The following is a 72,089-nucleotide window of genomic DNA, read 5'->3' as shown; positions in this document are numbered from 1 at the left end:
GTCAAATGTCAAGGAATGTCTTCATTTGTGTTTGTTGCGATAGGCAGATAAAGCGGGCATCGACGCCATTAGAAACATTATGAAAGCCAATACAAAGTAGTGTCTTAAATTATCTTTAATTGAAGTCACCAAACAACACGTATTACTTCGATACCATATATGAAATAATGATTTGTTTTACTCTTTTAACTATTTTTTTGCAAATACCTACCTACGCGAATGAGTGAGTATGGCTTTACGCCGCTTTAGCAATATCACGGCACTAGAAATGGGCTTCACACGTTGTTAACCTGTGGGGAATCGAACCCAGATCTTCGGCGGGATGAGAGAATGCTTTGTCCACAAAGCTACCCTACCGCCTCTACTCTTTGCGTAAAATGCAATGAGTGCCCATTCTAGACCTTAAAGACTGAAATGACGCTTTGAAATCTTTCTTCAACTATACAGCAGTCATGTGTGGGATTTCAACCATTTTGGTTGTTCTATTCCTGTTTGTAAAGTCGACATAAACATGAAACAAATAAAAATCTGAAAAAAAATCCAGAAAAATTGTTTGCATGTTAATTGCATGAAAAAAATCCAGAAAAATTGTTTGCATGTTAATTGAATTCCAACGTTGGACGTTATGACACTAGAGTGTCGCTGCATGTTGTTCCTTGATTCGCCAAAATATATGACTAGCACTCTTGTAGTTTTGACCGTTCGCTCTTAATGAGATGCAGGTATAATTCCCGTAGTGATTAAATCTGTGAACAATATTTCTGGAACACGCCACAGAGGGGGGCAATAATGCGGTCGCACGCACGCACGCACGCACTGATCCAGGGTGTTCACAGGTCAACAAAGAGCCTTAAACATTGTCTGTTTATAAGCCTTCGGATTAACATCTCTCAAATCACGTGTTTTATGAGCTTGACATTTAGAGCAAACGGTCTGTGATCATTAAACCAGTTCATCACAATGCCGATCATTTTAAAAAGACATTAACTAGTTTTATCGTAATGAGCGTTTTTAATAATGAAAAGGTCATTGTGTCACAAGTGCATTGAGTTTAACACTGCCTTGAACAGTAATTCAGTTATGTGAGACAACTAAAAATTTAGAGTGAAAAGTAAGAGTGAGTGAGTGAGTTTGATTCTGTACCGTTTCGATAATCGCAGTAACAACACATTATGGCAGGTTGATGAGGGAGCAAATCCCGAAGTGATGGTAAACAAAAATAACAGTGAGAGCGTGAGTATACTTTTACACCGCTTTTAATAATTTTGCAATATAGCAGCAATATCATGAGACGCCAGAAATGGGCTTCACACACTGTACTAATTTGGGGAATCGAACCCGGGTCTTTGGCGTGAAGACGAACCACTGTTACCACAGGGCCCCCACCGCCCCAACACCAATGTTATAGTTTTACAGATTCTTACTTGGCAGGTCGGTGGTATGGGATATTTCTGAAAGTGATCGCTCACCATACCAAATGGCTGGGTTCGAATCATCTGATGGTTACAATGTGTGAGCTCATACCTTGTATCCTCCTCCTGTCGTTTTAACAATACGTCAATAACATCGCATCGAGGGACACCATACATGGGTTTCACATATGGTGAGTCGAACCCTGATTCTTGGTGTGACGAGAGAACGCTTTAACCACTTGTTTACACCATTTAGGGCGTTCGCGTAGCAGAGAGGCCTGAGCGGAAGGGACAATAGAGTGGCTCATGGAATCATTTCAGGTGTCCTCCTCCGTGACAATGCTGGAATATTGCTAAAAGCGCCGTAAAACTAAACTCACTACTTACTCACTCCCCATATTCCAACCATAAGCCGGACTCGAAACGTCGAATCTGGACTAGACAATACAGTGACTGACATCGTATATGTGACACTGGCAACTGGGATATGTTGACTTGGGCAGCTAGCCCAAGTGCGTAAAACGTTTGCTCGCCACACCGAAGACACGGGTTTGATTCCCCACTTGTACATAATGTGTGAAGCCCATGTCTGGTGTCACTCGCCTTGATATTACTGGAATATTGCAAAAGCGGCGTAAAATTAAAGTCAGTCAATCATGCGACAACGTGTGTTTTGGGTGCAACATAAAACATACTGGGATATATAAACAATTTGAACAGCTCAGACATCCGGCATCCGATTTATTCTCTGGTAAATCCTCAATCCCGCTTATGTTTTGCATTATTTTATGAACAATTTTTTATCATGAACACTGGTAATTTAATACAGGCGGCTGGATGGGGCTTGTGGGGAAGGTCTCAGGACTAAAGATTAGTTCGCATTTATAACTTATCCCCACCCGTTATCCAAACAAATCAGAATAGTGTTGATAAAATAAACTCCTCCACTTGCTTACCCTTAATGTCTCTGTCAACAAGGGAATTGAGAAGATATGGCTACAAGAGTTGTGTCCCTTACTAACTGGACAACGATGGAGTAGCTTTTACAGGCGCTTCTAAGGATTTAACAAACGCTCACAGTTCATGTCCGTTAACTGTGCAGTACTCCTCAAGTTCGTCATGTTTGTTTCCAACTGTCACGATGCCCTGCACGAAATTTACTTCATCAGTAAACTACTGTATGGAACAAGATTTACCCGATTAGTAAATTAGTATGTATATTTAGAACGTGAAGACTGAGCCATGATGTGTTGAACAAACTTCTCCCATCTTCTCGCTCCCTCGTCCACACTTGAACACTCCCACATACTTCCTGTCTCGCACTCACACACAAACGTATATAGACCCATTGTACAATAGTAACAGTGTTGGTGTTTGTATTACGCTGTCCCCAAGTCATGCAGGTATGGTCAAAGCGCATCACCACATAATTATCCCGGACGACTATGACTATCCCACCGGGTACCCATTTTCTGCAGCATAAACAGAGGCAGTTTTGAATAAACTCACATGTCTAATTCGAGACCACATGTACCACATGTGTTTCGTTGGGGGGAAAGACTTGAGTCCTAGAACTTCAACTGATTTGTGCACATTATCCACTGGGAAGTGTTCTCAATGTACAACGTAAATTCAACCACCCAATGATTAACATACATGGAGTTTCGAGTTGACAAGCAAGTTGACCTTCTTCTTGTTCACATGCTAAGTAACACCGTCAAAACTAGCTTCGGAAATTTGGGAATATATTAGAACTATTAGAACTTAGAACTATTGAACTGTTCCCTCACAAATGTTATTCTCGATTCTCCAAGTAAACAATCTGTTTATTAAGTCTTTGAAGGGCATTTAGGAGTGAAATACATAAGAATGAAGATTTTTTTATATGTGTTCTCATATAAAGAAGTTCATATAAAGAAGTTGATATCCATAAAAATCTTCATTCTAATCTGTTTATTCATAAAAACATATGAAGGGCGGTGAGGTAGCCTAGTAGTTAAAGCGTTTGTTCGTCACTCCGATGGCCTGGGTTCTATTCCCCACATGGATAAAATGTGTGAAGTATTTCTAGTATTCCCCGCCGTCATATTGCTGGAACATTGCGAGAAGTGACGTAAAACCATATTCACTCACGTCGATCAAACATCTGTGCGGTCAGTTCAGGCTGGTATGATTCTACGTGGCACGGGCTAACAGTTAATTCTTTACACGCAACACACCGTAGCTTCAAAGCTCCCTCTACTCACTGTTTTTTGTAAACTCCATCGGTGACGTACATCTCGTTCTTCTCCAAAGATAACTGAGGTAAATATGTTTCAAGACACCTATCACACACTGACCTTATGTTTAACCTATTCGCAGCTTCAACCTGCTCGCTGAGCAAACGCTCTGTGACTTAGGTGAAGTAAATTTTTCTTTTTTGCGATTTATGTTGATGGTTACACTGACATGACTTTAGGTTCTTGTGTCTTTTCAAATGGGTTAATTTTCACTTTTCTGAATAGTTGAAACGAATCATATGCTAATCACTTCACGGGGTTTGTGCCCATGATGTGTCTCTACTATTTGCCTTTTTCCTGAATTAACTCAATAATCTTAAGTTTTCTCCTCTTTGTTCTTTTTGGTTCATGGACGTTACTTGCTTCGTAACACTGTCAAAACTAGCTTCGGAAATTTTTGGGAATATATGTTTCGCTTGGAACTACTGAACTGTCCCACAAATGTTATTCTCGATTCTCCAAGTAAACATTCTACTTTCTACATTCTAATCACTTTACGGGTTTTGTGTCCATGATGTGTCTACACTTTTTGCTTTTTTCCTAAATTAATTCAATGACGTTTTGTTAAAAAACAAAACAAAACAAAACAAAACAAACAAACAAACAACCTCCCCCCCAATTAACAATAATACAAATATAAAAAATTAAAAAACAACAACAAACAAAACAAATAAATATAAAACAAAAACAGAAGAATACACAGTGCCATTTAAGGATCTCGTCAATTATCACCCATGCTAAACTTGTGTGCTAACACGTCCTCAGTAGGGTACAGATTATATACTCAGTGCCCAAGAGTACCATATTGGATCGGTATATTCAATTCAACCCAGAAGTGGTGTCAATGTCCTTCTAATACATGGATAACTTTCTTGAGAGGCATTCAGAATCATCATCATCATCATCATCATCATCATCATCATCATCCTGGACAACAGTGCTGCTCTTTACAGAATCCCTATACATAAACCCCAAGCACACCTGTGTCCAGTACTTTATGGTCAGTCATTAATCCTTACCTTGTATGTTTCTGAATATTACTATGGCCAGTACTTTACGGTCAGTCTTGTATGTTTCTGAATATTACTATGGCCAGTACTTTATGGTCAGTCATTAATCCCTACCTTGTATGTTTCTGAATATTACTATATCCAGTCCTTTATGGTCAGTCATTAATCCTTACCTTGTATGTTTCTGAATATTACTATGGCTAGTCCTTTATGGTCAGTCATTAATCCTTACCTTGTATGTTTCTGAATATTACTATGGCCAGTGCTTTATGGTCAGTCATTAATCCTTACCTTGTATGTTTCTGAATATTACTATGGTCAGTGCTTTATGGCCAGTCATTAATCCTTACCTTGTATGTGTTTCTGAATATTACTATATCCAGTACTTTATGGTCAGTCATTAATCTTTACCTTGTATGTTTCCGAATATTACTATTCCTGCGCACATTGGCCAAACATTGGCCCTGGCACACAGCCTTTTATTTGCTTGTTATAATCAGGTAATCATTTGCTGCATCAGTTTTAGTTATGGAAGAGCTTAGAAGTGTCTTCCACACAAAAGGACAGGTAATCCTGTCATTGGTTAAATATAAATTCAACAGTTTGGCGCACATGACTAACCCTCCTTCTGAGGTACATGGTACGGACGTATCATAGCAGAGTTCTGGCATAACGCCCAAGACGGAGAAGACTGACCCGCCGGAAATCTCAGATTGAGAGTCGAAGGAGGAGGAAGTACATCTGCCCAAGCAGAATGGATATCACCCCGTTGGGCCTCAGACTTCAAAAAAACTCTTTTGGGCCTGGAGAGATTTATCCGGAATATGGGACAGAATATGATTTGTCAAAATAAAGAGAAATACCCTAGGGCATATCATGGAGATGCCTTTGGCCATTCCTATGGCACCCATCAATGTTCACGTTCTCATAGGTCTCAGATGTATGAACACGATCCTGGATTGACTGTACACACTCTGTTGCACGCATTGCAACCTGTTGTAAGGAATTCCTGCTATAACAGGATGATTCTGGATATCTTAAAGATGATACAAACTTGACCCCAGAAATAGGCAAACCCCTACGATGTGTAAACCTCCACGTAAAGAAGGGATAGAAAGGATTCAGAAAGCTTCTCATCGTCATTTATCTGACTTGGTTGCCAGGCACTGAACAAAGCTGCAGAATCTATGGAATGTTTGTCAAGAGTGATGTTCGGACCCTGCACACCATAGCACCCCTGGGAAGACTCAAACTCCTCTCAGGTGTCTCAGATAGGAAGAAACTTGTACTTGCTCGACAAGCACTTTTTATCGCCTTGTCACTCAATCTGAGCATGGTTATGATATTCAAGAACCACCTCTCAAGGGTTGCAGCGCTGACAGAGGGAATTCCATCTTGTGAATCCACCATCGACTGTTTCAGGTAACCTACATAAAAGAAAAAAACCCCAAAACACCCCTACCCTACTGCGAGCTAGGTACCTGGGCTGTAGAACACAAGACTTTTAGCAATGTGTCTGTCAGGCCCGTGTATGCACATAACTTGGGTAACATTGAATAATGACCATAAAATAGGACGTTAATTAGTAAACAAGTGTTGATGAAACTCTTTTGAGACAGGTATTCACATAACATGGGGCATACATAAAATTTCAGCTAAAAGTTCTAATTCATGTTTATTATATAAGAGCGGAAACAGGCACAAGGGCCTCTCTTGCCTCGGGATACAATCTGAAGAAAGTTTGAAGTTTAAGATTGCAACCAAAAAGAAAAAGGTGAAGGTGATTACAGAAGGCCATTTAAGGAACAAGTCAAATGTGACCAGTGCATCGTGACATGAAGTTCTACTGCTCTCAACCAGAACAGTAAATGTGTTCCCGTGCTGTTGCAGTTATTTGGTCAAACCATGTTTTCCACCACGACAATGCTGGTATCCACTCACAGAGCATGAACCATACAAGATCAAGCAAGGGATTCTACCTGATTCAACTCACCGAGGAGGCCAAGAGGATCCACGTCACCGTTGCTCGATCCGGTACAATGTGATGCTTTCTGGTCTGAAGACGTCCCTGCTACATTCCGGCGACTGATTCCAGCTTACTGACGTCTCCAGATTCAACGTCTACCTCGACATCGTCGTCATCTTCTCCAGCAGATGGGAGGAGCACCTGACAACCATCAGACAAGTACCGAGCCGTTTCCAGATGGCTAAGCTCACAGTCAACCTGGGTAAGTGCGAGTGGACTATCTGTAAGTCATTCTGTGGGAGAAGGGATTTGCTGTGCCCAATCAAACCAAGGTCCACGCCATTTTGGATTTTCCACAACCCACTTCGAAGAAGGAGATCCTCGAGGTGTCAGGATACTACACGGGACTGAACCCCAACTTCACCACTACAGCAGCTCGACTCACAGCACTGTTACAAAGGAGGCCAGATTCACTTGGACAGAGAAGTGCAGCAGAACAGTCGACATCCTGAAGACCATGCTCCAAACCTGTCCTGTCACGACCAAGGTTCGACGAACCCTTCAGGCTCGACTTGGATAACCCTCCAAACTCGACTTGGATGCAAATGCAACAAGATGCGGTTCGGTTCTGTTCAAGGATGATGAGGTCTCCACCACCTGGAAGCAACTTCTCCCACAAGTTCAACAACCGTCTCCAGTTCAATTACTCTACCACCGAGAAGGAGGGTCTACAGCTGATCCCAGCACCTGGACCTAGACTTTCGAAGCTCTCTTAGTGCTAAGATAGACGTACGTTAATGTTAACTTATAGCACTTTAGTCTTTGTTCTAAACATCGAGAATGATTCTCTCCAAAATAGATTTTTAGGACCTAGAACACTCTAGTTTACGGGGGACGATTTTCTAGCTTTGTTCGTGGTCATGTTAACTGCCCATCGGTAGTCGTATAATGAAGTTCTAAATTATTCTCTAAGTGCTTTGCATTATACATACAGGGATGAGAATCGTTCAGTGCACGTAGTTTTAAAGGGAAGCAACAGCAGAGTAAGGTTATGAAAATAACTTTAAACTATCCATAATAAATGAGACAGCAGAGAGACATACTGTCTTTGAATTTGAGGCAACGAAACAATAAATCACAAGTGAAGAAAACTCGTCTTACTCGCCAATTTGTTAAAGGATTTCCAGCCGTCAACGTGAGATCTCGAGGTTAAAAATGGAAATGTGAGAACATATAATCTGACGCTAAACAATGTAGGTGAAGTGCCTATCCATATTGTAGGGTGGAATAAAATCTCTCCATGCACCTTTAATTAAACTATACGAAATAGCCTGTGCATTTTTCATACGAAATGAAGTAAGACTATTCAATTTATTTGTCCGTTTTTGCGAATGTTATCAAGCACTTTATCAAGTTATAACTTTGGAATTTTAAAAGCGTCTATTCCACTAGAGGTTGTAAAAGTTTCAAAATGTTTTAATAAGGACGAATTGAAATGTTAAGGTAGAAATAAAAGATAAGGCGGATATAATTTAGAATTTGTTTACTATGAATTTGAATATTTAATCTGAAGTTAATATCACACAACTATGTAATTACCTGCGTTTTTTGAGTAAACAAAGCATGTGTACACGTGCGCGATGTTTTAAGTTTGGTCTATGACATATTGAACATTCTTAATAGTGTTAGTCTTTGACAACAAACCGTCGCAAAGAATTCACGACAGATTGCAAATCACTTAAGTAATCAAAGGACTTATATGAGATTTGGTTTTACATTCTATCACACAATGGCTTTTAAGTGGACACGTTCTTAATGTCCTGACCTTTATGCTGTGTGCCTGCATGCACTATCCCCTCTGGCTGCACAACATGCATGGAAATGTCAAACAGGCATTCAGCATGTTTGGCCGTTGAGTAAACTGGCTTTAGTCATGTTTACGTCATGGCGTCTCTGGTAACATAGGTAGTTTACGTGCTTGACGTTTGTATTTATCAACGCTAAATAGTCTGATATTTCTTGCGAACTAACAAAGCAAAAACATATATAGCACCAAGACTGAACTTACAAAAGTAGGTTCCTACTAACATGTTTACTTGATTTACTGAACACTGATAACCTTTGCTCATTATCTTAAGCCTGATATAGGCGATAGTTTCACCCCCCAACCACCCCCCACCCCCCCACCCCTACCCCCACCCCCATCAGTTTATGTTTTACTTTACTTTTTTACTTTTTACTGCACATTACCTGTCAGCCTTAGACAGATTGGGTTTGTTGTTACTGTGTTTCAGCCATACCATCCCCATATCATACGTTACCATGTGTTCGAGGGTTTATAGCGCGATAACGCGGGAAAATCCACGAGAAGCAACCTGCATGTCAACAACACGATGACCGCTATTGGCAGGACATCAATATATTATGAATCAAAGTTTCATGCGTCAACAACAGTTGAAAATCAACGAAAGATTAATTTTTCATTTTTAAGTTTTCAGTAATAGAATATCTACCTTATAATCAACTGCATAAAAATCGTAAAGCTATACGCCAAAGATGTCATTAATGTTTGGCGTGCGTAGTTTTCATACTACCTTACAAGATCAAGTTATTAGTCATGCGACCACGCGGATAGATGTATTTTTGGCACTCCAAAATCGCAATATTGATTACGTAAAATCAGCAATGAATTGCAAATTCAATTCCAAACAGACGCTAGTGCCGTTTAAATTATATTGTCTACAGAAGCTATTAACGCAAAAAGGCCAGTTACCGACAGTGTAATTATGAGGCTCTAGATAATGAGGGTAAGACTGTAGTTGGACTAGGCTTTGACTGTTGCTTGGACCCCTCATCTCATATGGTACACACCATGATAAATGACATGGGAAATCTACTTCTTCAGGTGTTTTGGTCTCAGCATCAGCTAAACCTGTTTTAGAGCAAATTCGAAAGGGGAACTCTTTATTATCTCTGCAATTTAAAATGTCTGACTGCATAATGCGAGTTTTTGATACAATGGGCATGCCGTACTATCACAATATTGCTAAAAATATTCAGCAAACCGAAAGGATCGAAAATGTATGATGTCACGTCCCGCGAAACTTTGAGATTGCTTCGGAGGCAGTAGCGGATTAGCGATGGAAAATGCGTGTTATGCATGGGAATATAACAGTTTATGAAATAAACTTCATCTTGTCTGAAGGCAGGCTGTGTTTATTTTTCGTTCACGAAATGGTTCATCGTTATCCGACCGAAAACCCATTACGCCAGGACTAGGGATACTTTTGTCAATATTTCTCTTTCACAAAAACACAGCATTTAACAAAAAATATTTTCAAAAAGTGATAACTCATTGTAGTCAGTGGAGTGACATTGGCTAAATCGGAATGTAATTTTATGTTTAGAATTTTTTTTCAGACATATTCAATTCCTTTTTCGATGGCCACTCCCAAAACAAAAATCCTGATCCAGTCTTACATTTGGGATGTAAAGAAAGGTTAGGGTTCATTTAGTTTAAGGTAATGTACAATGCATTCCTACTGGTCATGAATATGTATAATGTTTGTGACAATTATGGTAGTAACTTTATGAATCAAAGCGTTGCTGTCTTCATTGTTGTAAATACGGTTGTAAAGCCTGTTTTACTTTAACTTTCCTCTTTCCACGTGACACAAGGAAGGTAGGTCATTTTCCGACACCCTCTCTCTGATGTCTCTCGGACCCCGATGAGCAATCGACTGACTGAGGAGTGCCATGCTGAAGCTGACCTGACAGATCAAACTGTAGCTCAAGCTGAAGAGGGGGCAAAGGAGAATGGTGACTCAGATTAGCTGATTATTACTTTTGTCAACAAAACTCTTGTTTTTGTCTTCGCGGGCCTACGAAAAAAGTTTCAAACAGAGCAGTAGGAGTACAGGCTGATTTTAATTATCATCAGATCACCATAAGTTTCAATTTTCTTTCAATGTCCATGTTCACTGAAGGTCACTGAAGGTTACTGAAGGTCACTGAAGGTCACTGAAGGTTACTGAAGGTTACTGACCTACAGCACAGATTAAAGTCACTATACTGCAAAAGTCCTCTTGCAATTGCTCCTAATGGGTTTATTATGTGTGTTTCAGGATGATATATGGTTGTGTATATCACCAAGAACTCACGTTTCTTTAACTCTTTGTTACCTGGCGGTGAGGTAATGGGAGATAGAGGGTTTACAATAAGCAATGGACTTTATGCTCAAAGAGTGAAACTGACGATTCCTGCTTTCATGAAGTGCCCTAAACAGCGCTAGCTGAGTGCTAGAGTGTGTATAGAAACCCGAAGAACTGGATCTGGACTGAAGAACGGTTCATGGAATGCGTATTCGGACATATTTAGTTCATGGATGTTTTCTTCTTGGACAGTGAGTTGTACTCGCAAACGCACTACGCTTCGCGGAAAGGACGTCTGCACGAGATTTCCATGCATGTGTCTTATATAAGAACAGTTCGTGATTCTGCAAAAAAGTAGTAGCAGTATCAGGGTTAGGTTACGAGTGTTATGACACTGATTATATGACGTCTGTGTGTTAGATGTTGAACAGTTCACATGTTAGAAATTAGTTGGTTATAATCGGACCTCAGTGGGATATTGCCAGTGTGCGGTGTCTTACACTCGTTAGTTTATTGTAGACAGACAATTGTGGGGAAATAAAATTTGGGGTTGTATAAATGGAATTTTGTTTTGTTTTGTAAATTCCACAGCAAAACAAAATGGTAGCAGAGCGTGGTTGTTTTAGATTAGTTGCGGGTGGTTAGGTTAGATGCAGGTAAGGTTAGTTGCTGGTTAGTTCTGTCAAAGGTTTGGTTAGGTTGATTTTACATCATGTCGGAGAAAGCAATGAAGCAGAAAGCTTCAGTGGATAAGGCCAAGGTTGCAAAAATAGAAGTTGGTGACAAAATCATCAAATTAAAGAAACAAAAAGCAGCAGCTAAAACTGCTTTTACAAAATGCAAAAACAAGCTGTATAATTTGATAGAACAGGCTGATGTTCCTTCCCGTCGGGAGGTAAGAGATGTAACTGACAAGGTAAGTTCACTTCATCTTAAGACAGTGAATGTCATGGTTGACTTGATTCAGGCATATTCAGATATTGGGGACGCTGAAAACAAAACGCAGGTCTACAAAGAACTTGCGTCAATAGAAGGGATAAATGAAGATGCTGTTAAAATCAAGTCGAACAAACAGCACAATCTGATCAAAATGCAAACTTCAAACAGAACATTGACAATGGACAAGGCATAAATAAGAATGTCGTCACAGAGAAAAAAAGAGGAGAAAGTCGAATGTTTGGATCCCAAGTTAAATGTGGTTGAAACCTCTGGAGCACATTGTGATGTTCTCAGAACAGATCCTATTACAACTAGACATGAGCTTGGAAGGGATATGTGGAAGCAACTCAAAAGAGTCTCCATACCCACATTTAATGGTGACATTAAAATGTTTGAGAATTGGAAAGCGGCATTTGTAGCTTGTGTGGACATGGCACCAGCCACCCCCGAATACAAACTGTTACAGTTAAGACAATGTCTTACCGGAGAAGCATTGAAAGTAATAGCTAGTTTAGGTCATAGTGCGGCTGCATATGACATCGCATTAGAACGTCTTGAACGTAAGTATGGTGGCAAAAGACGTAACATCGCTTTGAAGTTAGAAGAAATAACAAAGTTCAGACCAATTAGGTCAGGTAATGCCAGGGACTTGGAGAAGTTTGCTGACTTGCTTGATATTTTGGTGGCAAACCTTAGAGAATCAGATAAGTTAGAAGAGTTGGGTAATGGAACCTTATACTCACAATTGCTACAGAAATTAACAGAGGCCATGGTAATACAATATCAGAGGTGGATATTTGAGACACATTCCTTAGGGAATGGATTCTGCAAGAATCGGAGTTTCAGGTCATTGCAAGTGAAGTGATAAATGTGGTTGCTGAAAGGCAGAAATCACATGGACGTAAAACATCAGGTAAAAATGGGACGTTCTTTGGCAATAAAGCAAACACAACGGGTCAATGTCAAATGTGCTCAGGTGCAAATCATGAGATGTGGAAGTGCACCAAGTTCAAAGACTTGAGCGTTAGTAAGAGGTGGGAGGTTGCAAAGAGGTTGAATCTTTGCTTCCGTTGTTTAGGTCCCAACCACTGTGGTAGGAGTTGCACTAGGTTTAGTGAATGTAGAATAGGTGGTTGTTTAGCTAACCACAATCGCTTACTTCACACTGATAGGAAAGTAAGGACTTGGACAGATGGGGCAAAGGTAAGTTACCCCTTAAATCCTGTGAATGAAACGCAACCAACCACAATGTCTACCTCTCAATGTGACATATCATACACAGCACTGAGAACTGTTCCAGTAGTTCTCAAAAATGGACATCGCAGGATTACAGTGAATGCTCTCTTAGATGATGCAAGCACGCAGACATACATAAATGAAGATATAGCTGCAGAACTTGGGTTACAAGGACATTATCAAAAGGTGTCAGTGAATGTTCTAAATGGCCGAAAGGAGAGTTTTGAATCAATGACTGTTAACTTTGGGTTAGAAAGCATTGATGGTTCAGTTGATGTATCAATGTCAGCTCTCACAACTACAAATGTTACAGGCAAAATGCAAGTAGTAGATTGGGAGAAACATGGACAAAAATGGAAACATTTGGATCACATTAAATTTCCAAAAATTATTTCTCGTACTGTGGTTGATGTCCTCATAGGCATTGACTACATCGACCTTCTTCGTTCATATAAAGAGGTAAGTGGTGGTCCAGGAGAACCGGTTGCAAGACTTACACCTCTTGGGTGGACATGCATAGGACGTGTTCATTGTGAGAACCAAACACATTTTGCAAGTACTTTTCTCGTTGACAACAATAGAACTGAACTGCAAAATCTCGATGTTTTAGTGCACAAGTTCTGGGAGTTAGAGAACATTTCGTGTAGCTCAATGAATGACTACACTGATGATGAAATGGTTGCAGTTGAAAACGTTAAACAGACACTTCAGTACAACAATGGCCATTACCAAGCAGGTATACCTTGGAAAAATGACACACATTACCAGACAATTACAACATGGCTTTCAGTCGTCTTCTTAGCACTGAGAAGAAACTGTCGAAGAACAAAGAGATTGCTGAAGCATATTGCTCAGTTCGTGATCAGTATGTGCAAAAAGGATACATTTGTAAGGTACAGTCTGAGGGAAGTGAGATTCAATGGTTACTACCTCATTTTCCTGTAGTTCGTTCAGACAGGACTACAACCAAAGTACGCATTGTATTCGATGCTTCTGCAAAGTGTCAGGGAGTTTCACTCAATGACACAATACATCCAGGACCGAAACTGCAAAATGACCTTTTTGAAATCTTGCTCCGTTTTAGGAAGCAACCCATAGCACTTGTTTGTGACATCTCAGAGATGTACCTACAAATTGAGGTGAAACCTGAAGATCGTAAATACCTCAGGTTTCTATGGCGATCCATGAATTCAAATGAAGAACCAAAAGTGTATGAGTTTAAACGAGTGTTGTTCGGCTTGAATTGTTCACCATTCATAGCACAATACATTTCTCAAGAACATGCCAAAGCACATCAGACTGAATTTCCACTAGCTGCAGACACTGTAGTAAACTTCACATACATGGACGATAGTATGGATTCAGTTGAAGATGAGATGACTGGGACAGAGTTGTACAATCAGTTGAGCGAGCTATGGCGCACAGCAGGTATGAACGCTAGAAAATGGCTTTCAAATTCTTTAGATGTTCTCGATGGAATTCCGTTAGAATCTAGGGCACAGAAGGTAAACATCAACAAAATTGAATTACCGTCAGTGAAAACACTAGGTCTTATGTGGATTGCAAATGATGATGAGTTCAGTTTCTGTATGAATGTTCCTGAAGACAATTTGAAGACGATAAAATCGCAAGGATCTTTGATCCACTTGGACTCTTGACACCTTTCACCATTGTGGGTAAAATGATGGTTCAAGAGATGTGGATAGCAGGTTTCGGATGGGATGAACAGCTTGATCCGGATCTGAATCTTAGAACTTTGAAATGAGTGAATGAGCTGAAAGAGTTATGCCATATCAGAGTACCACGGTGCTTGAGAACCAAATCTGAAATAGAAAGCAAAACATTTCCTGTATTTACAGATGCATCCCAAGATGCATATGGAGCAGCAATATATGCAGTTTATACTTACCAGAGTGGGGAAGTGGTGAGTCGTTTAGTTACCTCCAAAAGCAGGGTTGCTCCTCTTCACTCTGTAAGCATTCCAAGAATGGAGCTGATGGCGGCAGTCCTTGGAGTAAAATTGTTTGTTGCTTCAGCAAAGGTGTTAGAACTGTCCAGTGTCAACACACATTTTTGGTGTGACAGTAGCAATGTGTTATGTTGGATAAAAGGCCAGAGTAGACAATACAAGTCGTTTGTGGCAAATCGCATTGGTTACATCCAGGAACATACCAGTCCATATCAGTGGAAATATGTTCCATCTCAGTTAAATCCTGCAGACATACTTATCAGGGGTACATCAGTAAAGAATCTAGCCAGTAGCACATGGCTGACAGGACCAGCATTTCTGACTTTCACAGAAAGTGAATGGCCAGATCAAACCGATAGATTTCATAGTGAAAGTACTTCAGAAATGAAGAAAGCATCTAGAAAAAGGGAACTTGTTACTCTACTGACTGAAGGTGAGGGGAAAACATGGCGTCTTCATCCATCCAGATACTGACTGGAAGAGGTTGACTAGAATATGTGCATGGGTATGCAGATTTATTACCAATGCACGTATTTCACCAAAATTGAGACACATGGGCAATTTGGGGGTAGAGGAAATCCAAGATGCTGAGATGAGAATCATTAGTCAGATGCAACAACAGGAATTTGCAAAAGAGTTTCATGCATTACAGCATGGAAAACAGCTTCCAAAAGACAGCAAACTCAATGGACTTCAGCCAATAATCGATGAAGAGGGGCTCATTAGATGCAGTGGCAGGCTGAAATATGCTGATTGCTTGTCTTGGGAAGCACGAGTCCCAATAATCTTGCCTCGAGAAAACTGGGTGACAAGACTTATCGTAAAACATTACCACGAAGCAGGTAAACATGCAGTAGGTACAAATCAAACTTTGGCTGCTCTCTCCTCAAGATACTGGGTCATAGCTGCTCGGGAAGAGATTCGAGCCTGGGAGACAGAATGCGCCTTTTGTCGAAGACAAAAGGTTCAGCCGAGACCTCAGATTATGGCTCCACTTCCAAAGCAGAGAGTTAGCTATTCACTGAGAGCATTTACTCAAGTTGGAGTGGACTATGCAGGGCCTTTTCTGACTATCCAAGGAAGATCAAAGAAAAGACAAAAACGATATTTATGTCTCTTTACTTGCTTGTCCACAAGGGCTGTACATCTGGAAATGTCATATGGTCTTGACAGTGACTCATTTTTGAATGCCTTCTTTCGTATGACAAATAGGAGAGGGATTCCTAAAGAGGTAGTATCCGATAATGGAACTAACTTTATAGGTGCTGTGAAGGAATTGCGGGATTTGGTTAAACAACTTGATGTGACTGCTCGATCATCCTTGGCTAACAAGGGAGTCATCTGGAGATTCAACCCTCCTCATGCACCACATTTTGGTGGTGTCTTTGAATGTATGATTAAATCGGCGAAAAAAGCTATCTTTGCCATTTTGGGTAAAGGGGACGTCACAGATGAAGAACTAACAGCATTTACTGCAGCCGAAGCACTCATCAATTCTCGTCCACTCACTTATCAAAGTGCTAACTGCCAAGATGATGTACCTTTAACCCCAAATCATCTTATGCATGGACAAGTTGGTGGGACATTTGCGCCAGATAGTGTTGATACAACACCATACAACCCCAGAAAAAGATGGAGACGAGTACAAGAACTTGTGCGGCACTTATGGAGGAGGTGGTTGAGAGAACTACTACCAACTCTTCAAGTCCGAAAGAAGTGGAGAGTGACTAATCGCAATCTGAAGGTAAATGATGTCGTCATCTTAGTATCACCAGATTCTCCACGTGGAAGTTGGCCTTTGGGGAGAATCGTCAACACATATCCAGGCAAGGATGGACATGTTCGGGTCGTGCAAGTGAAGATGGGGAAGACTACGCTGATGCGACCGGTGACAAAGGTATGTCCACTGGAATGGAGCTCAGAGGAGGACTTCAAGGAAGATTAAGCAGATCAGGGATGCAGAGGAATCGAGACGATGGAACGTAGCCTGGAGAAGGGATTAATCGTCGTTGTCTGGAGGTATCAACAGGATGGATCTTCGCCTGGAGGATAAATTGTCATCGTCGGGAGAAATCTCAAGAGGATGGGCACATTGAAGACAAGGATGGAGCATGGATGATGGATCAAGTTCGTGTGGATAACTAAATTCGATGGACTTCTGTATGGAGCATTGACTTTTCAAGATTCAAATAAGGATACAAAAGGACTATTTCCGAGGATTTGTGTATGTGAAATGTACATTTTCATTTTGTGTGATTCATGATTCTTTGATATCTACGTAACCTCTGATAGACAGGAGTGGGGAATGGACTGAAGAACGGTTCATGGAATGCGTATTCGGACATATTTAGTTCATGGATGTTTTGTTCTTAGACAGTGAGTTGTACTCGCAAACGCACTATGCTTCGCGGAAAGGACGTCTGCACGAGATTTCCATGCATGTGTCTTATATAAGAACAGTTCGTGATTCTGCAAAAAAGTAGTAGCAGTATCAGGGTTAGGTTACGAGTGTTATGACACTGATTATGTGACGTCTGTGTGTTAGATGTTGAACAGTTCACATGTTAGAAATTAGTTGGTCATAATCGGACCTCAGTGGGATATTGCCAGTGTGCGGTGTCTTACACTCGTTAGTTTATTGTAGACAGACAATTGTGGGGAAATAAAATTTGGGGTTGTATAAATGGAATTTTGTTTTGTTTTGTAAATTCCACTGCAAAACAGGATCTGTAAGAATACATATAGAAAGCGCAATTGCCAGACTGAAGTCTTACAGAATACTGAATCAGATTCTAACTCTTAATTATATCGAAGAGTTGGATAAGATAGTTAAAATGTGTAACTGAAAACCAGGTTCCCGTTCCACTAACCGATCTTAGCCCTACGCCAATTGTAAATTTAACCCCTAAAATCCCAATCTTAGCGTGACGTTACGATCGGCATACCGTTCCACTAACCAATCTTACCGAAGCAATCGCCAAGTTAAGATCCAAAGTCTAAGTTGCTCATGACCAACTTAGCCTCGCTAAAATCCATCGTAGAGAAACAAAAATGGCGACTTTCTTTATTCGATGTGAAGAAGAACAGCGAGCATTAAACCATGAACGTATTTGTCGAGACCGATCACAGATTCCAGACACGATGTTAGATGATGTGCTTGTGGCGAGGTACAGGTTGCCTCGTCATGCCTTTTCATGCTGATCAAAGGGCTTCAGCCACATGTTATGCCAGATACCCAGCGCTCACATGCACTTTCCCCTGAAACCAAGGTGCTGACTACCCTACGATTTTTAGGGAAGGCTGGACATTTTCGCTGAACTTGGAGATCTTAATGGGATACCCAAGTCAAGCCTATCTAGACTGCTTCATCCAACCATTCAGGCCGTTTGTGATGCGTTGGAAAACATTTCCTTCTATCTGATACGGGGAAGTATCATGAAAACGAAGAGCGATTTTTTTCAAAGTCGCAGGATTTCCTAAGGTGATTGGTGCCATTGATGGGACTTTGATCCCGATTGCGAAGCCCCCTGCTGACGAAAATGTGTTTTTGTGTGCAGAAAATGCTTCCATGCCATTAATGACATATGCGATGCATCCATCAGGTAAGATGGTTGATGCTTTTGTTGTTGAGTAATAAGTAGAATTCAAAAGTTTCGGTATACCGATTCGAGCGAAACACTCCTGTTTACATTAGAAACGATCTTGACCAATGAGTGTTAGTTTCCTGTTACTAACAAATGGGTTCCTTTAAGGGTTATACTGCTTGTTACCAACTCGCCTTATTTAATTCTACTTGTCATTTGTAGACCTAAAGTGACCTTTAGTGAACTGGAAATACACGTATATTTCTATGATTTGAACTATCTGTTGATATCACGCTAGGATTTATATGAAAAAAGTCAGGGTGATGTCAAAGAAGTCATGTTTGTTTGAGAGGGCCAATCAACATATTTGTCATGTAAAAAAACATGTATTAAAACATTTCAGTTTTCAAGCTGAACAATGTTTAACGTTGAAATTAGTATTTCTAATGCCACACGTTCTTGAAAATTTAGTTTGCAGGTATGGGACCAGTGTATTGTTATTACTGCAGGCCCAAGATTCTTGTAACCACAAGAATCATCACATATCGCTTGCTGTGTTTTTACGAGCCACCTTTCCTTTCCGCTCCAAGCAGGAGTACCTAATCACTCGCATGCGCTATGGGCGCCATATGGAAAGGTATCAGAATCTGCATATTTGTGTTTTGTGACCTGTGCCTGTGACCTTTAAGCTTATGAGATGTAATGATTCTGCAATATGATATTTCACCAACGAGAATGGTAAATTATAAATAGATATTCTCATATTGACATTGAATTGATGTTTATATCATTAAACTGAATGTTCACCTCACCTTGACCTCACCTTGACCTTTGTTTCATTGTTATGTGTTTAAAGATCAACCTATAGATATTCAATAAAATTTAATGCAAATCACACTTTACCCTAACCCTTAGACTGCCATATGTACAAGACCGTATACAGTGATATACAGTTATAGAAACTACCAGTGGCAAATGGCCAACACTTTTGTCTTTGGGACATTGATACTTTGGAAATCAACATAACAACATGTATATGAATAAATAATAAATATTGACGATGGTTCTTGAAACTTAAAATCAAAATAGAAAAAGACAAGAGTAGGGGAATATGTTTGAAAATATTTAAATGTTCACGGAAGATTTGAAAATACACGCAATTTCAAGCTCAGTACACAGGCCTTATAAGATACGTGCAGACAAACAGTTTCACAAGTACAAGAAGGCCTTCGGTTTTCGTGCAGAATTACACTCGCCGACTTACAACAAAGTGCATATGATATAGACATTACCTGGTCATTTCTTTAACCTTTAGTACCTTCAATATTTATTTTTATATGCAATGTTTGTTTTACACATGATATCAGAATTTTGTTAAAACGAGATCTTTACCGCCGTGTAAGCGTTGACTGGGCTCTGTCTAGACGTCTTTGCAAGGTCATACTCGCTTGCGCGGCGTTACAATAACACAGACAGCTTAAATACAGCTTACTGTCGACCACAAAATGCCTGCGCTCATGAAGTAAGCCGTGGAAAGGTCTATAGGGACGCGAGTGGTCCAGTTTAACATAGAAAAGTATGCCTACGACCAATGGGAAGCCGACAGTGCTGTTTAAGTCGTGATAATGTCTGACTTCCGATCTTGGTACGACCTCAGGTACACATTAGATGGTAAAAACATCGAATGTACATCAACTCATGTTCCTCCCTTGAGCAGCGAACAACGTATTTATCTTCCCGAACACCTCAGTTTTAATTTTGAATTGTTTGAAGCACGAGTACAAATCTTTTTGTTGTCATCGCTATCGCAGACAAGGAAAACAGATTTAGTTATATCTTCGTTTCATCGTTTTTCGAGATAAAGAAATACCAGCACGAAGTAGCAGATGACGGCATTACCCAGCGGGGTACATAGAAATGTTACTCGCTTGTAAGCGTGGTACATTGAAAATAACAAAGGCCAGTCAGAAAACGACATTTGTGCGTGAGGTCAGATAATTCTATATGTTCCCTAGGTATTAGGCCGCCATTGTAGTCTCGCGCCAAAACCCTTGGATCACGGTTCCACCACATTCGTCTGCCTTCGATCCGTTGTCCAATGCATATAAAGACGGACCTGAGGTGTGATCCTCGAAGATCTTTAAACATGCTACGTTCTATTAACCCTGCCTTTGGTCTAAAACAAGAACTGAATAAGTCCAGTGAGCAATGTGTCATGTTAAACTGAAGCATGGCGGCTTTGCTGCATAGGACTATTACTTCAGACTTCTACAACCAGACGTACGTCATAAGACTGGTCTTTATTTTCAGAAAAAAAATGAATGGGGCACTTTTAGGGTATGAGATTTAGTCCCTGGGGATCACTATACATGCATCACTATGGGCTTTTTACAGTTATATGCACATATGGATTGTGATGGTGAGACTCGCTGACTTGGTTTCCACATGTCATCGTTTCCAAGTCGCTCAGATCGATGCTCATGCAGTTGATCACTGGATTGTCTAGTCCAGGCTCGATTATTCACAGACTACCGCCATGTTGCTGGGTGCAGCGTAAAACTATGCTCACTCACTCACTCATGGCCACGACAGAGGGAACACATGAAAAGTGTTCTTTTATTCTTATTCAGGTTGTGGGCAGTGGGGTAGCCTAGTGGTTAAAACGTTCTCTCGTCACGCCGAAGACACGGGTTCGATTCCCCACATGGGTACAGTGTGTGAAACCCATTTCTGGTGCCCCTCGCCGTGATATCGCTGGAATATTGCTGGAATATTGCTAAAAGTGGCCTAAAACCATGCTCACTCCCTCACTCAATCACTCTTATCCAGGTTTCTTCACAGGGTATGTACATGTATTGCACTGTGGGTGAAATTTGGGGGGGAAAAGAAAGGAACACTTGTACTTTGAGTAGATACAGCTTATCGAGAGGGAAAATATAGTGGTTAAAAGGGACAGTGAGACATAACTACTTGCATCTATCTTAGCCCCATAATAAGGAACACGATGATTTTTCAAAACGTCATTTCGTCTCTGATGGCCATCCAAACTGAGTCTTTAAGGCATATACACATAAACGCTCTTAAAAAGTAGGCTTGAGAGTTTCTTAAATATTCATTTAATACAGAATATTTATCAACACTGAATATATAATATTCAGTTAAACATCATAGAACATTTCACACAGACAGAGTCGTGCGGATTATGAAATTATTAATGCCCATGTGTAAATAAAAAATATGTATCAATGTATAAATAAATATGTCACTTTCACAGAGCTCAGACTGTCATTCCAGCGAATTTGATATCACTTATTTTTAAAGAAAGAGTGAGATTTTTCAAATCAAGAACTGTCTTCACTGGTTTATAACCAAGAAGAATATAGACTTTTCCACATTTGGCATCTATAGTCTGTGCAGCCCGAAATCCTATACTTGTCCTCCATTTATTAGCCGCGACGGACGCATTTGACTTGATCAAACAAGTCACACAATTTGTGTCTTTCTTGCCGGACAGTGTCCGGTCATAGACATATTTATGCACTTCCTTTGTGATTTTTGCATCCACAAACTGATACAGCTGGTCAGTTATTTCCAACGGATGTTCCGCCATAGTTTCGTATCGCACTAGCTTTATCCGTCCTGGGTATTGCCTAGCTATCTTGGCTGTGGATTGTAAATCCTCATGGACTCTCGCACAGAATGTTTCTGTATATTTTTGTAACTGGTTCCATGGGAAATATTTCAACTTAACATATTGTGATATAATGGATGCTCTTGGATCACGGACAAGGTGTATTATTTTCAAATCCGGGTATTTCTTCATTAGTGGAGTCAAGAGTCTCAAAGGCAAACGGACTACTTTCTGTGAATTAATACGCTTCGATTGACATAGTTCTTTGAGATGAGGTAAACAGGACACGATACCGTTCACACCAGGGTTGGTATTCAAGCACTTATGATATTGCTTTGTTGTATCGCTTTCCTGCATGTGGAATTGCGTTAGGGTGTCGAGATCTACATTTTCAAAGGAACAGTTCCATATTCCCTCTAAAGTGTTAATGGCCATCTTTTCATAATTTATGTTGGACTTGAAGGATCTGAAACGAGAAGCGTGGTCCAATGAAAACTGGTCTTTAAAGTGTCCTATAGAAAAGAAAGGAGAACACATGCAGGTTAATTGGCGAATTGGTCAATAGATGGGAAGATGAGAATATCAATTGGTAGAATGGGAGAGCGGTCATTAGATGGTGGGTGAGAATATCAATGGGTAGAATGGTGGAAAGGTCATTAGATGTGAGATGAGAATTATCAACTGGTAGAATGGGAGAGCGGTTACTAGATGAGTCGATGAGAATATCAACTGGTAGAATGGGAGAGCGGTCATTAGATGGGGGGATGAGAATATCAACTGGTAGAATAGTGGAAAGGTCAGTAGATGGGACGATGAAAATATCAGCTGGTAGAATGGGTGAGCGGTCATTAGATGGAAAGATGAGAATATCAACCGGAAGAATGGGAGAGCGGTCATTAGTTTGGAAGATGGGAATATAAAGTGTGTGGCAGATATTTTGATAGGAAAATAGGAATTGCTAGTGCGATTCTAGTGCGTGACAGATATATTGACATGTAAGAGGACAGATGTGCTGACGGTTTGTGAGGGTTATGTTGATAGGAAAACGGGGAGACGTATTGATATAGCGTGATTAGTGTGTCAACTGAAACGTTGGGAGTTGTATTGCTTGTATTGCTTGCATTGACAGTGTGTGAAAGATGTGTAGTGTTCCAGGCACATGGTCATGAAGGGACCACACTGAAACGGTGTGTTTGAACGTATAGAAACATTATCCATATTAATCCTCACTCATACTGGCACTAGTACTACCAATTATTTTCACTAGTGTGATTATTAGGGAATAAACATATTTGTTAGAAAATCAGAGGCATATGACGAAAATATAATAGCTCCAAATTGTTGATTTAAAACTTCGCTCTGTGAGTTCGTTTTTTAATGAAATTGAGACCTTGTATAATTTCGTTATATACCGCTGGTGTTCAAACGCAATACGTTTATCTCCTTTCTACGATAACCGGCCTATGAGGATTTAGAAAGAATGCATACTGTGTTGGAAAACCTGAGTATATAACGAAATAACAAAAGCTCTCTGTTTGATTAAAAACTGCATGAGGTTTTAAACAATTTTTTGAGCTGGTGTAATTTCGTTACATACCGCTGATTTCCAGCACAGCGAGATTTATACCTCTAAACGACTTTAATTAACCAATCACAATCCAGTATTTACTTAAGTCGTGGTAGAATGAGAAATGAGAACGTATCAGTCAAAGACTCTTACTCTGACTTCCGATTAAAGAATCTCAGCGGGAGTTTGGAGTGTCGCCATCTTTCATAGATCATAAATAAAGGCTCAAACACATAGAAGACGTCGTCACTAGACTCTATAATTGCCCCTGTCAACGTAGAACCGCTGCGTAGATACGTAGATATGAGAAGTCGGGTGCGGTTCGGGTAGATCCGTGAGGGGGCGATGTAGAAGATCTTACCTGAATAAATGAAATGGTTACAGGGTTACGATATAATTTTCACTATGCGTAGTTGTCTCCCTTACTGAGTCAGAATCGGCGAATTTCGGATTATTACTTTTAGTACTTTTTCTCAACAACATTCTCAGATAATGAGATCCTCCAAAGAGGGACATTTAACGTCCGAGACTTGTGCTCTTCATTTACCACTAAGCTGGCATATATTGCCATCACTTAAATATGGTCTTAAGACCCAAAAAGACAATAACTTCTAGTGTATTTAGTAGCCAGTGTATCGTATTCCTGGAGTGATATATTTGGAATATTGATAAAAGCGCGTAATAAAACACTAACGTTGATTGACACAAAATATTACCACCAGTAGCCGATAGCATCCTGGTCCGGTTAGAAGTAATCTTCAGTAAACCACGCATGTCGTAAGAGACGACTAACGGGATCGGGTGGTAAGGCTCGCTGACTTGGTTGACACATGTCATCGTATCTCAATAACGTATATCGATGCTCATGCTGTTGATCCCTAGACTGCCTGGTCTAGACTCGATTACTCACTGACCACCGACATATAGCTGTAATACTGGTGAGTGCGGTGTAAAACTAAACTCAGTCAGTCAGTCGATATCATTCATTCGGCGTGTACTCACTGGTAGGGGTAACATGTTGAAGATGGATGACAGTTATACCCAATGTCGTAAGACCCAGTGCACTCAACAACCAGAACCATCTTGAAGTGCCGACCATCGTCATTCCCTGAAAAAACAACATGCACTAAGTGACGTACATCAATTGAATTACAAACTAACATTAAACTAGGTATATAACGAACTTAAAGGCACCATCCAGGCACTCTATTTCGTTATAACAGTATCTCGTTGTATGAATTTCGACTAGACTTTTTAGCAAGTGACCGGGACCCATAAGTCCCTCAATTCGTTATAAGCATAATTTATTGTACAGAAAATAACGTTAATGTCGAACTTCGAGTTTGGGACTACTCAATTTAGTTCTTAATGCGCATTTCAACTTAAATGTTCAGTCCAGACCACACCACAAAATCATCGTTGTATACGTAAGTTTGTCATAAAGGTTGTTTATTGTCTATTATTTTGTTTAAAACATTTCATCTGACTTAAATTCAAACCACTGACTTAATGAAACCTTCACCCAGTGACCTACATCCATCGAGAGAAGTTCATACATCACTTTGACAAATATGTGTGGAGCAAAACTTACTTGTCAGACTAGATATTAAAAGAAGTTTACTCAGCTGGATTTAAAACGTACTCTGAAAATATATCATGGATCACGTGATGTGTATCGTGGATTAGGAGTCATCGGAATACCAATTATACAACAAACTTCGGTTATATCGAACTCTAAGGCACCGCTGATCATAATTCGTTATAACCGTAGTTTGTGGATCGGGTGATGTGTATCCTGGATTAGGAGTCATCGGAATACCAATTATACAACAAACTACGGTTATATCGAACTCTAAGGCACCGCTGATCATAATTCGTTAAAACCGTAGTTTGTGGATCGGGTGATGTGTATCTTGTCTTGGGAGTCAGCCTAGTTACAAACAGAACAAACTACTAGCATCGACTTTCGAGTCTCTTATCTGATAGCGCCACTTTATAAATTTAAATAGAACTATTTCCTATCTTCAAAATTATTTATAGACTACGCATTCGTTTAATGATTTCACCCAAAACGTACATGGTCACAAAGTACAATTTAACAAGAGTGTAGCACGTTGACAAAACTATGAAGGTTTTCAGTCATGTCTTTAATTACTATGGTATTGTTCTCCTGCTGACAATGACCACAAAGAGGGCGTGGCCTTGACTGTGAGAGAGTCAAGGGATGTCTTCCAGGCGTTGGCCCGATAAATCTAGAGGTTTTATTCAGACTTCTCTCTTGGGCTGTTCTGCCGGTGTTCTGACCTTGTACCGGTGACTGGTCATATCAGAAGCGTGTTCAGAATCGCGAGCGCCCGCGAACGCCCGCGAGCGCTCGATCCTGAACGCCTGTGCCCGGACGAGCGCCCGCGAACTATCCTCACAGCTGACTCGCGATGCAAACAAAGATGGCGACCATGTTTAATAGAAAAAAATTCATTCAAATCATTGTCATTTGTTAGCATCCACCTGACGAATGGGCACGGAGTAGCCAAGAAACGTTGTGTAAAGCATAAAGAAGTTGACATCCAGAACATTACATGTTTACTATCATTTGACTCGTGTTATTCCGGGAAAGGGCGAATAGCTTTTCGTCTTCTTGTTGGAGGCAGGGATACTCTACAACAAACTTTATATAGGCTCCCTGTTGGAGGTTACGGAAAGGGGCGAGTGGTGACGAATGACATTTGTGAGAAATGGTTTCATGTAAGCAAGCGCTCGCATCCGTTCAGGACCCATGAGAGCGCTCGCGGGAGGCAATCGCGCGGGCTCTCGCGGTTCTGAACACACCCCAGGTTTACACCGGCTGTGCGACCGATCTACCACCGAAAACTAGCCCTCGACCGCATTCCCTCGCACTGAATACTAGTTCTTGCTATATGGAATATATCAGATGGCATATTCACTTACTGAGTTCTACAGTATTGAATACATCATATGACATAGCAAGGCACTCGGTGTATTTTCTCACAGTACAGAATGCATCCCACTGTATAGCAATGTGCTCAGTTCTTAGAGTATAGAATACTTCGCGTGAGATAACAACGTACACAATTCTTACAGTGTGGAATACATCGTAAGACGTAGGAATTACACCGTTCGGCAGTATGGAATACATCATATAGCACAGCAATGAAGACAATTCTTATATCAGCCTATTACTGGACATTTTTGTGCCGTCTAATACTGCAGTCATATCACCTGAGATTCAAAACTGAAGCATTCACCATTAGCATTAAATGTAGAATTACCTGTCAAAAGTTGCGAAGAGAGTATGGAGAGATGACAAATATCTACAAAAAGGCTGAAAATTGGCATTTTGAGAAGTCAAGACACTTTGCCATATCGTAATAATTTACAATTTCTCTTTGTGCACGCTGAAAATTTGGTTTTGATTTTTTTTCCTGCCACTTCTATAAATTGATTGTTTTACAATCAAAGATATTGCATTTAAGGGATTGATATTCCCCCCCCCCCCCCTAAATTCAAAGATCATATTTTCATTTGAAAAAGACATTGTACCTTAAAAAATTGCCTTGGGCCTGTCAGTCTTTTTCCCATATTTCTTTGACATGTTCACAGCCATAGAGTAAGTGAATACTTGTTTCAGGTACCTTAGCAAAAAGTACACAATGAAGAATCTATGAATTTTATCTGAAAAAAATATTTATTTGTAGCAAAACTAAATATTTTGAATTGAAACCATTGTAAATTAACATTTTCTGTACAACGATAAGACATAGTAAATACACAATGGAGAATCTATGAATTTTATCTGAAAGATATTTATTTGTTGCTAACATATGGTTTCATATTTTGATTTGAAACCATTGTAAATTAACACTTTTTGTACATCTATAAGACATCGTAAAATGTACACAATGGAGAATCCGTGAATTTTATCTGAAAGAGATATTTATGTGTAGCCAAAATACTGTTTAATATTTGAACTGAAACCACTGTAAATTAATACTTTTTGTACATCTATGAGACGTAATTAATCAGGTGTCCACGGTAAACGCAGTGACACGCTATATGACATCTTGTATCTTGATACTGTTCTAAACTCCATGGACTCTACTTGTCCTGTAGTAAACAAACATTTTAAATTCGTCGGCGTTGTGGCAGAGATGAAGTTGTTTTAAGTCGCCTCAGGCTAAGACATTGTGGATGAAAGGCATTAAAAAGCATTTTAGATAAGGACCTATCTCCTCTGAGTGAAAGCTGTAACTTACACTGCCCAGAAAAAGTTCAGCACTACCTCACTGTCCAACTCATGATGAAAACCAACGTAAGACATTGTGCTTATGACAACCAAAAATACTTTTGCCCTGAACTTGTCTATAATTTAATGTATGGTTGTACACAATCTGCTGTATTAGACTTCCCAGTTAAAACGGACAAGAACGACGAAATTTAACTGAACAAAAATATAACAGTTTGTTAAGCGCATATAGGTCTTTTTAGGTCCAAGGTCGCCCTACCTACCTACCTACCTACCTACCTACCTCCCTACCTACCTACCCAGGTTACACTTGGTAAATTAAAAGCACATAATAAATCTTCAAGTTGTTTTTTTCACTTTTGCCATTTCCTAAAAGTAAATGCGTTGTTTGAACGCGACATGCCTGAATGTGTGGCCTGTTGCAGATATACTGTAGACTGCATTCTACCGTTTAAAGTAAACATTAATAGGCTCTGTGTCTGGCTACTAATGTCCTGTTTATTAACTCAGACTTTGTGTTGCTGTGTGGTTTGGGAAGGTGCGTATCTCTGTTTAGCAAGCTGATCCCCCAATATCTTTTTATGGACATATTCAAATTAACTTCTAAGGTTTGTATGAACAGAACCCCACGGTACGGTTTCACACAGTCGCCACTAATGTAAATACAAAAGGGAGTTTGTGTCTATGGAAGGTTACAAGAATGCCTACCCATTAGCAAACGCTGAGGAATGGCAATGCCAAAACAGCGTTACCTGTTCAGTGAGTGAGTTGAGTTTTACGCCGCTTTCAGCATGTCATATCAGACTCGAGATGTTACTAGTATTTTGAGGAGTGAGTGAGTGAGTATGTCTATGTTTTACGCCGCACTCAGCAACATTCCAACTATAAGGCGGCGGTCTGTAAATAATCGAGTCTGGGTCAGACAATCCAGTGATCAACAACATGGGCATCGATCTGCGCAATTGGGAACCGATGACATGTTGTCAGCCAAGTCAGCGAGCCTGACCACCCGATCCCGTTAGCCGCCCCTTACGACAAGCATAGTCGCTCTTTATGGTAAGCATGGGTTGCTGAAGGCCTATTCTACCCGTCGGGAAGCGGCACGAGGACGGGAGGGTGGTTGGGTGAATGCGTAAGTCGATGAGTGATAGATCGAGTGAGCCACTTTTGGAAAGATTCAATGAGTGAGTGAGTATGTATGTTTGAGTGAGTGAGTGAGTAAGTGAGTCGCTTCTGCTTAAACAATATCACTGAGAAGGAAACCTAAACAGGACCTCCCACATACTTCCACTTCGGGGAATCAAACACGACCTATCGCTTTAATGAATAAGCGTGTTAACCTAAGAAGCATTTGAAGTTCAAAACATTTGTGAATAGATATTTCACAATCCTCATCCTAATGCATGCCCTTATAATTGCTGATTATAAGGCGGTTATAGTGACTTAATGATTCGGAATATATATTTAAGGTGACATACACTGTTCTTAAAGGAGTGAAGGAAGGAGGAATTGAGTGAATGAGTGAGTGAAGGAGTGGTGAAGGAGTGAAGGGAGGAGGAATTGAGTGAAGGTGTCAGTGAGTGAGTTTAGTTTTACGCCACACTCAGCAATATTCCAGCTATATGGCGGCGGTCTGTAAATAATCGAGTCTGGATCAGACAATCCAGTGATCAACAACATGAGCATCGATCTGCGCAATCGGGACCCGATGACATGTGTCAACCAAGTCAGCGAGCCTGAGCACCCAATCCCGTTAGTCGCCTCTTACGACAAGCATAGTCACCTTTCGTGGTAAGCATGGGTTGCTGAAGGTCTATACTACCCCGAACCTTCACGGGTGTACGTGTTTAGTATGTCTCTGCATAGATGATCAGTTTGTCATCATATATTTTGTTTTTCAAAGCGCGTTTTAGCAGCAATACTGGCACATTTGTACCATTGCTTTTGGTAGAGATTTCTCAGGAATACGGGAATAGTTTTGTTGCTTCTGTGTACGACTTTCGCATAAAGTTTGATTAATTATTTCTTGGAATGTCGTAACGGTTCTGTTGGTAGACACCAGGCACTAAATGGTAGCAGTTCGACTTGTTCTGTCTGTTATAGTCACCAGGGGCGGCGAAACACTGTGAAAGAGTGATGACACCCATTGTTGGCAAAAGGTGCCCCTCCTACAGGACTAATCACAAAAATTTAAATGTAAGCTAATTGCTTACCTGAAAAAAAAACAACAACATAACTACAACAGTGAGTGAGTATGGTTAGATGCTGCTTTTAGCAATATTCCAGCAATATTGCTGAGGAGAAAGCAGAAATGGGCTTCACTGAATGTACCAGTGTATGGAATCGAACTCGGGTGTTCATCGTGACGGGCGGACGCTTTAGACACTTGCCTACCCGACCACCCCTTCACTACAAAGAAGCGAAAGGCACAGAACAACGGCGCATGCTCTTCCTGCCAGACGTAACTGTAATCGAAGTGATTGTCTCGTGCGACACGGGTGATATGCATACCAGTGAGGACATGTGCTTGAAATGAACATATCAACGTGTAGTGGTAGTATGACAATGAGTGTGACTGAATCTACAACTCATTAACACGTGCTAAACTTCCAATGTTGTATTTCTGAGAGAAAAAGAAAATTAATGAAAATGCGTCACTATTTTTCTATAAAAGATTTTACAGAAGTCATACTGCCCTCGTCACTTCTGGAAAAAATGTGCCCAGAAACATTAAATTTTGTTACGTAGTGTTACTAATGCAGACAAGCAGGAACATTAATGGAGTGTATTGTGGTGCGGCATAAAAATACCTTTTTCTGCAAATTGTGTGAGTTGCGGGCCCCTAGGCTTACAACTAGTCTCTGAAATGAACATATTTTAAAGAATAAACATTCATAGTTAAAATAATATAATGAAAATGAGCCCTGAGATTTTCTTCATTTGCAGAAGCTGTGGAAATCTAGACTTGACACAAATTTCTGTACTTGCATGGACTCGCCTGGACATATATGTATTTGCTTCAAGGTCTGTATATCTATCCATCTATCTGTCTATAACATACACTCTCAATATTAACACATGGTTTCACACACATATCCGCGTACAACACAAACATAACCTCCACTCGCAAACGCACACTCGCCAATACAAACCTACACTATCACACGAAAAACAATAAGGGACTACAGGAGCTCCGACAAAGCTTCCTCTGTTGCCTAGCGCCTTTCGGCGTTCCATTTTATACAGTTCCATACACTTGCCTGGAATCTGTTTCGGATAACCGGGCGTTGTTTTTTTGTGTGGCGTTGGTGTTTGATATTTGTTGGATCTAGGTCAACGTCTCTGCCGGCGAACTGTAGTCTCGGCGTTTCATAATAAATCTAGAGGATTGGCCAAATACACTGAGTCACCTAAAACTCATGTGGTGCCGACTGCCTTTTCGTTACAAACATGCTTAGCAAATACATGCAAAGTCATTTTTTAAATAGAAGTTGATAAAAATGATTCAAAGAAAAATATGCGGATCTTGGCTGGGGTGCTATGGAGTGGGGTGGGGTGGGGTGTTCATGAGGTTCGAACCAAACCCCACTCCCAACTCTCCTTTGAAAATGACTGGAAAAGCCCACATTGAAGAATTCACTGACTTTTTTTCTACTCCTGACGACAGAACGCTTTCCATACAAGGCTACCCCACCGCCCCCAAACAATAAACATCACAGACAGCACGTAATAGACGACAAACGGGTGGTCAGCTCGACCACCCCATCCCGATTGGGTAGATCGATACTCATACGCTGTTGATCACTGTATTGTCTGATCCAGATTTGATTATTTCCTGACCGCAGCCAAGCAAGTTGCAATATGGCTGGCGCAGCGTCAAACAAAGGAACTAACAAAACAAAACATGACATTTTGCATTACATGTCACCACATGATAGAATTAATGCTGTATTGCATCAGGCAAGCAGCACATACCTGCAATGTACAACACGACAGGGAGAGCTCAGCACAGTGACCGAATAACAGTACACATACTATAGTTTCTGACAAACCTCTGTATCCATCATCACACATACGCGGATGTTTCCTTGCGACCTTTTTGCCTATACGTACCAGTTCATTTATGGGACAACCTTGACGTTTTAATGCCAAACGGAATTTTTCAGTTATATTGTTGTTTTTGAGAAAAACGAGTTAGTACTTTTTACACAGATTTTGACATCTGCCAACGTCACCACTGTCACATTTTGTACGTTCACTGCCAACATCAGAGAGAGTTATCACGGACAGTTTTAACTGCGTCATGTTAAGGATGATCTTAACGGGTTAACTGCACTAGTGTTACCGCAATATATATTCACATAATGAGCTAAATGCTAAATGCACGGAGACAGATGTTAAACATCCTCATTATGTATGTATGTATGTATGTATGTATGTATGTATGTATGTATGTATGTATGTATGTATGTATTTTATATATATATATATATATATATATATATATATATATATATATATATATATATATATATATATATATATATATATAGCCATATATCAAACTGTTACTTCGTGAATCATAAATACGCTCGGTTCTAAATAAGCTGAATGCTCACCAAACGTGGCCCGTACAGCTGAACAAAGTAATGTTTATGTAATAAGCTATCAGCTGCGGGTGTTAATAATTCAGCATGTAAAAAGATAGATGAAAATACAAGCTAAAATGACCTGTCCACAATGACATGTCAAGATATCTTTACAAAACACAAAACGCAAACACATAATGTGAACACACACGACAAGATAGTTTCTATAATTATACTCATAAAAGCGACAAAATCTTTTCCATAATCACCAGGAAAAGGCCACAAGACCGTTTCCACTATGATACTGAGAAAAGTGACAAAACCGCTTCAGTCATACCCACAATCAACAAAAGTTGTTCCATAATCACAGAAAAGGCACACAGCCGTTTCCACAATCTTTCTCAGAAAAGGCACAAAATCGTTTCCACAATCATCAGTGAAAGGCCAAAACAATGTCCATAATATTTAATCATACTTATGAAAATGACAAAAGAGTTTTCTAATCATCAGAGAAAGGCAGAGCGTTTCGAGGATTCCGGCAGTATGATGCACATATGTTCATAATTTTCAACTATTTAATCATACACAGAAAAGCGACAAAATCGTTTCCGCAATCATCAGAGAAAGGCCAAAACAGTGTCCATAATATCTAATCATACTTATGAAAGTGACAAAAGAGTTTTCTAATCATCAGAGAAAGATAGAGCGTACGCGTGTTCTAGGATTCCGGTAATATGATAAACATATGTTCTGTATTAATGTCAAATAGTGCTGATATCATATGTTTGCGAAAAGGTGAGCGTGCCCTGCCTCACTAGTGGCACTCGAATGGAATGAATGGCTTCGAATATAAACAGTTTTCAAGTAGTATCACATTTCAACATAGAAATACCGCTTGTCGAGACTGATCCGAACTATCGAATCGAATAAACGAAATGATTATTCGTCCTCTGTTTGGTCTGCATACATGGACATTGACTCTGGAAAGGATAGTGATGGTAAAACACCCACCGCGGGTAAAATACAAAAGTTTGAAATATGTCATCGGATAATGTTTTCAACTCTTTGGGCGCCTCGGCAGCGGCAATTAAAATATGCAAGCATTAATTACAGCATACGTTACTTGACTGCTCTACATGAATGGTGAAGAAAACGGAAGGCGGGATTACCTTTTACAGATGGTTTAGGCAGCGAAACCTCATATAACACGGATCGGCATCAAGGAAACAGGTCAAGCAAGCCCTGTCACTGTTGGCATACCACATCCTTCGGGACGGCTTCGGATGTGTTCGGGAGTCCTCGACGCAAACCCGTCAGTTCTGCAATTGACCCGGTTCTGATGCGCTTGACATACACACCTCCCCGACTCGGCGTCTGATATCTTGATAAAATGCCCCAAATCCCTCACTTTCCTCGATGCTGTTAACATCTTGGAAAGATTTGAAACCAAGTGGCATTTGTTAAAGTTAATGTCGTCGGGTTGTTATGGAATACAATCCTCAATATGCCATATCCAATGACAATTTTGAATGTTCTGAGGAAGATGTCCGTTTGCTCCCATCAAGTGATGTAGACACAAAACGCTCGGCCTGTGCAGCAGGATTTTCATATGAAGGAATTCAACGTTTGTACATGTAGATAGCGAAGCAGGTTACAGAAGTTTGATCTTTACAAAGCTAGAACTGAAGTGGTGCCAGCGTATTCCTGAAAGGCGCGACTGGGTCTCGTTGAATGGTCTCACTGCCCCGCGGACGCATTGTTTAGATTAAACAGGTGCATAATATTACAGCAAAACCGTATTTGTCCTGTTCGACGTCATTTACGTAAACAGTCTGTTCTTAGCCATAACGTTCTTCGATTTATTTACCGGTCGTGAGATTTAGTTATTGTTGGATACGCGGCAGGAAGATGGTTAAACCGCGTTATGCCGAACTCGTCGGGACCAAGGGAACAGTTCGACTTATCCATGTGCTCGACACATAAGCTAGCATAGACATAATGATAAATATAAGAGAATCGGCAAGGACCAATAGATCACTTCGACACAACCGAGAATTCATCTCAACCGAGTTCGAGACATTCCGCCTCGATGTATTTATATATAAGATCATTATTATGGGCATGGTGACATTAAATGTAGCATTTATAGTTATCTGATGGACATTAGTAGAATAATTATCGTGTACAACATAACATGAACCCGCATTTATCAAATTATAACCTTTTAGCATATATACAACTACAATACAAATGTTGTTTATGAGATATAAAGGTGAGACAGTGGTGTGTACAACGTGTGAAGAATCCTGCATAACAATCAATATACTTTAGTCATTTCCTGAAATTTCACTTAATAACATAATCTACAAAAGCGGATCACAATTTCAACATCACTTTTTGTCACCAACACTATTGTGGCAGCGACTGCTCCACTTCACTTTGGCTTTGAAGCTTTTACACCTGTTTGTCTGACACTTGCTTTGTCCAGAGCAGCCGCACCTAACAAACGCGTCCACCACATTTGGATGAATTGAAATGGCATGAAATGACTGAAGTATATTGATTGTTGTTACTCTAAATGAGGCGCTCTTCGTAATTTCACGAAATGACTGAATTCTTTAGTTATTTCACGAATTGATTGATGTCACAATCTGACTGTAATACATACATAATAACAGTAGTAGCCTAGATGGACACTAAAAGCCCAACTGTCGTTCATTTCCCAATTTCAACATGCCGCATGACAACGTTGTCAGTTGGCAGAGACTTAATGGATTGACCATAGCTAGAGCATCAGGGATCTGGCTCACGTGAATCACGATCTTCATGAACCGATGAACACCAGTCTTAAAATAGTGACAAACCTTGATCAGGTATAAAGTACTAAGTGGGCTTTAGCCAGCTGCATTGTTCCAACAGACATTATGAAATCATAAGCAATTTTAAATGAAGACATGCTGTACTTGCTCACGTCTACATATTTACTTTCCAGAATAAGAATAAGAAAGTAGGAGATTATTATTTTTTTAATGTGTTTATTGTTGAGTAAATATCTAGCATTATTATTATTATCATATCTATATGTCATTACCTCCCCTGTATCCATTTTGGTATAATATCACAGGGACATAATTCACAAAGTTAAACTTTGTGGTCCTGTTAGCATAACGTTCAAATGGGAGCATTATTATCTTGATTTGACCAATTTGGTACGATTAACCAGAATATAATTCGTCATGTGGCACGAGCAATTGTTTAATTCACTGACTAGTTCTATTTTTAGCATAGGTGGTGAAGAGTCTGTTTTGAATAAAACGTGAATGTTGCATTGGTCAGTGCATTTTTACCTCTTTGGTATCTGGGTTAAAAGCTTAATTTATTATTTTCTACCAGTGTTTCACGTCTACTTTTTCACTCCGACGTGAAAAATATAATTTCCTTACATCTTTAAATCTATACCCTGATGTAATAGAAACTACCCCCAGTTAAATCCCCACTCTAAACCATTTAGATCATCCTGATTTGCGTTCACTTTTATTAAAAATAGTGACTCGATCTACGTGATACATTAATAAAAAAAGGGATCTAAATTATACAATTTCAAGAAATAGGTTACATGTTGCAAGTCACCAAATCGCGAAATATCTGATATGCGTTGATCCGATCCGGTTGTAACATGGAATGATGTTGCATTTGCACTTTTGTTACGTTTGACGCACGCATATACCTCCTCCCCGGCCCGACGGAGTTTCATGCACGTGCGTGTGCGTGCGTTCATCTGTGAACACGCATAGTGCATGTGTGTGGGTTTGCTGCAGTTAGTCCGGAATGATACCGGTTTTTGCTAGCATAGAGATACCACCATTTCGTAAGTCATACACTCAAGTACATTGTTATCACGGAAGGGTAACAAATAGTTCCATCTTTTAATCATCATTTGGCATGGCGTTAAATCCTAATTCACCAAACAAGGCCTCATTTTCTACGAAGTGGCCCCAATAGTTTCCTAGGGGCAGTTACATGGAGATATACGGTTGCCCGAGGCATGAGAACACTTCACTCTTACTTCCGACTGCCGTCTGTGAGACAAGGCCTGTCAAAACGTCTCCCCCTCCCCTCCCCCTTCCTTGAAAGCGACGGTGTGAATGACCAGACTACTAGTTTGCTTAAATAGTTCTCTCAGATACATTTTTGTAAAATATTCTGTTCTGTTCTGAATAATATGAGCATTTGTATTCGGCGATAGTAGAGGTGCTATGATGTACAGCGTTAGTACGCTGTATAAAGGAGAATGGTATACAGCATATGGTGAGTGTAAGTAAGACACCAATACATAGGTGTCTTAACACTATAATTGTATTCGTTTATAGAGTGGATATGTTCTAAAGAACAAGAACACATATGCCCAACTGCTAAAGTAACGAATCTCTCCCTTTTTGTCAAGTTTTTAAATAGAAGACATAAACATGAACGCTTATTGTTATGAGAGTTCATTTTTTTAGACAATTGCGTTTCTTTTGCTGTTCAGTATATTTCCGTAAACCTGGTTTTACTGAACGGATGACTGTGGGGTTGCTGAGATTGGTTCTCGACAAAAATGTTAAAATATAATACAAAACGACATGCAATGTTGGCCAGATGTGACCAGTGATTGATCGGCTGGTGCAAAAACATGTTAATCAATATCAAAAGAGTAACAGAACCGAAATACGAACACTGCAAAGCAGCAGTATTACGGAATCAACAGAACCATGTACCCGCGTATTATGTTGAAATGTTTACTGGATAACGTTAACCAAATTCCAGCTAATAGCTGTCTAATATGACATCGATCGATATTATGGTGAAATACATACCAACTCCGTATTATGAGCGTGTGTCCATTTCTATTGTGGTGGTTCCTCTCCGTTGGAAAGAATCGCATCTAAACTGGTAAAAGCTTCACCAGTGTAATGTAGATCCACTTTAGACAACTAACGCCCACAGCTACATGCGAGATAGTAAACGCCTCGCTTTACATTCTGAATGACAACGGCCCATTTACTGTTACGAATCTGGAGTGGCCATATGGTAATGTTGGAATGTCAGCGGGCACAGGTTTCCCGGTGGCTGATTGGCTTGTACTCAGCGATTTAATTGGCTTGATTTCCTCATCACAGACCACTTAAACCTTCATTAATAGTTTGTTTCTAACACTGGCTGAAGGCGACATATAGCGGATACTACCCAAAATAAGTAAGATATAATATTGTTATTTTGAGGTTATTAATGATTATTAAAAGGTGAGAGAGAGGGGATGGGTGAGTGAGTGAAGGAGAGAGTGAAAGAGGGAGTGAGTGAATGAGGGAGTGAAGGAGGGAGTGAGTGAAGGGGAGGGTGAATGAGTGAGTGAATGAGAGGGTGAAGGAGACAGAGGGTGAAGGAGACAGAGGGTGAAGGAGTGGTGAATGAGTGACTGAAGGAGAGAGTGAATGAGTGAGTGAGTGAATGGGGATGAAGGAGAGAGAGGTGAAGGAGAGAGTGAGTGAATGAGTGACTGAAAGAGAGAGTGAAGGAGAGAGAGGGTGAAGGAGAGACTGAAGGAGAGAGTGAGTGAATGAGAGGGTGAAAGAGAGCGCGGTGAAGAAGTAAGTGAATGAGAGTGAGTGAATGAGTGAGTGAATGAGTGAGTGAAGGAGAGAGTGGGTGAATGACTGAGTGAAGAAGAGTGTGAAGGAGAGAGTGAGTGAATGAGTGACTGAAAGAGAGAGTGAAGGAGAGAGGGTGAAGGAGAGACTGAAGGAGAGAGTGAGTGAGTGAGTGAATGGGGATGAAGGAGAGAGAGGTGAAGGAGAGAGTGAAGGAGAGAGTGAGTGAATGAGTGACTGAAAGAGAGAGTGAAGGAGAGAGAGGATGAAGGAGAGACTGAAGGAGAGAGTGAGTGAATGAGAGGGTGAAAGAGAGCGCGGTGAAGAAGTAAGTGAATGAGAGTGAGTGAATGAGTGAGTGAATGAGTGAGTGAAGGAGAGAGTGGGTGAATGACTGAGTGAAGAAGAGTGTGAAGGAGAGAGTGAGTGAATGAGTGACTGAAGTAGAGTGTGAAGGAATGAATGAAACAGAGAGTGAGTGAAGGAGAGGGTGAAGATGTGAAGGAAGGAGGAATTGAGTGAATGAATGAGTGAAGGAGAGAGTGAGTGAATGAGTGAGTGAAGAAGAGAGTGAAAGAGTGAATGAAGAAGAGAGTAAGTTAAGGAGAGGGTGAAGGAGTGAAGGAAGGAGGAATTGGGTGAATGAGTGAGTGAATGAGTGGGTGAAGGAGTGAAGGAAGGAGTGAAAGAGTGAGTGAGTGAGTTTAGTTTTACGCCGCACTCAGCAATATTCCATCAATATGGCGGCGGTCTGTAAATAATCGAGTCTGGATCAGACAATCCAGTGATCAACAACATGAGCAACAATTGGGAACCGATGACATGTGTCAGCCAAGTCAGCGAGTCTGAGCACCCGATCCCATTAGTCGTCTCTTACGACAAGCATTTGCGAATAGATATTTCACAATCCTCATCTTAATGCATGCCCTTATAATTGCTGATTACAGGGCGGCTATCGTGACTTAATTATTCGGAATAAATATTTAAGGCGGGTAACATACACTGTTCTTAAAGCATCACCGGAAAAGTGAGGAGCTTGGGTATGACACAGCACGATACCTGACCCTACACAAGGTTGTTTTGATTAGTATGGATGGTTGTGGGTTATGATAAAAAATAAACAAATACACAATTTATAGCGTCTCAAGAGGGAAAACTGCATTTATTTGGTATACTCAAAGTTACGTCCCTAACGTCTGTTCGGATTTAGAAACATTGACAGGCAGTTCCATATTCGTGCAATTTTCATTTTTGTTGCCCTCACCGCCTTCGTGATTGTGATTCTTCTCGACATTATGACCCGGCTCTAGTTCATACAATCTTGACCTGGTCAAAAAACTGACACATTAATCGGACGTATGTGGTACTTAACCAAGCTTGCTCACTTTCATCCTTATCAAAAAACCCCAACTGAGGGTCCATTTCAAAAACAATCTGGTCGTAAGTTTGCCTGACAAAGGAACAAGGCAATAAGTTTATTCTATCTATTACCTTCATGTAGTTTATCTTATTAGATATTATCTGTTATGTATTTTCAAGCAGGTGTTCTGTGGAGTAATGTTATTTATTACCCACGTGGTCAAAGTCAACCTGTGACCGGGTGTAAAAAGCTTGGAGGCAACTTTGTGTGCAGACTCTTTCAGTGCTGTCACAAACCCTAGTGTACAGTACACAACCCTGTGCACTTAAAAGAACCCACGAATCCGTTGGTACATGACCAGATGGTGGCCACATGAATACGTGCAGACAGCTAGTTGTGGGTACAGCAACGTGCAGTGAAAGTGGACAAAGTACTGTGACTATGTGTCCCAGTCCAGCTGTGAATGGGTACCTCGTTAGGATGAGAGAGCCTCATTTAACTCGGTGCGCCAAATGGCAGCAAGAGTTGTATACTCCCAATAGTATGTCGAGTTGAGATTGAAATACGATGTGCTGTTGAGATTGACATCCAGTGAAATACCAGCGCCTTGAGCATGCACTAGTGTGTGGATATGTGCGCTATATAGATATCCTGTATCTATATCTATCGCTAGTTGCATACTAATCTCGTGCTCACACGAGTGCCGTGTCGCGTTGACCTATGTCGTAACGACTATTATTACCTACGAGGGCAAACATATCGGCAACCCATGTTTGCGGGAAGAGACGCCAAACGCCATCAGTTGTCCAGTTCAACACAAGATTCCATTATTTGCATATTGCAATACCGCTGCGATTGCGATATTGAAATCAAACTAAGGCTAGAGGAGCAAGGAGGGCCACTCAGATTCGTCAAGAAACATGCATACACGTCTACCTAACCAAATACTCGGGATGAACACATACCTCAACACCGCGGAATAGTTTTAGCGTGGCTTTGATTCATCATTCTCAAGCACATTATCCCGAAGTAAAGGTATGGAAAGAACGATCGCATCGTCCGAACACCCTGTGATGGTCAGTGTCTGTGTACTAGCTCAGGTTTCATCATAGGTCTGCGCCCACATCTGTTGCTTGCAAAAGGCTGATAACCACAGCTTTATCATCATCCAGAGGCATACTTTTTATGTAGCATACTTGTTCACTTCGAATCCAAACTATGTAATCGCTTGTTATGCAGAAGGCCAGGGTTCGATTCCCCACGGGAATATAAATTTTGTGTATGAATCCTTGCACTCACTCATACGTGCATTCATGATTACTTGATGGAATAACATGTGCAGTATCTGAATGCAGGGGCGGTGTGGTAACCTAGTGGTTAATACGATCGCTTCGTCAGGTAAGACAGGGGTACAATATGTTATATTAATAAGTGTGAAGTCCATTTCTGGTGTCCCCGGCCATGATAGTGCCAGAATATTGATAAAAACGTCGTAAAACCATACTCGCTCACTCATCCACCATGGGCATCAAAAAGCACTATCCTCTACTACAGAGCACTAATTTGCACTACGCCTTCAATCCGACCACAAAAAGCATTAAAGGCTATTTTTGAACATCTGTTTTATCATGAAGGTATGCGTACATGAACCTGTCCCCCGCGGTGGTATAACGTCATCATCTAAATACATAAGTCAACATTTACCCGACACAAGGCGTGATCAGTTCGAGAAGAAAGTTATGAATTGTATTGATCAAACGCCTCATAAATCATCATAGTAAACGCAATCTGACAGGGTAATTAATATCATTCACCTCTAGCATAGATCTATATGTGTATTGTGTTCTGTAATATTTGACACTGAGCGCCTATAACACAAACGACGTATTAACGAGAGACATCAAATGACCATTCGAAAAGCAATGCAACACGCCCATTAGTATCCGATTAAACACAAGTGGATGAAACGAAAAAGTTCAATTTTATTTTAGTTGAGGATAATATTTAGTATATTGTTTAGGAATGCTTGTGTGTTTATCTGTAATATCAACATGGAGATGTGTTTGAAACACGTGCGAACGGAGGGTCCACTACTGCCTTAAATGGTTTATGCAAATTTTAAACTAATCATGCCGTATTCACCTGTATCCCAAAATGGCGGCAAGTAGATCGCATGGCGATTATTTCCTTCGAATTAGCTGTTTTCCACGTGCGTATAATCCTGTAAGCCTCACCACGTGTAATCAAAATTATTTAGCATACTGATACTGCAAATAAATTGAATACACTGAAGTTTCCTTATTAATCTACATGTGTTGAAGAATAAGCATTTTGAAAATCGCGCGAGCATGTCGGTAACTCAACCGACATCCTGACTTTGAGTTACCGACATCCTCGTGCGTTACCAGCATCACTTAGGTACTGTGCACGTGGTATTGTTCCATTTGAGGAGCAGTATGTTCCCTGCTATTATACAGATATATTTTGATGAGTATATTTACTGATGCCACTGTATTATACAGCTGAGATATGTATTTATTTATTTATATATGTATTTATGTATTTTATCCATCCATCCATCAACCCCTCGTTTTGTCACCGGAGATGAAACACTACTTTCTGTGAAATGAATGTCTGTTTAAGATTAAACACCGCACTCATCAATATTCCAGCTCTGTAAACAAACCAGTCTGACCCGACAATCCAGTGATCAACAGCATGAATGCCCATCTACACAATTCGGATACAATGACACGTGTCAGTCAAGTCATACGTCCCCACCCGATCACCTTACCCTCCATGTAACACAAGCCTATATTGGTCTACTTCATTACTTCAGGTCGATATGTGCTGATATATCATAATTTGGTATTGTGTTTACTAGATCAGTATAGCACAGTTTACCTAGTGCTCGCTATACCTCTTCGAGAAGTTTATTTACCATTAACATTAATCGCTAAAACGGGTACTATATCAGCATAAACCACTAATATTTTACTATTAGTCTAACATGACAAGAATACTACTTCATCACACGTAATGGATGGCCAACGATGCCAATACAACACTCTTTGTAACATTCCATCCTATCTGATCTGAATATGCACACCTCCCAGGGCCTAGATTTTCGAAGCTCTCTGAAGGCTAAGATAGTATAAGGCTAAGATAGGTGTGTGTGTGTGTGTGTGTGTGTGTGCGTGCGTGCGTGCGTGCGTGCGTGCGTGCGTGCGTGTGTGCGTGTGTGTGTGTGTGTGTGTGTGTGTGAATAATCGTGACCAGGCAGTCCAGTTATCAACAGCATGAACATGGAACTACGCATTTGGGATACGATGACCTATGACTGTCAACCGAGTCAGCGAGCCTGACTACCCGATCCTGTTAGTCCCCTCTTACGACTAGCATGGGTTGCTGAAGGTCAGTTGAACGTATCCGGCTCTACAAGAATTAACCTCCCGGGTAGTCTGTTATCATGCACTGTAAGCCTCACCCTCTGATGTTGTCGACAGGGTCTGTCTAATTCAACAACACCGGGTTAATTTCAGATAAAAATTATTGCAATATGTTTCCAATTTTGATATTGGATTAGTGGCTTAGTGACTCAATCATCAAACTGTCAATCAGAAAACATATCAGAAGCTTTTACACTCTGTTATTACGCTTAAGATAAATCTATCGAATTCTGATTGGTCGTGAGCCAAAGCATACGAAACCTTATTACCCTTAAGATAGATTTGTCGAATTCTGATTGACCAGTAGCCAAAGCATACAAAACCACGTACGCGGATTTGCCAGGGTGTACGATCCGTACGCGTTCTACGAATGCCCCTGACATTACATGGAATGTAGCTGCCAAACGGCGGTTCGCTTCGAACGTTTACAGTTGACGAATACATGTAATATGTATGAACAGCTCAATAAAATTGTTGCCATAATATCTCATTTGTTTGCGTCAATAAAAATATTAATAGTAAAACGTTTCTTCTTTTCACTGGTCGTTTAACAAAGCCACAAATTTGATAATTTTGGTCATACACCGATCCATCCTGAGTTATCTCCCTTTGAAACTAATATTATTTCAGTTATTTCAGTTACCTATAGGAAACTAGGCTTGTTCTTTTATGAAACTCAAACGTTACTGACAATAGGTACGTCACTACAATGGCGAATCAAAATTCGGCCATCGAACATATCGACTTCAAAGCACGACTGCATCGACAACGACGTGCCCATTGGTGAAACAAGGGTGCAGACATGAACCTGTGGATCTGCTGATGTGTTGGCTCAGCGATGAATCGCGTTTCCCTCTGAAACGGCGAGATAAGAGACATCGTGTCTATCGACGTCGGTAAGAACTACATTAACAGGTGGACAGATTTACATAGAAAAAGGCGTCATGATGTGGGGAGCCATGTCCTACACGGTTAGATTAGAGCTAGTGATGGCTCAAGGCAGTCGTACTGCAAATCGCTACATCGGCCAAATCATTCGACCTCGCCTCCTCCCTCGTAACCGCCAGAAGGTGTTGATTCAACATGACCAAGCTCGACCTCACATTCCGTGTGTGTGATATTTTCATATACCATTCTCACGCAGTAGATATATAGAGGATTTTTCATGTGCCTAGTGAAATATAACTTATCCGTCATCTCATGAGGCGAGGAACGCCACACGTACATTCGCTATTCCTAAAAATATCACAGTTTGCACGTCACCCGACGTTAGGCACGTCATTTTTCACCTCACACATGCAATATGTTTCATATGCCTCCAAGATTGTATAATTACATTTGTAAACATTGTTAATCCGAGTAAATTCCATTAACGAAATCAAAAGTTTCCAAACTGTAAACTAAAGACTGTTCACTGATATACTTCGGTATTTGTAATAGTAAATAAAACTCAAGACAACACCTATCTGTGTCAGTTGCTGTCTTTCTATTTTATGTCATTGTTTTGATCAGCATTTTAAAAAAATAATGTCATTGATTATTAACGGTCCTTTTGGTCTTGGATGAAATGTCAAAAGTCCTTGCTGGTGGAGGAATTTAAGAGAGTCACAAGCAAACATGGCGAACCGAGAGAAAGGGGAGAGCGCGAGAGAAAAATCAGCTGTTTACTGTGTCAGTCCACATAACTACAGGTACTGGTCTCAGCCAATGGAGTGAAAGGAAGTCATAAATCGAAAGTCACGTTAATCGAAAGTAAGAGGTAAAGTCGCTAGAAACGAGGTGTGGACTTTGTAGACTGTTATTGTTATAATTATTGCTGTGAGAAGGAAAAATATTTCGTTTCGCTTTTAGTAACGTTTTCCCTTTGTAGTACATGTATACGATATAACCGGATGTCAGTTATGCGCAGTTTATTCCGCCAATTGTACCAAGATAGCACGTGTTCGTTGCCACTGATGACGAAGAGTAGTAACATAGATTCTTGTAGCTTTGTCAAGCACGACATCGGTTGCTTGGCAACGGTACAAAAATCCGTATCTGTATCGAAACGTCCCATTCACAAACTATCCATAAAGTTTGTCTATAATTTACTTCCCAACTTCCATAATGCCCTTTAATTATAAAGAGGAGGCATTATCGCTTAGTCTCTGAATATATTTGGGGCGGTGTGGTACCCTAGTGCGTTCATTCGGTACGCTGAAGACCTGGGTTCCCTACAGGGCACAGTGTGTGAAGCCCATTTCTCTTGTCCCCCGCCGTGATACTGCTGGAATATTTCTAAAAGTGGCGAAAAACCCAACTCACTCTGAATATAATCGTAATTTTGCTTGTAACACGTAAACCCATTTAGGTTGATAAGGAACCCCGGGGAGACGAAAGTGGAAATCTACAACTGCTGCACGTAGGGTATTAGCATTATAGGGAGGGCTGGGCTGTACGGAAAATAATGTGGTTCAGGGAGCTATATTAAACTGATTGATCTACTGATGAGAATGCCACAGTACTACTGTTGATATACAGTACCTGATAGCTACACAGCCGCATTAGCCATATGGCACGTTGACACTGTTGGTATACTAATTTATCATCCAATAAAAGATTCCACCCTGAGATACCGCTTGTAAAATATCAAGCTGTATCAAAGATGGTCACCGCAATTAGTCATATTTGACGGGTGACAAAGCTCGATTCGGTCAAGCTACTGTTATTTCCTGTGAAGGTAACGGAAGCAAACTGCTCCGTGGACGGAATTGATTGGACATGTTAGCGCTACTTTTTATATGCTCGTTTTTATGACGTAATGGTGTCACTCAGACTTGAATGTATTTATACACGAGTCTTCAAGTGAATTGCTACAGACTACGTTTCGTTTCTAATTTCTCTTCAACGACAAATTAAGTATGATCTTGGAGGATAATATAATCTCACCCTCGTCTCTTTTGATATCAAATATATCACCACTCGTTGATAACTGATGGTGATATATTTGATATCAAAAGACACAAGGTTGAGATTCTCAATATCCATGATACAGAAGATATACCGGAGGAAAAGAAATAACGGGTCACATGAAAGCACAAGTGTTCATTTTTGTTTTTCGAGTGTTTCTTCTCACATTTCTTATCACACAGCTTTTGAACAAAAATGGAAACAAATTAAATGAAGGAACACTTGTAGTTTCATACGATTCCTTACCCTTTCCCTCAGTATATATTGGTTGCTATGTAACGTGGACAATGATGATATACTGAGCGTCATGCCACTGTGACACTGATTAGTTTACATTTAGTACTCATGTACTGTTGATATACTGGCTACAACCTCATTACACAGTTCATATATTGGTACTTATACCATTTACACAGCTGATATACTGGTTGCTATGCCCATATTACACATTTAATATACCGATTGCTATATCCATTTTATATAGGTGATATACTAGTTGCTATACCCTTATTAAACAGTTGTTATACTGATTGCTAAACCCATATTACACAGTTGATATACTGGTTGCTATACCTATATTACACAGTTGATATACTGGTTGCTATAACCATTTTAACAAATGATGTACCGGTTGCTATGCAAACTGAGTTATGGCCAGTAAACCACAGGTGGCATCACACGGGACTTGATATCATGTTACTACAATACTTGGTCTCATGTATATCATTTTCCACTGTAGGCATAAGTTGGAGCAATGGCAGCCTAATGGTCACAGGGGCATCGAATATCTGTTTGGACAATAATTTTGAAAATATGAGTCCACATGTTTGCAATCGTATAATGTTTTTAGATGCAATGCTAATACATGGTGTATTTTATGTAATGAGTGTAGCGGTAGAATTTCTTAAAAATATGTAAATTATAGTATCTAAAAACATTATACCATTGCAAAAGTGTAGATCTATATTTTTGAAAATTGTTGTCCAAACAGAGATTCGGACCCCTGTGCTAATGGTACATGGTTCCAGTCCCGGTGCTAATATATACTGGATGCGCGGTCTGTCAGCACCTTACTATTCTCATGGACTTTACCCAGTCTACCAATGCGGGGAACCGTACCCGTCTTTCTTAGGCGTGAGTGAGTGAGTAAGTATGGTTTTGCGCCGCCTTTAGTAATATATCACGGCGGAGGACACCGGTAATGGGCTTCATACATACATTGTACCCACGAGGGGAATCGAACACGCCATTAGGCCCGACGAGTGAAAGCTGTAACCACTATGCCACCCCGTCACAGATGTAAAGAATTTTATGTAACCTAGGTAACCGAAGCGAGTTAAGTTGATGCAGTAGGACCTACATTTATCACTCTCCTGTATTCAGCTGGCATCTGGTTACAGCACAGATACTCCCTCAGTCTTACTGTAGATTTATATCATTGAAGGTACGGCACGGAAATGATCATCACCCGCAGCCAACGATGAATCGACAGACGGGATCGGGTGATCAGACCCTTTGACTTGGTTGGCGTAATTCCTCCAATCCAAACTGATTGGTCGATGCTCATGATATCAATCATTGGGTTGTCTTGTGTAACAGATTATTTACACACTGTGATAACAAAGCTGAAACATTGTTGCGTGCGGTGTTAAACAACAAGTAAACAAGCTGCATGTTAACATTGTTGTGCAGTAAGTCGACTTCAGACGACCTTGAATGCATTTGACTTGACCTTTCCATGAGCGACCTTGAACATCACATCTGCTACAAATGACCAAAACAATGTACACAGATCATTGCGTGCAGAATACACGATAGCATGGGTCCACATGGCAACCAGATGAGGAGCGGAAGGTCACTGTGCACCATAATAAAATTCGTCGTCTAGCACTCAACGCTCGAGAAGTGTTGGGTTTCTGTTCTGGTACAACCAGCGCTTGGAAACGAGATCCAAAGAGTCCACGTCTTTACATAAATTGTTGTGTTTAAAACATGGCAAGAACAACACAGTCTTCTACATTTAAGGCGACGCGATTTGGTAAGCAGAGTTACCTACCTTTCACAGACCAGGAATCTAATTTGCATACACTGTATCAGCTTAACTGACCTTCAGCTATTTTCCACTTTTGTTGATCCTTATGGCAAGGCCGGTCCACCAACTAGGCATCTTACTCAAATAATCTTAATCTTGCGAATCTTTAAGCTAATGATGCATTTAGAGAGTGAGTATGGATCTACGTCACTTTTAGCAACGTTCCAGCAATGTCGCGGTAGGGTAGGGGTGGGGGAGGGCACCTGAAATGGGTATCACCTGTTGTGGGCCTGTGAGAAATCGTGCGTGAAGAGCGAAGGCTTTAGCCGCTAGGCTACCCCAACGTCCCTGTATTTAGAGAGCATCACATAATGTGCACCACTGTAAACAAACGCAAATAACATTCCATCAAGCATTCATGGATGCAAATATGAGTAAGCACTATGTAAATAAATAAAATGTATATGCTCTTACAAATCAAGGGCATATGAACTCAATAACGTTTAGTATTCCATTAAATTCACTGTTGCTTGGCATTGCCTTCACACAGACTTGAAAAGGTGGCAAGAGTTTCGAGGTGACGTTGCCGAACATGCCTGTCGAGGTCGTCCCACAAATGTTCAGCAGGAATGAGAGAGATGGTGACCGTGGTTACCGATTTGAGCTAGTAAAGTTTTGGTCAGTCCTCACCTGTTAGATCGAGCATTGTCTTCTTGGGGGATGGTGCTTTAGTTGTTCGCGGTCGAGGTAAAGTGATATGGCGGTAACGCAGAGCTGCGAGGACGCCTTTCAACGTAAACATGTCTGTTCCCCGTGTTATGGCTGATAGATTGATTGTCTGTATCATAATACCCCTACTTCGAAATCTATCCCCTGCTTCATAGCATTTGACGGCATTACATCATCAGACATTTCGAGTCGCTAAAACGCAAATCCTACATCACAGCAGAAGTCATTAACTATGATTGACGTAGGACGTCTTAGAAGACTTCTTGACGTGAGACTAAAACGTCATCTCTCCATCTCTGTAGACGTCACTGACGGAGGACGTCTTACAAGAAACTGTAATTATTTCCTGTAGGGAGCACAAAAAGCACATGTAGTGGTGGAAAAATAATCCTTTGAAATGGAAACAAAACTCGACTACAAGAGCGGTCGTAAAAGTAGCCGAGGGTACAAGACGGCAGTCATAATATCCCAAAATAAAAGTCATAGCCTAAACGGCAGTCATAGCATCCCTAAACGGCAGTCATCACATCCCGACACCTCATAAAAATCGTCAAATATGGCAGGGCTGGAAGACAAGCAGGCTCTAGTAAGAAATGCATATCGCCACATTGAATCTTATCTTGAAAAATTGATATCGGGAGGTACCGCACCAACCATATTGTAGTAAGCTTCACACCTATGTTCATACTTCGGTCTGTCCCCACATAAAACTTACTGTCTTAGTAGTTGCCGGATTCCGGAAGTAGATAACCTTGGATTTGGTTTGATTCACAGTCATCTTGTTCTCCAGACAGCACCACGACTTTAGAGTGTCCAACATCAAGTTCGGGTTGTTCTCATTCTCAACCAGAAGGACAACGTCGTTTACAAATAAAAGTGGTCATTGATTTGGACACCAAGTGCAAACTGATTTATACGAATGATGAAATCATTGATGAAAATGTGAAAGGGTAGTGGAGAGCAAACAACCTTGACGAAGGTCACAATTCAGGTCGAACCACCCCATGCAGACTCCATTCAATCTCCCATAGCTGCGTGCACAGCCACTATACATAATGCCTTCAGTTCCACTCTCAAATAATTTCTTCCATATAATAGGTCTATCGACACAACCATGTGCTTTTTTGTAAAATCTATAAAGGTAACAAACATCTTTCTTCATACTCTTTCTTGATTCAATCACTGAAGTTTACAGCATATATGTGTTCATTTGTGGATGTTTTCTTTTTGAAACCGTTTTGTTGGTTAGCCATCTTTCTGAAACCGATTTGCTGGTTAGCCTTTTTTCTGAAACCGTTTTGTTGGTCAGCCATATCTCTGAAACCGTTTTGTAGTTTAAGAGTCTCCACGTGGTCAGTTAGTCTGGAGCTGAAGATGGGGATTACAAGCACTAGTCAGAGTTATAATCCGATATAACAGTGGGTCTCTGTCGTCAGCTGTTGACGTCATAGGTATTGGGTTAATGATGGGCCCTTACCCCTATTTGTTGGAATGGGCAATTGCGGAAATAAAATAATTATTAAAAAGTCTATGTAGAAAGCGCATACTACGTGCATTATTAATGACCTCCGTTGGAATACCATCAACGTTGTACGCTTTTTCTTGTCTTGGCTTGGACTAAAGCGCCGTTAACTTTTCCATGGAGATGGCGGTAAGGCGAGATATGTTTGTGGAGGTCGATGTGGACGATCATGTCATGATGACTTAACATCCAAAAAACTGTGTTCCACAGGAGATATCGCTAGTGTGAGATCAGAGACGATGTCTCCCAGGAGATATGCTTTGACAGTAGATTTTGCACAATGCCCTGACAATGCTATGACATCATGAACTTCATGACGTCACAACACTGTGACATCGTTGCACTGCGAATCTAATGTCAGTCCTGTGTTCAGAGAAAACAAATGAAGAATGATTTTTGACGATAAATGGAATCTCACATTTGTGTCTACTGATATCAGGTATATCAACACTCGTTCATAAAAGTAAACATATCCTCGACTCGGGTTGATATACATGATATCGGTAGACACGAGTGTGACAAGCAAGCCTCGGATAGTTGTTACTTTATCGACTCGTGTTTACATATATGATATCAGTAGACACTTGGGTGAGATGAATACCCCTCAGGTCACATATGGTGCTGTTATATAAGAATTCGATAATAATGTTAGCATCATCCAATGGCTCTGAAACGTCATCAATCCCCGTCTTGTTTATAAATTGCGCTAAAAAATATAATTTCACAGTCAAAGAGAAATTGCACACGTGATATACTTGGCGATTCACACAATGAACCATTTTAACATGCATCAAACACTCTGACACACCTACCTCCATGACTGTACGGGTGTTTAAGATGCTTACACCGGGAGGAAAAGTTTCAGCATTGAGAATTTATAACTCCGACGCGAGACGGAATTGGGTACTGTGAGCGTCAAACGTCACACGTGGTCCTGCCCGGTTGCCTAGGCAACTTGCGACCCACATATCTGCACACAGGGACACGGCGGTGGAGAACACATGGCATGCATTACATAAGTCGACGGTTTATATTAGTGAACTAGCCAGATGTGCCGAGAGATGGACGAAGTCGAATTGAGGAGTGAAACACATTACGCAATTATATCATTATGTCATTGATGCACTTTATTTTCATCCGGTCGTTGAATCATTATTCGTCATCAGATCGGGGGATGTGTACACGGAGAGACGAGAGTTGAAAAGTTCACAGATATTTCACCATCTCCTCCTACTGGGTACCCCTCCGCAGTGTTGATTGCGTTTCATAAGGAATCACTTGTATCTTTCTTTTCGACAAGCGTGTAGTGACGATATGGCTGAAATGTTGTCACTTAAAAGCTTAACTCATTCACTTGACAATATGGATAGGTTGAGTTAGGGAGTATGGCTTTACGCCGCATTTTGCAATACTCCTGCAATATCCAGGAGGGGACACCAGAAATGGGATTCCCACATTAGACCCTTGTGGGCAATCGAACCCGGGTCTTCGGTGCGGCGAGGGGACGCTTTAACGTAGGGGACTGACATGTGAAATACCTTAATTCTTTGCAGTATGGTTGGAAGTCTTAACTTAGGGCAAATGAATACCTCAATTATCTGTCAAGGATCTCGTCCATATATACTTTAGGGGTATGCAGACATCTGACACGCTTGTCATACCCACATGGACACTGAAATACCTTGGTATCTGAACGTTTGAGGTGAGTCCAGTTGCCCTCAGATTAATCCGATCACGTGCAAGTTGGTAGCGCTCTGGCCATGAGTTGCTGCGTTTGACACGTGCTGAGAATATTTTCGCATTCATTTACTGGAATTTGCTTTTCGAACTTACCTACTGGTTAATTCTCACTGGCGTCTTCTCGACGAATGACCTTGTGTTAGGAAAACAAGTAACATTGACAGTGTAGTTGGTTGGTTAGCTAGTTAGTTTGGTTGGTTGGTTGGATGGTTCCTTCCTTCCTTTTTTTCCTTCCTTCCTTCCCGTAATCACTCAAAGTGGAAGCTCTCTAAACCTGCATCCCTCCAATTCGGCACGATAGTTCATTTATGATCAGTTACATTTCCTCTAGTCCGGCATCGGTGTATTCCGTATTCCGGCACAACAAAGACGCCCAAATGACTTTTTGTGCAGTAATTAACGCTCCCGAAACCGGCATCCTGTATCTCGGCTCTCCTTTTGATTGGCTGATTAGCTGAACGTGTCTTAACAACACAGTGGGTTACCATCGCCACTAATGTTTTTCTCCTCATTAACTAAGTGTTTCTCCTCATCAACTAAGGGTTTTCTCCTCATTAAGTGTTTATCTCCTCATTGACTAAGTGTTTTCTCCTCATTAAGTGTTTATCTCTTCATTAACTAAGTGGTTTTCTCCTCATTAACTGTTTTTCTCCTCTGTTAACTACCCTCTTATGTTCTGTGATAAAGGGAACATGGCTAAGGATTAAGCAAACTGGTGAGTGACACGTATCGGCAGTATATGTATGGTCTTCATAAACTCTCGATTTTTATTCTGACATACAAAGGCTTAGATATTTTGAGAAAGAAAATTGGTTTTTAAAAATATTTCAAATGTTATAACATTTTTGTCCTGTCCAAACTGGTGGCGGTGGGGAACCCAGTGTTTAAAGCGTTCACTCGTCGCGCCGAAGACCCGGGTTCGATTCCCACATCGGTACAATGTGTGGAGCTCGTTTCTGGTGTCCTCAGCCGCGCTATTGGTGGAATGTTGATAAAAGCAGCGTAAAACCAAACTCACTCACTCCATTCTCAACTCCCTGGTGGTTTGACAGCCCTACATGGGTTTGTGTCCAAAGTATTGCCCAGAAGCCACTGATGAATAACATAGCGTATGTTATATATAGAAAGTTACGTGTCAATTGATAATGTGTACATGTTTATGAAATACCTGACCAAATATTACTTAGTTATGCTTACTTACGGAAATTCGGATTAGAACTGGTGTTCAGCAACCATGCCATCGTATCCCAGTTGCGTAGGTCGATGCTCATGACTTTGATCACTGGGTTGTCTGGTCCAGACTCGCACATTTACCGACCACTGTCATGGAGAAAAATCATAATACTGGACCGTGGCGTTAAACAACAACCAAATGTTGTTATGTCAAACCATTGTAACAAATATAGATCCTTTGGTCGGAAGTCTTTAACACTCTTTTCCAAGAAAAAGCTACCAAAGGAAAGTAAAAGGTAAATTTCGAAACAGCATATCCACATAATTATGACTATTTATTTCTGCACGGAACGGACAATGTCGAAAAGCGGTCTTCACAGTTATTATTGCGGGCTGTGTAAATGATTTTACGACCGCTTCTTGTTATCTGTAGATATCTATACGAACAAACGAACCTTTCCTGTTATTGCATTGGAAAGACATGAAACGTTTGGACCATTATCTGTAAACCAAAAATACATACTCGATACAGACGTAGTTATTCTCGTTTGTTTAACTGAACTCCTACCTGTGACTGGTCTGCTCAAACCGCTTCCACAGATGAGAACCATACGGTGGATGAGTGGGTATTAAGGCCGCTTAATCCAATATTCCAGTATTTCACTCACATTGATTGATCGATTGTTGTTTAACGCTGCGCTCAGCAACATTCCAGCTATACACGTATCTGCAAATAATCGAATCTGGACCAGATAATCCAGTGATCATCAGCATGAACTTGTATCAAACAGGTCAGCGATATGAACGAATATTATTGATAGCAACGTAATTTATTTCGCGGGTTCGACATTGTGAAGCAGCAATTATGCACATACTTGTGCATTTGTCAAGCAGCACAGACGAAAATTAAAAAGTTGCTAAACACAAAATTGGTAAGTGGTGCTGGTGGTCATGGAGGCTAGGGGTTAAATCGTTTGCACGTCAGTTCCGGGTTCGATTCTCCACATTTAGTTTGAATCCCATTTCTGGTGTTCCCCACTGTTATATTGCTATAAGTGGCGTAAAACTATCCTCACTCACTAACATTATATTTAAATGGATATTGGAGGAGTGTTTTTAGCAGACTTCATGAACAAAATTTATAATATTGTTCAGTGAAATACGTCAATTTCAGAGTCAAGATGTTCGTCTTGCAGGCTCACTGAGTCTATGAGAAGTTGCGTCCTAGGGCAGGTGCCCACTGTCGAATCCCATCCCGAGTCACTAATGATGTTTCTCGGTTTATGTGCACCATACTCGTACTGCGTACTGTCATCGAAATAAATACTGAAATGTTAACAGGCCATTTCTGAAGATCGCACCACAGTGCTATATTTGTGTTTGTTTGTTTGTTAACGCTGCACTCAGCAATATTCCAGCTATATGGCGACGGTCTGTAATGAATCTGGGCCTGAGTCTGGGCCAGACAATCCAGTGATCATGATCATGAACATCGATCTGCGCAACTTTGATACCACGACGTGTCAACCTACCACCCGATCCCGTTAGTCGCCACTTACGATAAGCATGGGTTGCTGAAGATCTCGCGAAGATCTTCTTTGGTATGGTCAGTAATGACTCCTTCAAACTGTATCCATGTGAAGAATCATCTTTTATTCAATTAAGGGCCCGTTCAAAATGCCATCCTGTTAGGTAGTCGGTCATTGATTTTAGTGGCAACATTCTTCTGTATCGCGAACCCACACAGAGTTACCTCCCTTAGACTATCAAGTTGCTATTGAGGTGCGCCGCGTTCTTTCCATCAAGACGCCCCCACTCAACATAACTGGTATCTAGTATACTATTCGCATGGAGGCAACCATAGAGCGGGGGACTCAAAACACAGATATCTTCAGCTTTCCCTTAGCTTTGTGAGCATTAACATACATCAAGGGCGTATGCGCTTCCTACTAATCCGCATCCGGTTTTGCTGGTTTCAGTTTGGCGAATGGTGTAAATGTCATCGATATAAATGTATATATACATATGTTGGTGAATATTGTTTGAGGAACTAAGGACGACGGAACCAACCAGCTGCAGGTACATAAGTGTCCACCAGATAAACCGGTGGTTGATATTCTGAACAATATTTCACCATGCGGATTTTGTTTACACAATCCGCAATATCAGTGTGTTAAGGATTAATTCTTCAAATTGATTGAAGTAGTAATATATTTCTTCCCTGATAAGCTGTAAACGCGTTGGACCTCCACAGTGGATTGAGCGTGTGGCTCTACGTTAACACATGGTACTTGTTAGTACCTTGCCTGGAGCTCGCGACACGAATGAGTGAGTTTAATTATACGCCGCACTCAGCAACATTCCAGCAATATGGCGGCGGTCTGTAAATAACCGAGTCTTGACCAGACAGTCCAGTGATCAACAGCATGAGCATCGATCTGCGTAATTGGGAACCGATGACATGTGTCAACCAAGTCAGCGAGCCTGACCACCCGATCCCGTTAGTCGCATCTTACGACAAGCAAAGTCGTACTGACAAACGTATCAGACGAACTGATCAGCTCTTAGTCAGTGGGAGTACTGTGTCCTGTGGGTAACCGTGTTAGTCGGCGGCTTCATATTTCAGTGGGGTAACGTACACACGCACACACGCACACACGCACACGTGATATATATGCATTAGACTGTCTCACAGGCCTGATCCACATTATTTTCCCTACTGCCCAGCCCTCTCTGCAAATCTGAAGCTCCAAATGAAAGAAGTCTAGATTTCCTTAGGTCCCGGTTCTCAATCTCTGGTCTCCCTGGGTCTCATTTTCTATTCGCCCCGTGAAGGTCCCGGCGTAGAATAGGCCTTCAGCAACGCATGAGTGAGTGAGTTAAAATTTAACGTCACATCGGCAATATCTCAGCCATATCGTGACGAGAACATTCAACAATGAGCAACCCATGAGTGAGCTTGTCGTAAGAGGCGACTAACGGGATCGGATGGTCAGGCTCACTGACTTGGTTGACTCATGTCATCGATTCCCAATTACGCAGATCGATGCTCATGTTGTTGATTACTGGGTTGTCTGATCCAGACTCGATTATTTACAGACCGCCGCCATATAGCTGGAATATTGTTTAGTGTGGCGTAAAGGTTAACTCACTGACTCGCTCCTTTTCAGATCAAATGAAATTATTTGTTACTGTCAAAATTATATTCAGAGGCTAAGTGTTGGCCTGTATATATTTTATATTACCGATATTGGTACTTTTATGATTGATATTTCATTAGATTGTCAACGAATCATTATTCATAATTTCAAAATTTACATATATCCCTAACTAATTTTGTCCAGTATAGTATACATCGCCTCACTTCATTTCGCTACAGAGAGTGTTAGAGCAATGTTTATTTATTTCAAATTTGTGCAAATCTTTCAACAGTCATAATCAATATATATATCTGTTCAGTCTATTTTGATCACCCAAATCTGTTCATTATAATCGGCGTTCGTCTTTATAGGGATTTCTTATAGCCGAAGTTCGTTATTCATATCACATTTATCCCCAGTAGAGAAGGTATACGAAAGTGATCAAAAGGTTAAATGTATGTCATGTCATATCTGTATGAATATGAGTTGATCAGTGCACTTTCGTTAGGTTCAACAAAGTAATGTAGGATTTGGACCAGAAAAAAAGAGAGAAAATAGGTGATTTTTCGTCATTACTGGAAATATCCTCGAAAGCAAAAGAAAATGAGACGGTGATGTTTATGTTATGTTTATGACTTTTTTCATCTCAGTAAAAAAGACAAGTGAAGATCCGGGTTAAAATTGATCTTCAGTAACCCATGCTTGTTGTCAAAGGCAACTAACAGGCTCGGTTGGTCAGGCTCGTTGACTTGGTTGATGCATACCATCGTGTCCTTGTTGCGTTGGTCGATGCTCATGCTGTTGATCACTGGATTGCTCAGGTTCGATCATTGACAAACCGCTGCCATACAGCTGGGATATTCCTGAGTGCGACGTAAAACTAAACTCACTCTCTCAGGTTGGTATTGATTTAATAGCATGTGGAATTAAATAACGTTTGTTTTTCAAATTTCGAGCGCATGCTGTCTTTTACCAAACAGTGCGTGTTAATCCGAATGTTTGCAGGCAGGATCCGGTAAAACGGAGATCGCCGCCCTCTTGAAATGGATCGTTTACATGGTAAATCTACGAGGTAATGCATTTCAAGTTAAGTTTATTTCAACATCACATGTGTTATGACACATGGCTAATATCACTTATGACATACAGCATTTGAAAAAAAATAAATTAACAAAGATACACTTGGCAACTTTAAGGTAATTCTTATGTGAAGGAAATTAGCCATGTGTTGAAAACGTACTGTGACAATGACGTATTCCCGCGCACCATGTGAACCGCTACGGCAAGGGGGACCCAGTCAAGTTTTGTCGCTTTCTAAACGAGGAAAGGAAACTATTGTGTTTGGTTGACTGGCCACTGACAATGTACGTTAAAGGGTCTCATCACTGACGTGTCCACACCCTCTCTCGACTATCTGTGGTGTATTTAATTCCTATTCTGCAAGTACCTACCTTGAACACATCCGCTGTCATATTCTGTTTCTAGCATTTTCGTTTTCCCATTTGAAAGACACACCCTGAAATTTACAAAGCTGGAGAGTCGTTGCTTGGCGGCGAACGAGTCAAGAGACGGTTCGAGTATAAATTCGATATTTTGTTTTAATAAAAAACTACAAAATTAAAACAAGCTAAAACAGAACTGCGAGCGTGATTGAGTGCGTTTAGTTTTACGCCGCTTTTAGCGATATATATCAATATCACGGTGGTAACAACATAAATTGTATCCTTGTTGACAATAGAAAACTACATTCGATTCTCACAATGTATTGTGTGAAACCCCGTTTGGTTGTATGGAATTAATTTATAACACTTGAGTCTTGCTATTTTTGCGCAGCTCTACAGAGTGAGTGAGTCTGGTTTTACGCCGCGTTTAGAAATATTGTAGCAATACCTACACAGAAACAGGCTTCACGTTGTACCGATGTGGGAAATCGAACCCGGACCTTCGGTCCACTACTATCTTACCCCACCGCCCCTAGCTCTACAAAGTACAGAGTTTTTCGGAGTTTAATGGTTCTTTCGTCTACACATATAGAAAATACTTACATCGAGTAGATAATATTTAGATCCATGTATATGCTTTTAATATCTACGTAGAATGAGATACAATTTACTATGACTGAAAGACGATGCCAACGATTATACCATGAACATGGCGAAAGTATCTTAAACGTTGATGTCAGTATCATCTACCCATCTGTAAATATCCTCAACGAATATGCATCATCTACGTAGATGTAAGTGTCATCTACACAGATTTAAGTTAGATCCATGTACATGGCATCCTTTTAAGAATGTGGCACTAATGAGAATCTACATAGTGTACGTTAAGCATTTGCCTCCATGGCTTAATGTCTTCGTAATGTCAAGAATTAGTTTATTCCACGGTGTTATTTAAACACCGTTATATCACTATCACGATGACTTTGCATAGCAGATTACTGCTAAATCTAAGGTGCTCCTGAAGATCCGGGTAGAACTGATCTTCATCAATCCATGCCTGTCGTAAGAGGCGACTGACGTCAGATTCGCTTACTCGGATAACACGTCATCGTATCCCTTTATATCGAGGATCATGCTGTTGATCACTGGATTGTCTGATCCAGACACGGTTGTATACATATACCTATATATAGCTGGAATATTGCTGATTACGGCGATAAACAACAAAGAAAGTTCTTTCTAAGCCGATTTCATTCGCACCCCACTCGACCCCCACCCACCCCGCCCAGCTCTAGTTTGAATTTGTTTTAGTTCTCACTTAGTCCGTTTTGTTAGTTCGAGTATGTTACTTTAGTGGCTTCATTGTAACAAAATCTGAACAAATACGAATTAATGAGTTGAAAAGAGACTATCCTTTTGTGTTACAAGACAAAGCACAACAGCACCTGTCCGAAGATGTGATCGCGCCTAAAGCATCAACACTGTCGCGCAATTTACAACACGCGGAAATGTCAATTCAATACATCAACACCTCGAGTACCACGTGACAGAGGGGTGGTAAGTGGTTCACGATTGAAATTCCGACCTGAAATTGACAGAAATATATTTAGAACCCAGCTTCAATTGAAAAAAAAATGTTGGGATACTACAGCTGAAAATGACTAATATGGGTAGATCTAGTATTCTAAAGCAAATGTGTGATTTATCTTACAAAGATGATACTTGTTTTACCCCCGAATAAAATTAATATAACTATTTACAGTCATACTCAGAATAATCGCGAGGGCCAGAATTTTATTTATCCTCAGTTCCGAAAACAGTAAGTGAGTTCAGATTAATGCCGCTTTTATACGGGCAATATCACGGCCAGGGACACCAGAACTGGGCTTCACACACTGCACCCATGTGGGAATCGAACCAAGGCGTTTGACATAACGAATGAACGCCTTAACAACGAGGCTACCCCGTCGCCCATGTAAACAGCAGTTGTGTTTGACACATCTTTAAAGTTTATTCAATTAGAATTATTCAACTTAAACATGTTAACTTGATGCAGATTGACCTAAACTAAACACCCACTAAAGATGTTAATTTTGCATCTGGGGGTCACGAATCAAGCTTATTCCGATTCTGAGATTCGAACCTACCGTTGCCATCAGCTAAGAGATAAGTGATTTCAGAATCACCCCTCGACGCAGGGAATACACCATTTACTTGTGTGGAAGATAGGCCAGACAAAGGCTTATTGTATTTCAGACGTGTACAATTATGTGGCGCCGTGCGTGACTGAAACACAGTGTAATCTCGCCTAGTCATTTCCTCTGTCAGTCCGCAGTCTCGCGGAGTACAAATTTCAACCTATCGGTGTCTCGAAGACACCTCCCGCCTTCATCCACGGGAGAGACTGTACCTACACTGTTCTTCTCGATTACCAGTAGCCATGGATATGATGGTATCGGCATAATGACCCGTCCTTCCTCCAAGCATCTTTATCTGTAGATGGCGTGTCTCACGGGTTACTTCTACACTGGACTGTTTGGGCGTTGCACGAAAATGGTCTTGTCTGTCTCGGTATTTAACTAATTCTTGCAGTCAGATCGAAACGACCTATGTGCACTGTTGTATAACGCATATCTAAAACTAGTTACTGCCATTACGTACCATTATAGTGCAACTACACCAAACGACGTTGTTCATTATGGTTGGGAATATTTGCCTGCTTACTAACGGGAAAAGATGACACACACACACGAAAAGCTAAAGACCAGAGACATTTCTTGTTTGTATCAATAATGATGTTAATATGGCACTCTATCTTCTAATGCCATCACTAATGTGAATAATAATATTTATGTGCAACACTAACAAACCTACTCCAGCAACTACTATTGCTACTACTATGGCCGCAGCTGCTGCTGCCACCACCACCACCACCACCACCACCACCACCACCACCACCACTACTACTACTACTACTACTACTACTACTACTACTACTACTACTACTACTACTACTACTACGAAGACTACTACGAAGACTACTACTACTACTACGAAGACTACTACGAAGACTACTACGAAGACTACTACGAAGACTACGAAGACTACTACGAAGACTACTACTACTACTACTACACTACTACGAAGACTACTACGAAGACTACTACTACGAAGACTACTACTACGAAGACTACTACTACTACTACTACGGAGACTACTACTACTACTACTACGAAGACTACTACTACGAAGACTACTACGAAGACTACTACGAAGACTACTACTACGAAGACTACTACTACGAAGACTACTACGAAGACGACTATTACTACTTCTACGAAGACTACTACTAAGTGGACTACTGCTACTACGTAAACTACTTCTACTACTACTACGTGGACAACTAGTACTACGTAAACTACTACTACGTGGACTACTACTACGTAGACTACTACAACTACGTAAACTACTACTACTTCTACAACTATTACTATTACGTAGATTCCTGCTACTACGTGGACTACTACTACTACTTCTACAACTACTACTTCTACCACTACGAAGACTACTACTACGTAAACTACTTCTACTACGTGGACTACTACTACATAACTTCTACTACTACTACGTCTCCTACTGCTACTACGTAGACTCCTACGTACACTACTACTGCTACTACTACGTAGACGACGACGACGACGACGACTACTACTACTACTAGTAACACTCATTTGAGGTGTCTCGGCTCTGCATATGGAGTTACAGGAATACTACTAAAAGCGAACTATACCTATACTCACGACTAACACCGATACTACTGCCACCAATACTACTTACACTACCATTATTTCGGATTAGAGTTGTCCGGTGGTTAGCTATTCGCTGAAGCCCCTTTCTGGCCCGGCCCGGATATTGCTGTAATATTTCCATAAGCGCTAAACCGTACTCAACATCATTATCCCCACTGCCTCTGACGCTACATCGTCCATTACTATATTACTACTGTTACTACCTGTCAAAACGTCTGCTTTTACGCCTACTGCCCATAATTCTACTGCCCATAAATCTTTTTTTTCTTTTTTCTTTATTTATTCAACTGTCCATAAATCTAATGTCCATAATGTCACAGCTATCATTACATTTACCGCTAATTCTACGGCCCATACTTCCACTTTCATTTCTACTATTTATTATTTAGCTATCTTTCTGGTGGTTTGGTTGTTTAACATCGCGCTAGCTATTCTGGAAATCTGTAAATAGTCGAATCTGGACCAGACAATTCGGTGATCAACATCATGATCACCAGTCAATCATGTGTCAATCAAGACAGCGAGTCTGACCACCCGACCTAGTCGCCTCTCCTGAAAAGCGGTTCCAACCCGGATCTTAATGAGTCTACTACCAAAGCATCTACCGCTACCACTTCTGCTACTGTTGTTGTTGCTGCTGCCGCTGTTGCTGTTTCTGACATTAACACCATTATCGATACAGCCAGTTCCAAGTCAACGCTCAAACGCCAAACCTAAACCAGTTTAACGTGATATCTCAAAATCACCAAGTGTACCCGCCGAACGGACGTTTCATGATTGGAATAATGGCAGATGTTGGACTAACTAAATTGTACATGACAAATGTATTACCTCAAACGAAATTACCCAAACCGCCATTGCTAACACCATATCTTAAACATCCCATCGCATCCTCACCACAAAACGTTCAAGCCTTGGGAAAAGAACAGATGCCAGTCCAACCACCGAAAACAACAAAAGCCAAAGAATTTTGACCAACGCTCTTTTATTCATATTATGATCATTAAAATTTGATAACTAATTCTGAATTACATCGCGCGAAATTAGCATCTGTAGAGACCAGCGTGAACGTCATTTTTTCCCGCCTTTTAGAAAACTTTAATTTTTACCCACACGAAAATATTCATCTGAAAAATCCATAATTATTGTCAGGAATCTGCAGAAATAGAAATTGAATCGTATGACTACACACGCATTAGTGCGTGGCAAATACGTGAAGAAAGAAAAAACATAATTCAAACACGGATCCTTTTAATTGAATGAATTCCTTTTATTACACTCTTCACAGATTGGGCGGAACTTTTTTCTCCCTAAAGTAACCTATGACACCGTTGAAGGAATCCTTAAGCGAGCTCACTACGGTATGCAAATGACTTGTGTCAAAGGTCATCGGTTGACTATTTTTCTATCGATTTCACCACAATAGTCCCCGAAAAACACGAAATTCTTAAATTTGGGGTCAAATCATTGCCCTTTACTTGGAATCCTAAAACAAATGTGAATTGTTTGGGTCGACAATAAGCCCCACGAGCCACCGGCCTCTATTACGTCGGAAAGATCAAAAGAATTCCCTCCGTCGTTGGGGTAGCGCAGGGCCGTGGCATTCTTCCTTGGCAAGTCTCCTAACCAACACTCGAGAGTAGTTCACCGTTAAATGTAATGAACACCTCTATATTCGAAGCACTTTGAAAGTGTTTAAAGAAATAATTCTATGGTATTTGACAAGAAAATTGCTAATATCTTGTCGATAAGTGAAATAATCTCATTGGACAGGCGCATTTGACCAATTAGCTTAATTTCGTGTTATTAGGACACGCGACTTAAACGAACTCTCTGGCAGTGCTCTGTAATTTCTGCCGTGTACGGAGTCTAGAGATGTTTCAGTTGACCATGGGTCAAGAATATTTCGATTGTTCTATGAATCGCTTAAAAACTATTGCAGATCTGAAGATATCTGATACGGTTATAAACAAAGGAAATTGAAATCAAGAGGAAAATGAGATACGAAAATATGATGGGAAAATCATGTATCTTTCTCTAGGAAATGTGTGATGGATGTCTTTCTTTAAGGAAGACAACGTACAACGTAAAATTAGAGATCTTCTTAAAGAGAAACAAGGCTTCGTGTCTCCGTACAAAGGGTTCCTGAAAGAGGTATAAATGCCGTTCGTACTTTTGTACCATTATGTGTTTAGGTAGGTCCATAATGATAGTACAAAATTAAGTCGTTATAGTATCATTTGCAACGCGTTGTTTTGAGGGTGTAACGCGTTGCCTACGACGCCTAGCTTTGTAAGACTGTATGGCAAGAAAGCAAGAGAGTTGATGTTACGCCTCTTTTAGTAATATTTAGTAATTTCAGCAATATCAAAAATGATCGGGGAACACTCATGTGAGGAACCGAACCGATATCTTCGGCGTGACGAGAGAACACTTTAACCACAAGGCTACGTACCCCATTTTAACCGACAGCAGAGGTGACGTAGGGATGTAAGATGAAGTCCTTGTCGTCAACGTTCCAATGGCTGATTTGAAGATTGTATCGCAAACACCCGGTGTCATCACTGTTTGATATAAATGCATCTGTCTCTATTGTATATTCGTTGGCATACAGTAGACACTGTCCATAACGGAAGATTCAGTGTTTCCTGTTTACCTTCCTTTACATAACAGTAGAGCTAGTATATTTGCCGTTACAGATGAGATTACTGTCGATCGGCACAAGGGCTTGTAATAAAAGAATGCACATGTGTTACCTGTTACTCTTGTGACAAAGGTACCAGATTGGGCTTTGGTCAGCACGGTGTTAATGAGATCACACAACTTCATAAGTTCTTCAACATGGAATTTACATCCAGTATGTTGTACCAAAATGTGTATGGGAGTGTTACTGAAGAGGAAAGACATGCTTATCAGTATTTCTGTCATGTAACTCTCACCACCTATACATGCCTTCTACAATCTGTTTTTCCCTTGTGATTATTCCCTTGTATTTACTATTTACTATTTATATTAAGCGTTATGCTGCTCCCGTATGTATAGCAACAGCAACATCAATCTTATAACTATCGTAATTATAGATCATGTAACCTTGGTAACATAGAGCCTGCAACAATAGTAAGAAAACCCATTTAACTAGGAACAGATCCTGACGTTAGACCGTGGATCTCGGAATAGGTATTGATGTTACAACCGCATGGGTCGTGGACAGTTCCTATTATATATAAGCTGGAACGACCGTGAATATTTGAATATGCCCTACATGTGACAGCAACTCAGAGTACGGATCCATAACAGAACAGCTGCATCTGTTTAAGCAGCAAAGAGCTTGAATATGAGATCTGTTATAGAATAGTTCCTTCGTATTGAATTCGAAGCAACTCAGACCTTAGCTTCGGGAATAGGTGCTGTGAATTGAAGGGCGACAACAGAATAGGTTCCGTGTATTAAAGGGAAACAACAAAATAGGACATGTGCATTGAGAGGACACAACAGAATAGGTCCTGTGTATTGAAGGGACACAACAGAATAGGTCCTGTGCATTGAAGGGACACACACAGCAGAAAAAGGTCCTGTGTATTGAAGGGGCACAACAGAATAGGTCCTGTGCATTGAAGGGACACAAACAGCAGAATAGGTCCTGTGCAATGAAGGGACACAAACAGCAGAAAAAGGTCCTGTGTATTGAAGGGGCACAACAGAATAGGTCCTGTGCATTGAAGGGACACAAACAACAGACTATGTCCTGTGCCTTAAAGGGTCACAACCAACACAGGATACAACAGAATATGTCCTGTGTATTGAAGGGACATAAACAACAGAACAAAGGTCCTGTATATTGAAGGGACACAAACAGCAGAAAAAGGTCCCGTGCTTTGAAGGGACACAACAGAATAGGTCCTGTGTATTGATAGGACACAAACAGCAGAATAGGTCCTGTGTATTTAGGGGACACAACAGAATATGTCCTGTGTATGTATTGAAGAGACACAAACAGCAGACTAGGTCCTGTGTATTGAAGAGACACAAACAGCAGAATAGGTCCTGTGTATTAAAGGGACACAACAGAATAGGTCCTGTGTATTGAAAGGACTCAGCAGAATAGGTCCTGAGCAATGAAGAGACACAGAAGAATAGGTCCTATGTATTGAAAGGACACAAACAGCAGAAAAAGGTCCTGTGCATTGAAGGGACCCAACAGAATAGGTCCTGTGTATGTATTGAAGAGACACAAACAGCAGACTAGGTCCTGTGTATTGAAGAGACACAAACAGCAGAATATGTCCTGTGTATTAAAGGGACACAACAGAATAGGTCCTGTGTATTGAAAGGACACAACAGAATAGGTCCTGAGCAATGAAGGGACACAGCAGAATAGGTCCAGTGTATTGAAAGGACACAAACAGCAGAAAAAGGTCCTGTGCATTGAAGGGACACAATGGAATAGGTCTTGTGCATTGAAGGGACACAAACAACAGACTAGGTCCAGTGTATTAAAGGGACACAACAGAATATGTCCTGTGTGTTGAAAGGACACAACAGAATATAGGTCCTGTGTATTGAAGGGACACAACAGAATAGGTCCCGTGTATCTAGGGGACACAACGGAGTAGGTCCTGTGTGTTGAAGGGACAAAATCAAAAGACTAGGTCCTGTGTATTGAAAGGACACAGCAGAATAGGTCCTGTGTATTGAAAGGACACAGCAGAATAGGTCCTGTGTACTTAAATGACGCAACAGAATAGGTTCTGTGTATCGAAAGGATACAACAGAACAGGTTCTGTGTAATGAAGCAAAACAGATAATTGATATGTAACATACAGTTATATATGTGGCTATGTGATTAGTGCCTAATTTCTGTACAATACAGATCATGTGTTGTCGTGAGAACAGGTCCAGGGATGATATCGCCACTGATGGGTCTGTGATTATATTGATACCATGGTAACAATGGAACATGATGCTGGGGCTGTACTAAAACACGTCATTGACCTGTATCATTCAAAACCCTGGAACCGTCGCAACAAACGTCATAGCTAGCAACACGATTCCATGATTTGCAGACACAAAGGCCTTCCAGTTTAACAAACTTTTACCATTTTCCACTCCACAAGCTAACCTGTCAGTAAGTGAAACATCCGATTTCGGGATTCGTGTAACATGTCCCAGCCAGAATTTGAATTGGCGCATGTTTGTTTCGCAATTTGTCACCAATAGTTTTCATGTTACTTTCCATTGAGTTAAGTATGGTCAATTGGCCTAAGCAGTATTCGAAGGGAATTGGGAGTTTAAGAAAATGGAAGAACTCGCCCATGACTAACGTGTCTGAGTGGCCGTTCTAAGAAGACATGGTTTCGTCAGACCCATCTACTGTTTGTCACGAGGTAAACTCAGTCTTTGATAGCCAACGTGTATGCATAGAATGCACAACAAAAGAAATACAACTGATCTAAATGCTTCAGTTTGTTTTCCAATTGTCATCTTCTGAATCAAAGCTATTTACGTCTAAATGATACAAGAGATCAAACGCCCAATCTATGTACTATACAACTGAGTGATTTTAAAAGCTGAAACGAAAAATCTTCATGAATATTCACATGCATGCTTCAATAGCCCAAAATAACCAACAGTTGATTTGGGAATCAAATAACGTTCCATGTGAACAATTAAAACAGAGCGTGAAAAGATTGGCGTTATCTGTAAATACTGTTTGTGGATATTCATGTGCCTAGCAAAGATCTATTCAATCCATTGTCTGAAGTCATTCACTGTTTTCGCATCTGATAATCAATATATGAAAATGGCGAGGAAGTAGTTGTCTCCCCTTCTATTATGGCACCACGAGCGGCGAAATCGGACAACCGAAAGTCATTTCCTTTTATTTGGAACAACACTTTGGAATTTTAGCATAAGGAATTTGGCTCTTATTCTTGGGCCAGTAGGGGAAGGAGGATCGATTTGAAAAGGTTCTTTTACAACTTCCGCTCGAGTTGTACGTCCATAGTTAAGTAGGCTGCTCTACTTTCTCGTCATTGATCGAATAATTAAATCAGTGAGTTGAAAACATGGTCTTTATTCATAGTCCATGTTGAATATTTTACGTCTTGCTGGAGTTTGAGCATCTTTTCAGCAGAATGAAATCGATTGAGATTGTTGTCAAAATGGGAAAGTTTCAACGAAACCAACTTTAAACACCGAGAGAGTCGCTGTTGGACATTAAATTGTAATCAATCATCAACATTAATCGATAGTGCAAACAAAAGACCGTCACACACACACTCATACAAGGTCCCGATGTTCTGGCAATTAAAACTTGGAATGGGGAAGAAACGGAATTATCCCAAAGCTGCTTTATGCTGAATTAATGGAATCGACGGAGCCGCTCTCTCATTGTAAATCCATTAGGCCAAAGCAGATACCGCATGCTTTATTTCTAGATTTTATTACGAATTCAGAGATTCTACGGTACTTCTGAGAAGATTGTCTTAATAAATTTGTATGAATTGGCATTCCGGAGTTGGAAATCATTCTGAGTTCGTTTTAAGCAACGTCCACTCCTCGCATTTTTGATTCAACCGCAATTTTCAGTGCTCTTCTGTCGCAGAAATAATAAAACACGCATAAAATCGTCGATTTTATAGCTTTAACGTATTCTGAATAAAGACGAATAGCTTTGCGTGATGCTTTTATTGTTGCGTTATTTCGAGATGGACACAATTTAGTCTGAATATCTGAATTCTTATTGGTTCATTGGCAGTAAAAGTATTCGCCCTGGACTCGAGAATTGGCACCGGACTCTCTTGAATAAAATCCTTGGAGATTTACAATTAATACAACCCCTTCTGCATCACTATTGAGATTGCGCGTGTAAGATTCCAAGAGATAAACCAATTTTCTTTGTATTTAAATGTTAGGACTGAAATTGAATATTTTGGACTTTGGATGTCCCTTGGCAAATTAACGAGAGTCTAGAACAATAGAACGGTTTTATTTTAAGAACTACGTGATAAGCGCTGTATCATGAAGCTACCAGACTGATGGGGTTTTCCTAATCATTTGTATTCGTTCAATCCCGTTCATCGCAAAGCCACTAACGCGATTTTCCGGTATTAAAAGCGTAGATTCTGTTTCTGTGTCAATCAACACCATGACAGGTAAATTACATCCAAATTCTCTTGTACCTGATACCAAATTTCCTCTGCTATCGTGTACATTGCGTATCGGTAATGTGATACAAGATTGCCAACCTCTATCCCTTGCTCGGCACCCTTGACACGATCAGTTTTGCGACAACCGTATGTCGGCTTCCGGGTTAGCGACTTTTGCCCCAAAGCGAGACGTGTAATTATTGTTGCAAATCCTGCAACGTCCGGTGGAACTTGTGCCGCATTCGGTGCCTGGGTGATATTAGATGGGGGAGACTCCCACCCGCGACCTGAAGTCGCCACCTTGCGCGCCTTATTTCCGTCGCTTGTCACCTTCGATGCAGGGACTTCCGATCAGCCGCTCCATAGACCTGAGAGATGAAAATTATTTTTGAGATAATTCTACTTTATGCGTCAAATGAAATACATGTCATGCAAACTGATATTATAAATTTACATGGGACGTCGAGGAAGCCAAATCGTTCAAGCGCCAGTTTGTATTGCCATAAACGATCCCCACAAATAAAAAGAATAACTCACATGTTTTTAAGTTTGTCACCCAGCCGGAATAGAGTAAACGAACCAAAGACACCACTATTCATAATTCGATATTACCATAGTCGAAACCCATAACCGCCGTTTTTGTTTTAAATTCATTCTATGTCTTGTAATAGATGGTTTTATAGAAGGCCTACCCCCATACCTAACCCTAATCCTAATACTAACCCCAACATAATGTTAAATCTAAACTCTAAACCCTATACCCTAGAAATAATCATAATAAACCGATTACATTTCAAGCGGGGATTACGGGTGGAACTCTTGCCTAGTTGTGTTCGTTATAAACGTCGTTTAATGTATTTCAAAACAGGTGTAAGAGCGTTGTCTCACTCTCGAGACAATTGTATTCGATTCTCAGTATACTGTGGGAATATTGCTGGAAGAAGTACAGAACTATCTCCTCTCGTTAATGTCATGGATTTCTCGTGTAAACTTTGAAAGTGTCGTTTTCAAGAAACTATTACAATACTTCAGGACACAAGGCTGAAAATCACGACCTTCTTCTACAAGGCAGGTTAGGCTGACGTGTCGATTTCAACGTGAGTGACGTCATGACGTTTGATTGACAGGTGATTGACACCTGTTTTCATCGGGGTCCCTCGCTTCGTCCAAAGAAACAGATTAGCATATACATGTTTCATCATGTTTTATGCGTGCATCGGTCACTTTTCGTAATCTTAATCATTTCGTCACCTCTGGTGTGTAATTAATTGATTAGAGCCGAGAGACAACACGCGGTGACGGTGTTTTGAAACAAAGTGTAATATTGTTAATTTCAAATCAATCGACTCGTGGGATATGCCAATCCTCGAAGGAAATAGACATGACATGTCAGTATAAATCATGCACGACCACGCCATATGCAGACAGCGCCGACCCCGTACCAGCAGGTGAAAGTGAGTTTTCCCAAATTGCCTCCTATCGTGTTTGAAGTTCTGCCTTGGGGCCCTTGCCTGTACGGTCAAAGACATTTTCGAGCCCTTTTGAAATTAAAAGGCATGAAATTGGACACCGTATTGATCGCCTATTAATCGGATGAAATATGAGAGATGGTAAAAACAAAGAAACATGTTCAATCACCAATATACGTCATAACCGAGTTGTTTGCTGTGCCACAAAATACACGGCCCGTGTGCGTTCTACGCCGAAGGGGACAAATTTAGAGGCGAATGATTCAGATTTTGCTAAAACAAAATAAATATGCGCAATACACTTGTCAATATACAATATTTGATGCGGTAAACAGTACCCACATATGTTTTCATTGTCACCATGCGCGTTCTTTGTTCTGGATAAATCTGATTTTCACACGTAGTGAAATATGATTTAACAAACGTCACACTGAAGCCTCGCTACCAAACATAAATAAATATCAACATACAATAGCGGTACCAAGTAAAAATTGAAGTTGTAAATGCAATTTTTAACGGGGGAAACTGTATCACTTAAATATTTCGCACAATCAAGTTGTAATTACTCAACTTTATCAACACTGAGTTTAATAGCGAAAAATGTCCGCTAATACATTCTAAATTTCATTTTACAGTCATCCATCTTAATTTGACCCGGAACGTCAAATCCGTTGTCATCCAACAACTGATCCTTGTCTTCCGGCGAAGACCGGAAGGCGTCGCCTAAGAGCCACGTGCACCTGCCTTTCACGTAATCAAAGATGGCGGTTGACGGTTAACAAGCAAAGTCAAAACACAGCAGGATAACCGCAGGTACGCATCCCAACAATCTGCGTGGACATACTAGGTGTTCGTTGAACCGGGAAAATTGACAAACACCTTTCATAATAAAGGTTTGAGAAGAATAACATATCGCTTACAGGATTAGGGGAAGAGGCATTGTCGATTGGCTTTTTACCTCGGGAACGTTTTAACGCTTGAGTTATTCCCCTTTGAGCCAAGCAGCTCCCGCTGCGGAGTTCCAATATGGGTTGACAGACGCAATAAAGACCCAGCAAGCTCCAATAGCATCACGACGACACGCTGGGCTGTCGACTACCTCTCCACGACACTGCTTCGTTGACACGTCGTACGTTCAGATACACACTCCACACTCACGGCGTTCCACGGACTTGTGCAGGAGGTACAACGTACGCCTCAAAACATTTGAATTTATTACAGACAGCTGCTTATGTTGAGTGGAAAATGTAAATTTGCAATCAGTGTTACCATATAGCGGAACGAAATATTCCTGTGAAATTGCCACGTAAAAGAACGCGTACGCCCATATTTGATGGTGAATGTGAAAAAGCCCAAAAGGGTTTAGGATGCATTTCATCCGGGTATCATGGATATGCTTTGGACATCAAGTGCTTTAACTCTGTTAGTGTCGTTTTGATGACGTTTCTTTTGTCAAAATCAGTTGTCAAGTGGAAGCATTTCCTTTGTTTGGGTCAAATCAAGCTTTCAAGTGTATGCTATGAAAGTTTAGGGAATGATGACATTACAAATGTTTTTCGGATTGGTGTGTGTTTGCTTGTGGGATGGGGTTGTGGGACGTGTTTGTGCGCGCGTGTGCGTTCGTGTGCGTTGGCATCGGCGTAAGAAGGACTAGAGCTTTCTTTTTTCAAACCAATCTACTCACAATGATGATAACAAAACTTTATTCTCAACTTATTCGAGCACCAAACAAATTCGTCCTTATCTGATCATGTCTGGAGTTCGTAGCAAACAAATTTCAGGGATCAAAGCTTTCTCTTCGAAATAGATGACGATCGAATTTTGAAACATTCGGTGATAATACTCCTACCTAAAAACATCACAAATATCACATGATTGACCCTTATCACTTACAGCCGTATTG

The 72,089-nt window shown here is 40.6% G+C and overlaps 1 protein-coding gene across 3 annotated transcripts; it reads right to left on the bottom strand.

Annotated features, from left to right (window-relative positions):
- Nucleotides 1-21,646: 21,646 nt before the first annotated feature.
- LOC137298419 (carbohydrate sulfotransferase 3-like) lies at nt 21,647-51,182 on the bottom strand. Of its 3 annotated transcripts, none has more exons than XM_067830682.1 (4): nt 51,078-51,182; nt 24,747-24,852; nt 23,898-24,105; nt 21,647-22,643 (listed from the first exon to the last, which is right to left on the bottom strand). In XM_067830682.1, the coding sequence occupies exons 1-4, from the start codon at nt 51,081-51,083 to the stop codon at nt 21,824-21,826; spliced, it is 1,140 nt and encodes a 379-aa protein (XP_067686783.1). In that variant the 5' UTR covers nt 51,084-51,182; the 3' UTR covers nt 21,647-21,823. The 3 variants fall into 3 exon arrangements, with proteins under 3 accessions (XP_067686783.1, XP_067686785.1, XP_067686784.1); XM_067830684.1 differs by lacking the exon at nt 51,078-51,182 and adding an exon at nt 37,454-37,692; XM_067830683.1 differs by lacking the exon at nt 51,078-51,182 and adding an exon at nt 33,767-34,339.
- Nucleotides 51,183-72,089: the final 20,907 nt, after the last annotated feature.

This window comes from Haliotis asinina, chromosome 10, assembly GCF_037392515.1.
Source record: "Haliotis asinina isolate JCU_RB_2024 chromosome 10, JCU_Hal_asi_v2, whole genome shotgun sequence".
Lineage (NCBI taxonomy): Eukaryota > Metazoa > Mollusca > Gastropoda > Lepetellida > Haliotidae > Haliotis > Haliotis asinina.
The sequence above is the reverse complement of the archived record's forward strand: the minus strand, read 5'-3'. Positions and strand labels throughout refer to the sequence as shown.

Bases quoted from the DNA above. Each gene is read 5' to 3' on its own strand.
- LOC137298419 (XM_067830682.1), bottom strand. The intron at 24,106-24,746 runs GTGAGTACACGC...TCATTTATTCAG, and splicing joins TCAACATGTTACCCCTACCA to GTAAGATCTTCTACATCGCC. The intron at 22,644-23,897 runs GTAAGAGTCTTT...TTCTCGTTTCAG, and splicing joins TTCTTTAATCGGAAGTCAGA to ATCCTTCAAGTCCAACATAA.